Source organism: Terrapene carolina, unplaced genomic scaffold (genome assembly GCF_002925995.2).
Source record: "Terrapene carolina triunguis isolate 2854851 unplaced genomic scaffold, T_m_triunguis-2.0 Scaffold84, whole genome shotgun sequence".
In the NCBI taxonomy this organism is placed as follows: Eukaryota; Metazoa; Chordata; order Testudines; family Emydidae; genus Terrapene; species Terrapene triunguis.
The window spans coordinates 43,724,310-43,796,187 of record NW_020664435.1 but is presented as its reverse complement, the minus strand read 5'-3'; the positions used below and the strand labels follow the sequence as shown (position 1 = coordinate 43,796,187).

The following is a 71,878-nucleotide window of genomic DNA, read 5'->3' as shown; positions in this document are numbered from 1 at the left end:
CTAATCTTGCCCCTGCATTCCTGTGTTGTTTGCCTATATTCATCCTTCGTAATCTGTCCTAGTTTCCATTTTTTATATGACTCCTTTTTATTTTTTAGATTATGCAAGATCTCGTGGTTAAGCCAAGGTGGTCTTTTGCCACATTTTCTATCTTTCCTAACCAGCGGAATATCTTGCTTTTGGGCCCTTAATAGTGTCCCTTTGAAAAACTGCGAACTCTCCTCAGTTGTTTTTCCCCTGCAGCTTCTGGCCACAATAGCCTTGTGCATGGAACAGCTAACAGGCATCAATATCAGGAAAGAAGAGTTCCCCTTTAGGGTATATCTCCACTTCCAGCTCGAGAAGATATGTCCCTGGCTAGCTCTGATCAAGTTAGCTCACTAAAACTAAAATGTGTAGTCATAGGAGCAAGAGTGGCAGGAGGAGGTAGCCACCCTGAGTACGTACCAGTTTGAAAGCAGCTATCCACATTGGGCTGGTGACAGGGGGCAAACCTGGTGGGTGAAGAAAGAGAGTATCCCCTGAGAGAAACATGTCAAATTGCTTCAGACAGGCCAACTAGTCAATAATTCCCTGAAGTCACTTACAGTATCCCACCAGGATATGACACCTCATCAGATCCAACAGCAGCCCATGTGGTTATGCTGCCAGGAGACTCTGGACAAGGGGGGGGGGGGGAAGAAAAAAAAAAAAAAACAACAACCTGCCACTACATAACACACACCACCATACCGTCTTGATAAGTAGAAAAACATGAAAAATCCCAACCAAATAATATGCAAAAGAGCCATAAACTGGGTGACTGGGGTGTGGGATTGTCATCTGCAATTCCTTGGGGAGAGGGAGAGACAAGAAAAGAAGAATTATGTGACTTGCAAATAAAGAATCAAATAAAAATATTTATCAGCGAGTAAAGACAGAGTAAAATAAATACACAGTTACAGGCCAGTGGCAGAACAATACTCCCTGATGTGAAGGCATAGCAGTTCACCATGTATGTATAGATCAGTAGTTCTCAAACTTTTGTACTGGTGACCCCTTTCACATAGCAAGACTCTGAGTGTGCCCCCCCCCTTATAAATTAAAAACACTTTTTTATATATTTAACACCATTATAAATGCTGGATGCAAAGTGAGGTTTGTAATAACCTCACGACCCCGTGAGGAGTCCCGACCTCCAGTTGAGAACCCTTGGTATAGATCCAGTGTGTAGCCTGGCAACTGTCTCCTGAGCGCCCCCTTGTGACTAGAGATCACTCTGTAGTGCCCTGCTAATAACTTGTCCTTCAAAGGGCTCCCTACTCAAACTCCACATGGGCTTTGCTTGTCCCTCCACCCCTCTCCCCCCTTCTCAGGGGCCTGAGTTTATTCACATAAATTAAGTTCCAAAATAAAATTAACATCTCAAAACACAGTCCGTCAATTTTACCCTCTTGTTGGCTGATTCCTTCCTGTAGCGTCTGTTGGGAAATCCCACATCCCAGTTCTTTCTGCTGGAGCCTGCTCACTTCTAGCAGTCTCCAATTCATTCTACTCTCACAGCCTTTTTGCCTGAGCCTTTCCTGCTTTGGCAACCACTCCCAGGCCCTACCTGGGTGCAGTCTCAGCTTTCCAGTTCGGCTTCCAAACCCTCTGGTATTAAAATCTTCCCTGCAGGAGCTGTTCTCACTATCTGTAGTTTATCAAGTCTCCCCCTTACTGCAGCCACTTGCTGCCCTTCTTAGGGAATTTCCTGACTCAGATGGGGCTTATCCTCTAATCAGGCTGGCTTAGAACCAAGAGTGGCCAACTGAACTTCAAATGGGGCCTCCAGATAGGGTCATAGGCCAGTCTTAGAGGTACTAGTGACCCAAGGCAACTACAGAATGCCGGCCAAAATACAAAGGAGCTAAACAGCTGCACACAGCACCCACAGGACACTTGTGTTACCGACATATCGGGTCCACCTAGCTGAGAGCCAATAATAGCCAGACAGGGATAAGGAAGAGTTGCTTTATTCTGCAGAAGAAAGGAGAGTTTTGCACCTTGGTACAAAAACTCTGTCTTACACACATTTTACAGATCCTTTATACACATTCAGACAAAGGTCCTTGCTGTGTTAACACTTGATTGGTGGTTGCTAGACCCGTGCTTCTGCTATCTGGTCAGTGAAAACCGGCTTGGAGCTAGTTCCCTCTGCCTAGAGGAAAGAAGACAGTTCAAAAGTTCAGGCTACTGTGTAGTGAGGTATCTGCTTCCCCCTAATGGCCGCTGGCTGCCATAACGGCTGCTAGCTGTTAAGGAGGGGGGGTCGCTGCTGACTATCACAGTCCCCCCTTTGGGCCTGACAAACCCAAATTGTCAGGCCCATTGCGCAATTTGCGATCAAGTTGGAGGGAAAGATATCTAGAGCCAAGCGGTTCTGGAGAACCATCTGCCTTAGTTTTCTCTGTGCGGTTGCCAAGTCCACCAGGGCATCGGCAGTAGTTTAATTTTCCAGATGTCTCGGTGAATTACCCAATTCCACATGCATTCTCTCCATGGACCTGGCGGGATTCGGTATGTGGGAGTCCACACACCCCTAATTGGTCCATATGCTTGGAAGGAGCATTGAGAACATTTGCACTTCCACCCAGAAAGTTTCCAAGTATGTCTCCATGGCCACAGATCAGATAGTACTCCTGATGTGTCTGTAAGGGCAGTGGGCCAAGCCTGAACATGCTAGATCCCACTGCAATGCCTTCCCAGCCTTAGTGATATTCAATACCATTTCTGTCAGCAACTTCTGGGTCATAGAACTAAGGGCGGAGATAACATGTAACTCACCAATTCCAGCCTGTACCTGGGTTAGCTGTGCCCCAGAAATAAGGCTAGTGGCCTTTTCTAATTGCCCCAATTTTTCATCATGTTCTTGGTTCTTAAAAATATTCCAAACTGCTGCTGCACTATTGGCCCCATCCCAAAGGGATCCAGTTAAGTCACTTTTCTTTCTAGAGGAAATAACCCAAGCCCTCTGTTGTGCTAATCTAATGGCAGCCCCCTGTGAGCAATTTGGGTATGTAGAGGTGATCTGGAAACTGGATAAGGGTAATGAAAATTTAACAGTCCCTAGTGTAGTGTTAATCACAGTTCGTTGATATCCTAATACATTTCTTTTTGGTGTAGTACTATACCACATTTCCAAGCATGGGTCCCACAAGTTTCTTCCTGCCAGTGTATAATTCTTTGTTTCTTCACCAGGGTCAGTTCTTAATGTCTCTTGTAGGCAGGAATCCCTGGACTTTGGTGGTTCCAATGAAGCAAGTGTTCCTTCTTCTCTTTTCCTGAAACAGTCATGCTTCAGCATCATACAGGGGAGAGGTTACTAGCACATCACCCTGTAATGGTTTTGCGTCTTCTAAAAAAAAATTCAAAGGCACAGTAGGTCTGTCAGTGGACAAGGGAGAGGTTACTAGTGTGACGGGTTGGATCACAGAAACCCCCTTGGGAGCTGCCACCCGATGTGCCAAGACTACCCCTGCTTCTGTTTTCCCTGCCAGCTTAGGGCTCCAGCACCCTGTCTTGCTGAGCCAGCCACTCCTGTCTGGCTCCAACACAGACCAAGGGTCTGAATCACTTGTCCCAAAACTGCAAGTTTACCCAAAAACAGCTCACAGGAGTGTGCTTGTCTATAGCACTCAGATGCCCAACTCCCAATGGGGTCTAAACTCAGATAAATCCGTTTTACCCTGCATAAAGCTTATGCAGGGCAAACTCATAAGTTGTTCGCCCTCTATAACACTGATAGAGAGATATGCACAGTTGTTTGCTCCCCCAGGTATTAATACATACTCTGAGTAAATTACTAAATAAAAAGTGATTTTATTAAATACAGACAGTAGGATTTAAGTGGTTCAAAGTAGTAACAGACAGAACAAAGTAAGTCACAAGCAGAATAAAATAAAATGCGCAAATCTATGCCTAATCAAACTAAATACAGATAAGTTCCTCACCAGTTCCAGCATGCTCCCTTTTACAGGCTAATCTCCCTTTAGCCTGGGTCCAGCAATCTCTCACAACCCCTGTAGTTACTGTCTTTCGTTTCAGTTTCCTTCAAGCATCCTGGGGGGGTAGAGAGGCTCTTTCTTTAGCCAGCTGAAGACAAAATGGAGGGGTCTCCCCCAGGGTTAAATAGACTCTCTCTTGTGGGAGGAGACCCCCCTCCTCCCTCCTATGCAAAGTCCAGCTCCAAGATGGAGTTCTGGAGTCACCTGGGAAAGTCACATGTCCCTGCATGACTCAGTCTTTACAGGCTGAAGCCATTGCCCACATGGAATCTTGCATGTCTCCAGGAAGACTTCTTATGTGGATTGGAGCATTCCAAGATGCATTGTTCCCTGATCAGGTACTTAACCTGGCGAATTCCTTCCTAAAGAAGCTGACCAAATGCCTCCCAAAGCTTACTTAGAAACCAAGCAAGCATACAGCCCATATTCTTAACCTCAAGTAGAAAATGATATATATATGTACAAATAGGATGAATAGATATAGTAGACCATAACCTTTACGGAGATATGTTACCTGGCACAGGCAGCACAAAACATATTCCAGTTATGTCATACATACATTTATACGCACTCCCTCCCCATAAAGCCTTATGGGGTACACTGTCACAACTAGCACTTCACCTTGTCTTTTTTCCTTTTTCCTGCTGTCCAGAAGGCACAGCAGAGCTAGAAGGAGAAATAGGCTTATCAGTCGGAGAGTCCTCCCGAGGTGGCGGGGTCTTTTTACAGTGAGAAGCATGGGGCCAGGTAGGCAGTCCTTGGCACTTCACAGCGGTGTTGGTGGTTAACAGGACTTGGAAAGGGCCTTTCCAGCATGGAGCCAAAGCAGTCTTTCGTTGGTGGATCTTTACATAGACTCAGTCTCCTTGTTTCAATGAATGGCAGAGCTGCTAGGGTCTTTTGGTAGCACTTCTTTTATCTGTGAGAAAAGAAACCTAACACATTTCATTAATGCCTGGCAGTGTTTTGCAGATCTCATAGTTGCTTGGGCACATTCAGGCCCCCCCCCTTTTCTTGGCTATCAGCCAAGTCTTAGCTGTGGGCAGTGTCCTTGGATGGGGCCAGCATCTTATCTTTGGACTGAGCTTGCTAGCTATTTTTTTCCAGTTAACTCGTTCTGTTCTTTTTCCTTCTCCCCTTCTTGGGTTCTTTTAACCTACAAAGGAAACTTCCACTCTTCACTCATACACCTTTTCCCAACAATGAACACATACACATTGCCATTATACAGTACATTAGTCTTATTACTCAATGTATGCCATGTACACCCTTCCAGTAAAATAACTTTATTACAGAGCTTTGGAGCAACAAACCAGGACAAGCACACACACTTTTGAGGAGTCCACTCGGTACAACCTCTGGTGTCCAATAGCTTTCCTCCCTCCCCAGTCCTCTGGCTAGAAATCTGAGGTAGCCAGAAGGATCCCATGTGCAATATGGGGAGTGGGTTAACCTTCCATGTCCTTGCTTCCAAAGACTGTTGGTATGCAAATTTTAACAACAATTTTGGCCATAGAACACAAAAATAATTCCTATTGTGCCAGTAAATGCATGGTACGTTGAATGCTATTCAGCTGGCATCCGTTTTCTCTGATGATCTGAAAGACAAAAGAACAGAGGTCTACCCCTTCTGGGCAGTCAGTCATTGCTTAAAATATTTCCTTTATATACACATACTCTTGTTGATTTTAGGCAAAACAGAGGAATTATCCCATATTTCCTTGTATTTGTTTCATAGGCAGCCCAGGTTTCAGTGGCTTTTATCTTATTAGTTAAAAAATTGCATCAATACAGATGCTTTCTGGCTTGCTTCCAGATCCAAAGCTATCCACAGCTTAAAGATTCTTACTTAAAAAGGGACACAATTAACTTTCCCAGACTTTTGATTGCCTTTTACTTCTAACTTTTGCTTTCAAACACACAGTGATCTGAAAAAGACAACACAACCTACAATGGTAGGTTTGCATTTCTTTTACCTCTACTACAATATACACTGCACATGTTCTGGGGAAAATGCACATCCTCTCCACAATTCAATTTCCACAACACTAGCCACATCAATTTTTACAAAAGGTGTAACTATTTCTTTTTTGAACACCGGGTAAAGGCCATTTACTTAACATATAATCCAAAGGGCTATCCTTAGAGGGTTTTACCAGAGACCCACCCATTTGCCTGCTGACACTCTAACAGAGAATTACACAGAGAACAGAGGGAATTATGGCCTAATAGGATCCTATTACAGGAATTTCTACTAATACTGCCCACTACAGCGGATGGGACAAAAGGATCCCAATTCGACCTCAGAGCTTCATCGCACGCGATGGCTTCCACTCTGAAGAATTACGAATGAGAGGCTCAGTTCCGTCCACACACCTAACGCCCAAATGTATAAGACAGAAATTCATTAACCGGTTAACCAGAACAGAACCAGAACAGAACCAGAACCAGAACCAGATAGTGTCTCCTTATCCTATTAGGGCTCACCTTATCGGAACACGAACCCCAGGGGCTGCGGTGAAGCAGAGAAAAGGGGCGAAACACCTTGTTGGCGCCGTTCCCAGTTCGCCACAGCCGTCCGGAGTCCAATGTCCAAGCTAGGAGAGTCCCGGTGGAGTCGCCAGAAACTGTTACTGAAATATCTGGTCCACCTAGCTGAGAGCCAATAACAGCCAGACAGGGATAAGGAAGAGTTGCTTTATTCTGCAGAAGAAAGGACAGCTTTGCACCTTGGTACAAAAACTCTGTCTTACACACATTTTACAGATCCTTTATACACATTCAGACAAAGGCCCTTGCCGTGTTAACACTTGATTGGTGGTTGCCAGACCCGTGCTTCTGCTATCTGGTCAGTGAAAACCGGCTTGGAGCTAGTTCCCTCTGCTTCATGGCAGAGGAGAGAAGACAGTTCAAAAGTTCAGGCTACTGTGTAGTGAGGTATCTGCTTCCCCCTAATGGCCGCTGGCTGCCATAACAGCTGCTAGCTGTTAAGGGGGTGGGAGGTAGCTGCTGACTATCACACTTGCTAGGTGGTTTGTTCCAAGCCATGTGTAATCAATTCCCCCTTTGGCACTGCCTTCATACCTGTATGAAGTGCAAACAGGAGAGGGATACACCTCCAGGGAGACAAAGGATTAATCACCTTATAGCAGTGGCTACAACACTTGAACTCAAAAATAATTCAAGCTCACACCAGCAAACAAATTAAAAACAGTAACAACAAACCCTATGTAAGGATTTGCTTAAAGAGAAATATACTATCAGTATAAAATGATTGGAGATATTTAATTTATTTTTAATTACTAAAGACTATACCAGCAAACATACTAGGTCACATGACCACATACTCTCCCAATGTTCCTAACCAAAAGCCTCTCCCTCCTCAGTTCTGTCTGTCCCCCACGTCACAGGTATCCAGGTGGTGCATGTGCAGATGCACTGCCGGCCTGTAAGGAGATGCTGTTAGAAACATGCTTCATTACACTGGGAATTGGCAGTGTAGGTCTTGAGTATCTGGGTAGATCAAAGTCCTATCTCAGATGCAATGTGCCTTAATGGTGCAAAATTAAATCCTAACTACCTAACTATAACATAGCGAACTCACTCAGGTTTCTTTTCTCGCAGAGCAGTCAGGCAAGTAGGTCCCCCCGGGAATCGCTGGAGAAGAACTAACCACCTGGTCCCTTCTAGAACAGTACTGATGGGTTCCGTTGTAAGCAGGTTGGGTGTCTGGATCTGAAATCCTAGATCCAGGGTGGTTTGGCAAGAAGGCTGTAGGAGGTGGTAGGACAGACAGGTTGTCTCCTCCAGTTACTGGCAGGCTGGTAGCAGGAAGAACAGATTGTCTCCTCCTGCGGCTTTCCTGCAGGCTGGGGTTACAGACAGTCCATTTGCTGGGCCTGGTAGTGCTACGCTGTGCTGACAGCATGTAGGGAGACTTTCTCCTGAGCCCCAATGTCTACACTACAATTAAACAGCCCATTAGCCCGAGCCGGGCCAGCCACAGGTTTTTAATTGCAGCATGAAGATACCCTAATTTGCTACTGGGGACTGCTGTTGCCTCCCTTCCTCCCAATTGTTGAGGGAGGAGAGTTGTCAGGGTGACTGGGGGTTCATGTTCTCCTCCACTTCCCCCCCCCCCACACACACGCATGCCACTGCCAGAGAAGTCAACAATGCAGGACTCTGCCAAAGACCTCACGGGAGCCCAAAAGGTGTCTCTTCTCTTGGGGTACAAAGCCCTTGGTAAGGGAGGGGGCTACACATGTTTTTTTACATGCAGAATAGAAGGTCATGCATCATGCAGAACCATGACATTGCACTCTAGATGCCAGCAAAGATGGATCGGGCTTCCTTCTAGCCCTTTTCTGCTGAGCCACCCCAACTTTTCATCACTTGTAGTCTTGGTTTTACAAGGAAGGTGTACAGGCCAGCTGGGCTGTGGAACACTGCAGCAAACTGTTTGTATATGTTTGGGCCATTTGTTGATTTCTTATTTTCCAAGTCTACAGTTTGTACTCTGGCATTTCATTGTCCTATTGACATCAGTGAGTGTTCTTGCATCCTCTGATGCTACTGTTCTACCATGACCTACAGTTTCTCTATCACCATATGTTTCTTTGCAGAAGCCAGGAGGGGCACATTTGGGTGCAGCTCCATTAGTGAATAAATCTGGTATTGCAAAACCACTTATGGAAATATCTCCCTGCTACCATACACATGGGCCTGGGCACAGTATGAGCAGTCATTTCCCATTTTGTATGTGTGCAACTGATTGTTCCTTTCTAAGTGGAGTACTTTGCATTTGTCCTTATTGAATTTCATCCTATTTTCTTCAGACCATTTCTCCAGTTTGTCCAGATCATTTTGAATTTTAATCCTATCCTCCAAAGCACTTGCAACCCCTCCCAGCTTCGTATTGTCCGCAAACTTTATAAGTGTACACTCTATGCCATTATCTAAGTCACTGATGAAGATATTGAACAGAACTGGACCCAGAACCGATCCCTGTGGGACTCCTCTCGTTATGCCCTTCCAGCATGACTGTGAAACACTGATAACTACTCTTTGGGAACGATTTTCTAACGAGTTTTGCACCCACCTTATAGTAGCTCCATCTAGGTTTTATTTCCCTAGTTTGTTTATGAGAAGGTCATGCGAGACAGTATCAAAAGCCTTACTAAAGTCAAGATATACCACATCTACCACTTCTCCCCTATCCACAAGGCTTGTTACCCTGTCAAAGAAAGCTATCAGGTTGGTTTGACACGATTTGTTCTTGACAAATCCATGCTGACTGTTATTTATCACCTTATTATCTTCTAGGTGTTTGCAAATTGATTGCTTAATTATTTGCTCCATTATCTTTCTGGGTACAGAAGTTAAGCTGACTGGTCTGTAATTCCACGGGTTGTCCTTATTTCTCTTTTTATAGATGGACACTATATTTGCCCTTTTCCAGTCTTCTGGAATGTCTCTCGTCTTCCATGACTTTTCAAAGATAATTGCTAATGGCTTAGATATCTCCTCAGTCAGCTCCTTGAGTATTCTAGGGTGCATTTCATCAAGCCCTGGTGATTTGAAGACATCTAACTTGTTCTTTCCCTATTTTAGACTCTGATCCTACCTCATTTTCACTGGCATTCACTATGTTAGACGTCCAATCGCCACCAACCTTCTTGGTGAAAACCAAAACAAAGAAGTCATTAAGCACCTCTGCCATTTCCACATTTTCTGTTATTGTCTTCCCCCCTCATTGAGTAACGGGCCTGCTCTGTCCTTGGTCTTCCTCTTGCTTCTAATGTATTTGTAGAATATTTTCTTGTTACCTTTTATGTCCCTAGCTAGTTTGATCTCATTTTGTGCCTTGGCTTTTCTAATTTTGTCCCTACATACTTGTGTTATTTGTTTATATTCCACTTTTTGTAGGACTCTTTTTTGAGTTTTAGATAATTGAAGATCTCCTGGTTAAGCCAGGGTGGTCTCTTGCCATACTTCCTATCTTTCCTACTCAGTGGGATAGTTTGCTCTTGTGCTCTTAATAATGTCTCTTTGAAAAACTGCCAACTGTCTTCTATTGTTTTTCCCCTTAGACTTGCTTCCCATGGGATTTTACCTACCAACTCCCTGAGTTTGCTAAAGTCTGCCTCCTTGAAATCCATTGTCTTTATTGTGCTGTTCTCCCTCCTATCATTCCTTAGACTCATGAACTCTATCATTTCGTGATCATTTTCACCCAAGTTGCCTTCCACTTTCAAATTCTCAACCAGTTCCTCCCTATTTGTCAAAATCAAATCTAGAACAGCCTCCCCCCTAGTAGCTTTCTCTACCTTCTGAAATAAAAAATTGTCTCCAATACATTCCAAGAATTTGTTGGATAATCTGTGCCCTACTTTGTTATTTTCCCAACAGATGTCTGGGTAGTTGAAGTCTCCCATCACCACCAAGTCCTGTGCCTGATGATTTTGTTAGTTGTTTAAAAAAAGCCTCATCTACCTCTTCTTCCTGGTTTGGTGGTCTGTAGTAGACACCTACCATGACATCACCCTTGTTTTTGACCCCTATAATCCTTACCCAGAGACTTTCAACAAGTCTGTCTCTTATTTCTATCTCAACCTCAGCCCAAGTGTATACATTTTTAATATATAAGGCAGCACCTCTTCCTTTTTTCCCTGCCTGTCCTTCCTGAGCAAGCTGTACCCTTCTATACCAATATTCCAGTCATGCATATTATTCCACCAAGTCTCTGTGATGCCAACTGTGTCATAGCTGTGTTTATTTACTAGCATTTCGAGTTCTTCCTGCTTATTCCCCATACTTCTCACATTAGTATACAGACATCTAAGATATTGATTTGATTTTCCCCCTCTTCCCCCCCCCCACCATTCTGTCTTGACTCTCCCTTATTTCTGCCCATGCTCCCCCCCAGATTCCGACCCTTCTCCCAGGTCTCCATGTTTTTGACTTACCTGTGGGCTTCGGTCACCTGCCTCCGTTGAACCTAGTTTAAAGCCCTCCTCACTAGGTTAGCCAGTCAGTAGCCAAATATGCTCTTCTCCTTTCTCGAAAGGTGGACCCCATCTCTGTTTAGCAGTCCTTCTACTAGGATTGGCTGCCTGCTCCACTTCCCTGCCTCCTGAGGCAGAATAACCAATCAGAGTTGCTGCAGGCAGACTTCTCTCCACTTTTTGCCCCCCCCCCCCCCCCCGCCCCAGCAACCCAAAGCCATTCTCACATGAGGGGAGGAGTAGGACAGAGCTAAAGATCCCAACTGTCCAGGGTGGCTCTACTCCTGAGAGCAACAGGGACTCCAAGGAAAACCAGGGGTGTTCATTGACCCCAGAGTCTGTCCTCCCACCCTCAGCCTGAAGTATTTGATCTTGTGTACGCTGCCAGTGCAAAATGAGGTAATGCTAAATAGTCCTATTTTGAGAGGACTACTTAGCATGATCTCAGTTCACACTGACAACATACACATGTTCAAATACTTCTAGCTTCGGGGGGTGGCCTTTGGGGTGTTAGCTGGCTGTGAATTACAGCTAAGTGGCCAGCTAAGACCCCTGGCATTGTCCAGAGTCTGAAGTATTTGATTTAAGCTCTTTGGGGGCAGGAATTTGATTTTGTTCTGTGCTGGTGTAACAGCGAGCATAATGGGGTACTGATACATGACTGGGGCTATGATAATACAAATAAATAATAATTAATAACATACAGTTTTACTTTCAAACTCAAATAATTGAAAATCCCTATCTATTCTGCAGTTTCAGAGATATGTGATCACTTTGTTTTCCTGCACATGCTCTCCTTTTTACCAGAAATTATATACACACGTAAGTTTGCTGAATTGTAAGGTTTTTTGTTAGGCTGACCTTCCACATAATAGCATTATTTATCATTAACTGTTATTTCATTTTACCCTTTCAGTTTGCTCAAACAATGTCACCGAAAAATAAGTCATAAATTGTTTGTTTATTCAACACTTTGAAATTACAAAATGCTAAATAACAACGCTGTTTTTGTTATGATGTTGCATTATTATATCTCTATTGACTGCCTAGTTACCTTCATTATCAACTTTCTGATTAGAGTAAAATCTTGGAGGAGCATATCATTTTACATCACTTCATATGGTGAAAATAGATGTACAAACACTATGATTTTTACTAGATCATTGAGATTATGTAAGGTACATTCTGCATACAAACAGAAATCCTATACCCCTGGATTCACCATGTCTTGTCCAGATCCTTTTATAAAAAGAAAAAGAAGGAAAAGCTGTGGATTCATTTCTCCATTGGGGAATTCTGAGATCTTTTCTAGTACCTTCCCTATATATGCTCTGAGTCAAAGTTTCTTAGTTTCCACTGACACCCAACAGCTCCAATGCTGGGATATAGCATTGCACCAGACTGCTTTGATTTTTATTTTTAATTTTTTTAGTCTAACAAAAATGCACTGTCCAGACTCAAAGTTACAGCAGGAATCTAGGCTGTTCCTTTTAGATTCTGAGTACATATACTGAGCAGAGACAAACTCCTGCTCCTCATATATAGCTTAAAGTTGACAGGTGATACAGGTTGCAACACCTATAGTTAAGGTTGCCTGACACTTCCTATTATTCCCCCAAACATTAATTCTGGTAGTGGTTTTGGGCCACTCCTCCTTGAGGACCATGTGCATGCAGTTCAGGAATCTGAAATTGCTATAAACTTCTTTCTGGTTGCTCTCAAATCTGTTTGCTCCTAATACCATATGTTGTTCATCTTATACAGGTTATGTCTACACTGCAAATCATGGGATGTGATTGCATCTCATGTAGACATACTTGAGATCGCTGCTGTGACGTTATTGATATAATCTGGGACCATGTAGATCATTGGTGCAACCAAGGTCCTGTAGTGGCACCCAGATCTTGTATAAAGGGGGTCAAATGGGGTGTCTAAGACAAGGTTATGGTTTACTGGTTATAATTATGCTGTCTATATGTGTGTATCAATTTTGTAGTTGAAGTTATGAATATTGGCTCTATACTGTGTGTATTTCAAACTTATGCTATGCTGCTGGGGAACATCCCAGACAAACTGGTGTTAGCTCTGCCTAGCCTGCTTGATGGCCCATTAAGGACCATCAGCTATACAATGGACCCATTGAAAGAAGGCAGATACGTCTTGTAACTCAGCAAAGTATGCAGGGACTGGCCCATGTGACTCCAGACTCCATGTTGCTGTAATTTTCCACAGTAAGAACAAAGAGGTGTTCTTACACCTGGAAAAGACTATATAAGGCTGATGCCTCATCTCCATCTGGTCTTCAATCCTGCTTCGTACCTCTGGAGGAACTTTGCTACAAGCTGAAGCTTTGAACAAAGGACTGAGGACCCATCCCAGCGGGGGATGTATTCCAGAGACTTGATTTGAACCTGCAGTTTATTCTATCTCGGCTGCAAGCCTGAACCAAGAACTTTGCCATTACTGTATGTAATTGATTCCATTTAACCGATTCTAACTCTCATCCCTATCTTTTTCCTTTTATAAATAAACCTTTAGATTTTAGGCTCTAAAGGATTGGCAACAGCGTGATTTGTGGGTAAGATCTGAGTTGTATATTGACCTGGGTCTGGGGCTTGGTCCTTTGGGATCAGGAGAACCTTTTTCTTTTACTGGGGTATTGGTTTTCATAACCATTTGTCCCCATAACGGGTGGAACTGGTGGTAATACTGGGAAACTGGAGTGTCTAAGGAGATTGCTTGTGGGACTTGCGGTTAGCCAGTGGGGTGAGACCGAAGTCCTCCTAGTCTGGCTGGTTTGGTTTGCCTTAGAGGTGGAAAAAACCCCGGCCTTGGGCTGTAACTGCCCTGTTTGAGCAATTTGTCCTGAGTTGGCACTCTCAGTTGGGTTCCGCCAGAACCGCATTGTCACAGCTGCATTGTAGCTAGCTCAGGTACTTGAGCAGTGACGGTAGGACAGTTTAGGCTAGCAACAATGTCATTCCCCAGGATGCTGAATAGACTTGTACAGTCTGCCCTGTAGCCAGTGCTGTCACAGCTCAATTGCTCCAGTACCCAAGTTAGCTAGAGAAAAGCTATCTTGTGTATGTCTATAGGAGCTGCAATCACTCCCCATGATTGCAGTGTAGACATACAAACTGTCAATGTCTGAGAGTATTTAACAATTAAACTATTCTTAAAACACTATTACAACAACCTGAGCATAGTATTGTCTGCAGCTGGTTGCTCCCTCAGTGCAGTACCCCACCTTGTAAGACGGAGGTTAACCCTTAGTTTCTGCAGCCATACCCCACACTCTTACATACCAATAACATCTGCTCCATACAGATTGCAGAGGATCTATTGAAAGTAGGGAGGTTGGAGGGATTAGAGAATGGAGTGACTGGTGACCAGAGGATACACTGATGGACCTACTGGAGCAAATAATGGATTGGAAACTAAGAGTTGCTTCAGGAGGCTAAGGGGAAAAGAAAATTGATTGGAGGCAGAGATTTGATTAAAAGCGTGTGAAGAGGCTGGTAGAGGTTAGTAGAATATGAAGTCTAAATCTTGCAACTCTTTCTGCATAACATTTCCTATCTATCCACACAGCTAAAACTCTCATCTAGGCTCTCATCATTGTCAGACCTGGAGAGACACTGGAGCAGATTATTAAACAATTTGTAAGCATCTGACCTATGAGGACAGGTTAAAAAAACTGGGCATGTTTACTCCTGAGAAAGGAAACCTGAGGGGGGACCTGATAACAGTCTTCCAACATGTTAGGGGCTGTTATAAAGAAGACCATGTTCAATTGTTCTCCTTGTATGCAGAAGGTAGGACAAGAAGTAAAGCGCTAAATCTGCAGCAATGGAGATTTAGGATAGATATTAGAAAAAACTTTCCAACTATAAGGATAGTTAAGCACTGGAATAGGCTTCCAAAGGTGGTGTGGAAGCTTTTAAAAACAAGTTGGACAAACACTTGTCAGGCATGGGCAGCATGTGAACCACCAGCTAGGGGAGGCTAGCCCCTAGCCCCACCCCTTCTGCACCCCCCTGCCCCAGCCCAGAGCACACCCCCCCCCAAATGCAGCCGCCAGCCCCTGCCCCAGGCTAGTGCCGCAAGCCTCCCCTCACCCCCGGAGCGGACAGCCACAGCCCCGGAGAGATTGGGAGGGCAAGTGTTGCAGCTGCAGCCCCCGGAGCATCAGGAGGGCGAGCGGCGCGCTGCAGCCCCGGAGCGTGGGGTGGTCGGGTAGCATGGCTGGAGCGGCCATGCTTAGCGGAAGCAGTAGGAGGGGCCCTGGGGCAGAGCATGGTCTGGGCCACACCTGGCTGTTTGGGGAGGCTCAGCCTCCCCCAGCCTATGTTACTCACCACCCATGCTGTCAGGGATAGTTCACTTGGTCCTGCCGTAGCACAGGGAGCTGGATTTGATGACTTTTCAAGGTCCCTTCCAGCCCTAAATTTCTATGATTCTATGTCTCAACTACTGCGACGTTCTTCTCTCTGGCTTTGAGACAGGCAAACTTGTCCTGCTCATACTCATTCAGGATGTCACTGCAAAGATAATTTCCTAGCTTGTTGCTTTGACAGTGTTACCCCTTCTTTGAATCCCTCCACTCACCTCCACGTCTGTACTGCATCAAAAATAAATGGTTTGTTTTCAATTTCAAGGCTTTTAAAAACCTATCTCCACCCAACCTATCATCTCTCACTAACAAAATGTCGACTCCCATTCCCGATCAGCCTAGGATGTCAGCCTCTGTCATCCACTTATTAAATTTTCAAACAAGCATCTTCCTGCTGTCTCCCAGGCTGCCTCTCACACTTGGGGGGCACTCCCTATTAATATCTGCAAACCTAACTCATTATCCTCCTTCAAACACTCCTCTGCCACGATGTCTACAAAAAAGAAACTTACAATGGCTAGGCCTCTGGTGTGCTGAGACCACTGCCTGCCATGCTGATCATTATTGTTTCTTTGTTTCCTTGTGCTCCCCCATCTCTTTGTCTGTATCCATCTGTCGTCTCTTGTTTTATACATGGATTGTAAATTCTTTGGGGCAGGGACCATCGCTTTGTTCTGTCTTTGTACAGCACCTAACACAATGGGGTCGTGGTCCTTGGGCTCCTAGGCAATGTGTTAATAATAAGTCATGTAACAGTGGCTTACCTAGTCTGATCTCAAGTCACATGTGCCTCAGTTTCCCCTCTCAAGTATCTAGGTGCTTTGACTTGAAGACCAAAGCCAAGGGTCCTACCCTTCCAGGATATACAAAATCCAAATAAATATCCAAATGTAATGGAAAAAAGACATCTTTTCCCCTGGGTCACAGGCCTACATTGGGGCCTGTCCACTTTGTCTCCTCTCCAGGGTATAACAGCAATTTTCCTTCCCCAGACCCCAGATTCTTTTCCCAGTCCTTTTCTTGTTCATAGGGTTTTCATACCACACCAAGGTGGCAAGATGGCGAAGCCTGAGCCCTCTGTCTAGTTTGGACTCCAGCCCAGGGACCCTGTATCACGGGCAGCTGTCCTCCCTTAAACGCCACTCCCTGTTCATTCTTCCTACAGAAACTTTGGCAAAATTGCTGGTGATAAGCTGGTCAGGGAGGAAGCACATACAGCACCAAGGGTACTCATACCAATGAGGAGTTGGTGGTAATCATGGGCCACAAGCAGTTGCAGCTTCAACAAAGGCCTCTGGGAAGGAGCCTGTATAGGAGTGAGGAGGAGAGCCCTGGACTGACACTGGTGAGACCAAGGTGGAATCCTCATTAGAATCCTCTTCCTCAGGTTTGCTGAGGAACAGTGGAGCACCTGGAGAGATCTGAAGTGAAACAATTGGTACTGGGTAAAGTTCAGGTGATCTGGATGTTCTCAGTACTGACAGCACATCGGAGCTGAGGAGCAGTGTCAGGAGTCTGAGGTACAGCCAGGTCCTGGGGAAAACAGAACTCCTCTGGTGCTCCAAGGGTGCTCAATTCTGAGATTGAAATCTGTGCGGAAGTAGTTGTGACAAAGGACCCTGACAGTACCGCATGCTTTAGGTGCTCAGAGGGAAGCGCCGCTGCTGAAGATCTTGTGCACTCTGAGGGAGGCGCAGTCGGAGCCTGAGTGGGCTTCTTTGGTACCAAGGAAGAGCTCTTCTTGCCACCTTGATCTGATAAGGTCTCTCCGGGCCTGTAGCTTTGCCACCTTGCAGTCTAGCCAGGCCCCTCTTTCAGAGAGATGTGGTGAGAAAGAGAGAAATCTCACCTAATAGCATAGTGCACAAGGAAATCCAATACATTAGATCATAGATGCAGGGATCATTTATTTTCTGTGGGTACATAACTTCACTTCGTGTCAACACAATGCTTATTGCTCAGCTTTCTCCATCAAATATACTGGCCTAACTTACATATTTTGCATTTTTCCTGTTTTTCATTTGAAATTGATGTTGATGGTATGTAAGCTGTTAACCTCTTCCCTCTTGTAGGGTTTGGTGTTGATGACATATTTGTTATGATCTCCTGCTGGCAGCAGACTAATGTTAAAAATAAAGTTGAAAAGCGGATGGCTGAAATTTATGCAGAGGTATCAGTGTCTATCACAATCACCACTCTCATGTTGTAGACATTGTCTAGTTAGGCCAATGTACATGCCCCTCTGCCATGTACATTGGCCAAACCGGACAGTCTCTACACAAAAGAATAAATGGACACAAATCAGACATCAAGAATTGTAACATTCAAAAACAAGTAGGAGAGCACTTCAATCTCCCTGGACACTCAATAACAGACTTAAAAGTGGCAATTCTTCAACAAAAAAACTTCAAAAACAGACTTCAACGAGAAACTGCAGAACTGGAATTAATTTGCAAACTGGACACCATCAAATTAGACCTGAATAAAGACTGGGAGTGGATGGGTCACTACAAAAAGTAATTTTCCCTCTGCTGATAATCACACCTTCTTGTCAACTGTTGGAAATGGGAGACGTCCACCTTTATTGCATTGGCCTCATTAGCACTGACCCCCCACTTGGTAAGGCAATTCCTATCTTTTCATAGATATACTGCTTACTGTATTTTTCACTCCATGCATCTAATTAAGTGGGTTTTAGCCACAAAAGCTTATGCCCAAATAAATGTGTTAGTCTCTAAGGTGCTGCAAGGACTCCTCGTTGTTTTTGCTGATACAGACTTACACAGCTACCCCTCTGAATCCAATGAATACATTCTTTAGGAAATATTATAGTCTTTTCCTTTCAAATATCTGGACCACAGTGTTTGTGGAGTTGCTGGATGGAGGGTTCCTGGCTAGTAGTATTTATGGGGGTATTGTTTGCAGCAGAAGCTTAGATCTTCAGGACATTATCTAAGATTATGTTCCTTGTTATCGTGTTTCAGGCTATTCATGGCCTCATTTTTATTCCAGTGTTTTTAATCTTTTTTTGCAGAAATTGCAGATAATTCAGAAGGCAAAATCAATCCCATTAGTGAATAATACACCGAGATAATAGCAAATATAAAACACAAGCTGTCAGTAAATTGGATAATACTCTACCAGACAATGATAGTAGAATATATATATATATATATATATATATATATATAAACTGCTTCACAAATCTAGATATTGCTTCTATTAGTGGGCCAAATTGGGATAGCATGAATCGTTATGATAATGCACAAATATCTTTCAGAAATTCAGCTGAAATACCTTATGCCTCCTTTAAAATAAATCCAGATTGCTTTTAATTATTTACCACTGAAAATTCAGCATGAAAAAAAAATAATGGTTATGTGTGGAAGATTTCTAAATCATCAAGAGCCCAAGCTTGTCCACTCTCATATTAAAAGCTGTGGGAGGGGATATTTTGTGAGGGTATCTATACAATTTTCTCACCAAGATGCCCTTATGATGGCCCATTGAAAGAGAGGGGGCTGTCCCTCTGTGGAAAGGCTGCCCCCCAAAATAGAAAATCCTAGGAATCCCACAAGAGGGTAGGACTATCCATGTTGAAGTACTGAACCTCCTTTCCACAACAGTGGCACCTGCCCCCAGCTCCTCTCCTTCCCTGGCAACACAGTTGATTGAAGATGGGAAATTGCACTTGAGGGACACCCCCTTCCCCTGCATGAATTCCAGGGAGAATGATCTGGTCCTATTAATAAATAATTGTATAGCACTGCCTAGGAGTCCTAGTCATGGACCAGGATCTCATTATGGTAGGCGCTGTCCAAACACATAATTTGGTACTGGAATTACATGTAAATCTCAGCAATACAGGGCCGGCTCCAGGGTTTTTGCCGCCCCAAGCAGCCCAAAAAAAAAAAAAAAAACCATGATTGTGATCTGCGGCACTTCAGCGGCAATTCGGCGGGAGGTCCTTCACTCTGAGCCGGAGTGAGGGACCCTCTGCTGAATTGCCGCCGAATAGCTGAACGTGCCGCCCCCCTCCGGAGTGGCCACCCCAAGCACCTGCTTGCTAAGCTGGTGCTTGGAGCCGGCCTTGCAGCAATATAAATTGTATTTAGCTTTTTAGGAAAACTGAGGTATATCATGGGCTACTGAGAAGTATTTGTAATGGGCTTTTAACTCATTAACATTAATGATAATTAAGTGGTCACATCAAAAGTGAGAACATAAACCTTGGCCCAGACATACTCATTTCAGACTACATGATGGCATTCTATGGGGTTTATTAGACTCTCACTCTCTAATCAAACAGTCCTACACTTGGTACCAGTACATAGGGAGCCATCCCAGTCAGCTGTTAGTAAAAAAGTAAAATGGAATCCATCCAGAATAATATTTGGGTTTTGTGACTGGTGCAAAATATACCACATAAAGGGGACTGAGCATCTCCCTTTGGCTGACAAGCCCTCCAGATATTCACATAAATATCTAGTTATTTGGTGGGTCCAGAATTCAGAGTAAGATTAGGACTTACAACTAAGGTCTGGTCTACACTACAAAGTTAGGTTGACATAAGTCACCTTGCATCTACACTCAAATTTGTCTCTGGCCAACTAAGTGCCCTGTTACAGTGATGCAGTAAAACCACCTGTCTGAACATCATGGATCCATGGGTAGGCATAACGAGGTCAACATGATGCGAGTGAAGACATTTTATGACTATGTCAACTCTAACTGTCCTCCAGCAGCTGTTCCACAATGCCCCAGTTCTCTGCGACAGTGAACACTCTGGTCACTATTTAAAACTCCACTGAAAGAAATAGGGCGGCCATCTGCAGAAACCTCCAGAAAAGGATTGCAGAGTATCTCATGAATGTTTCATTGAACTATCTCAGGAGGATATGAGGGACAGCCTTATGTACATAAACTGTTTTGCATGGGCCCCTCTGCCTAATGCCAACTCTACAGTTTGTTGTACCTCTCATATAAGTAAAACAATGAAAAGTCTGACCCACCTTGTCAACTAGAGGAGGGGCTGGCTGCCATCTTTACATTTAAAGACTGTAAGAAAAACATACTTACCTGAGGTCCCTTCCCCTTCATTGGGATCATCCGTGTTCACCTGGCAGGACTGACTGGACTGTGGACACATGCTCAAACAGGTTCTGCCTCGCAGCAGTGGTGCAGGTAAGGTTTCCACCAAATAGGGCATGTAGCTCATTGTAAAAAGCAGCAGGTCTGCAGCTCATCACCATATCCATTGTTGGCCTCTCTGGCCTTGTAGCATGCCTGGTGAAGTTTCTTTGCTTTCACACAGCCCTGCTTTCAATCCTTGTTGTATCTGGTTGCCTGCGGCCTCCCCCTCCCATGCAATCTATGTGTAAATATCCACATTTCTACTGCTGGTCCATAGCTGTGCTTGCACAGGCTCTTCTCCCCACAGGCCCAGGAGATCCAATACCTCCTGCCTATTACAGGCAGGAGCACATCTAGTGCATGGAACTGGCATGGTCAGTTAAGCAGTTGCACATCACAAGGGAGAGCTGCTAGGTGTGCTAACCAAGATCAGCAATCAAGAAAAGGCATTTCAAAACACATAAGTGTTTTAAAGGGGTGGGTGGCTTCCAGTCTCTATGACCCTTAGGAGTACAGTTTAAAATAGTGATGTGAGTGGTCACTGCCACAGAGAAGGGGGCATTGTGGGACAGCTGCTGGAGAATTGTGAGGGTCCCGACCAACACAGAACATGCAGTGTCTACGCTGGCATTGAGTCAACCTCAGTAGGCTCCATGCCGTTCCCAGCAGGTGGTTTTACTGCATTGAAACAGGGTGCTCACGTGGGCTGGAGACAAATTTGAGAGTAGACACATGCACAAATAGGTTGACCTAAGGTGACTTACGTTGACCTAACTTTGTAATGTAGACCAGGCCTTATACAGAGTTGTAATTTCTCACAGTTCATCCTCCAGAGCATTGGGACTACTCGAATAACTATTGAGAGTAAGGATTGTGGAATCACTCCCGAAATAACTCTAATATTGCACCACTTCATAAAACAAATATGTATAACTGTCATCCCTGGAATTAGCTCACATTGTGTCATTTTAAAAATACCTCCTTTAAGAAACATACCAAATAAATGTATAATTTATTATTTAATCATCTCAGTGAAGCACATGTTTTCAAAGAAATATTTTCTCCCTTAAAGTAAAAGACTTTTTTGAATGAGACATTCTCTTTCTCCTTCTTTCTTTCTAATAATAAAAGATAAGTGTTATTTGCAAATGAGAGAGGAAGAAAGTTGTTTGAGACAAGTTCAAAGTAAGTTCAGATATCAATCTTTTAATTGGGATTTAGTTTAGAGGTCCATTACTAGAGCTGGTCAAAAGAGGTAATTTTTTCACATTTTTCATTAAAATTGGTTTCTTTTTTCCATTTTTTCTAAATTTCAAATTTCAGCCAGCTCTGCCCCTTCCAAATTTAAGATCTACAATATATTATAGAAAGAATATGCTGTGCACAAGACTAGAAGACTGATCAATCAAATTATACTAACAGAATTTAAATAATATTTAATTTGAATGAACAGGGCATATTTATATTTTTTGGTCTATATCCACGTGAAACATGCTTTATCAAAAGTTCTGTAACACCTAGATGTTCACTTCTGATGTACTCTAAGTTCAAGTGGAGAATTTCCACTGACAAATATTAAAGGCAACTTGCTTATTTAAAATGTGCATTTTTAAAAAGCTGTATTAATTTTCTTATAACACATCAAAACACAATAAGGTCCTACATCTGAGCATGTGAATAATGTTATTAATAAGAGTAGTCTCGTATACATAGGCTCTGTTTACTTACAAAAGATGTGGCCAAAACTGTATACAAGCAATTCCTTTTGACCTTTACTGGAAGTTGAGCACCTAAATCACTTAAGCTGGTTTTGGAAAAAAAAAATCTCATCCTAAATCTATGGTCCCACCTCTTAAACAAGCATTTAATGGGAGCAAGATGCCTCAAGGGCAATCCTGAGCTATGGAGCTTTTCCTCTATTGAGCTATTCCTCAGTCTAGTAAGGATAAATAAAACTGGTGTCATCTAATGGATGTTTGGTAGCCCCCACTAAGAGAAGAATTTGGTAGGTCTTTGGACCAGCTTCCACATCACAAAATCACAAGTACGTTTTTGACTGACAGATGTGAGACAGAGGCCAAGAACTGCTTGGGTTTCAGAGACCTGACTACGACTGTTGCCCACAGAGAAAATTCTCTCCCCCCATCATCAGTTTTCCAACATTAAGCAGATTATAGTCGCTTTGCATCAATTAAACCAGTGGCTAGTGGAGTGGAGTAGTATACACATATCTGTCCTGAGGCCAGCACTTATATGGTCTTTCTGTGAAGATCTATTAAAAGGGATTTAAGACTTTCATTTCTGTTGATAATTTATTTTACCTGCTCCAATATTTGTGTTATTTCAAATTATTTTTTTAAACATAATTGAGGTTGCCTGTTGAAAATGCAAAGATATTCCTACTCAAATCTGAGGAGACATTGGCGTGTGTTGAGCACTCCAAAATACCTGGTTAGCATCACTACAAATGATGCTAAACATCACTTAGAGATCTGACATAGAACTGGACTAATGACTGCTACTCTAGCAACACTCAACCATATTTGCAGAAGCAGAGGTATTATCATAAAGTGCAAATTGAAATTGCTGCAGTGTCTTAAGCATCTTGCTATATACATGCAAGTTAAGAAAAAGCATTAAGAGGCTCTTTGCTTTTGAATAGAAATTCTACAGGCAATTGCTCTGTGTTAGCTATGGTTAGTACACGACTAACAAGGAGGTACTTACCTGAAGTTACAGCATAACTAGAGTGATACCTGCTATCAAGAAGAGCAGACAAAGAAAACTTGAATTTGCAGGACATGTGAGTTGGATAAGCAAAGGATGGTTGCTGAAGCAAGAGTTGCAGGGACTGGTGCCAAGGGCATCAGCAGCAAGTGTAGGTTAATGATGTGACTGGATGGGATATGTTATGGTGCATTTCTCAAGGTGTGTGAAGACTACGAAACGTGGAGGAAGATTGCTGGGTGATGACTTGTGTGCTGTTTACTATTCATTGTGATGTGACGGGTGCTTTGCATTCTAAGAGAATGAACGTATGTATGTACGTAATTGAGGCTGCAGTTGGCACAGGAGTCAAAAGTCACAGATCCAAGGACTGGAAAGAGAAGGAACCTTCACTTCTACAGCACAGGGTTATCCACACACTTAACATAAAATTTAAGTTCAAACACAGTAAAAGCTTCTTTATCCGGCACGTTGGGAGGATGGGGGGTGCTGGTAAATGAAAAATTCCGGTTAACTAAGAGGGAGGGAGTTTGGATGTAGGAGGGGGTGCGGGACTGGGGGTTGGGGCACAGGAGGGGGTACAGGCTCTGGAAGGGTGTTTGGGTACGGGAAGGGGCTTGGGGCACAGGAGCGGTTTCAGGGTTGCTACTTGCAGGGAGCCACCTGAGATGAGCACCCCTTGGATCTGGCACCCTGAAACACCTCCCAACCCCCTGCCTCACGCCCCCTCCTGCACCCAAACTCCCTCCCAGAGCCCACACCCCAACCCTGCACCCACTGTCGCACTTTGAACCCTTTGTGGCAGTTCCTCCGTCTAAGAGCAGCAGGGACATGTTGCCGCTTCTAGGGAGCCACGTGGAGCCAGGTAGGGAGCCTGCCAGCCCCCCTGTCAACTAGACTATAAACCAGACTTTCTATGACGATTAGAAATGCCGGTTTATAGAGCCAGGTTAGAAGAGGGACGGATAACACAGCTTTTACTGTATCACGAAACCACAGCAGCAAAACTCAGGGAACATTCTTAACAGACTCAGTTGTGTGTCAGGCTCAATAGTCACCCACTGTTTTGAGAATCCCGTGACTTATGGACTGCAGTTCAGGATATATATATATATTTATTTATTTATTTATTTGAGTTGAAGTCAGACCAGTGAATATTATTCTATCTAGGTATTTAGAGAGAGAAACAATAAAAAATACTCTCTGCGCACTGCAGATTACATATATCTGACAGGAACCATAGAGTTCTCTCCCTCGTTCTTTTTTCCATGAAAAATATTTTTATTATTGAGAAAGTTGGTGAAAAGATGGGTCTTGGAGTTCCATTGCAATGGAATGCTATGAAAGTTTAATCTCCTTCACATACAAGTCTCACCCTGTAGCTGATGGCTCACTTGCTCCTGAAGAATGCAGCTGCCACGACACAGCTTGTTCATTGAGACACAACCCATGGAATAGTACAGCCCCAAGATGAGCTTTGAAAGTAAGTTGCAGAATTTTAAAATCTGCTCCTTGATGCAAAGTCAGTGCCTATTAGTAACTTGCATAGTACGGTGAGCTGCTCATGCTGCATCATTGAAACTTAACTTGAGAACACCACAGTCACAGGACTGATCTACTTTATCCTCTTCTACTCTTTTCATCCAAGATGGTGCAAGGGCAAAACAGGCACTGGAACAGCAATTGGAACATAACTTCAAAAAAAGGAAATGCAACAACAGACAAAGGGAAATATTGTGATATTGTTACCCGGACATGCTGTGAGAGCTGTAATGATTTATATACTATTCTTAATTCACTAATCCAGACAGGCTATAAAGAACAAAATGCATAGGGCAGGCGTAACTATAAAACAGGAATGACATGCCAAGCACAATTAAATATTAGAGGCAGCAAAACCTTTGAGTGGCTGTTGTGCAAGAAATTACGAGATGGGTGGGACATGGTCACTGCCTTTTTCCACGGTCACCTTCAATCCTAGTCCTTGTGTCACCAACACAGCCATTTGGGAATAAAAGTTGAAAAATGTGACCACTTTCAAGCCAATAGAGCCAGAGGACGATGGAGGTACAGTAATACACCTAGCTTCTAGCATAGGAAGAGGAGTGATGTCTGTTTAGTGAAATAATGAAGCAACTGTAGAGTCATTCTTGGAGCAGTAGTAATTAATTCCACTGAAGTACTGTCCAGCCTTCCTTGGCTGGAGGTTTGATCACCACCACAAGTCTTTAAGAAGGAGAGTAAAATGAAAAATAGGGGAGAGACTTCATGGCTTATAGCTACTATAATAGTTACTACCCAAACCTCCTCCCAAGTCAGTGAAATGTATTCGTCTGATAGTGAGTTAATCACTGCTTTATAATCTCAGATCCAGAACAGCAAATGTCACTTATGACAAGTGCACAAGCTACTTATAAAAATCTCAGTAACTTTGCTATTTTATCAAACTGTAAGACAGCAAAATGGAGTAGTCTGCTATATTTGTTATGAAGCTAAGACCATGCATGTCTGCAAAACTGGCAAACATATTGCACCATGTGAAATGGATTTCTTAAATAGGTTTTTAAAATTTCACTCACATACACACAACTTTCTAAATTTCAACCCAGTGATTAAAAAAAATAAAATCACACAACTGAGTTGTAAAGCTCAGTATCAGGTATTTCCAAAGAATCTGGTACCACAGTACTGAAAAGTCTTTCATGATAATGTCACTAATTACAACTGATGCTTGAATGTGACTGTTAGAGGCATGGTGGGAAAAGTCACATTCAAACATCAGTTGTAATTAGTGACATTATCATTAAGCGCTTTCAATACTGTGTGATTTTTCCACCCCACCTCTAACAATCACAAATACAGCATGAAACAGCTTTACCCAGGTTTCTCCAAGATCCATCAGTACATGGACAGACCAATTTTTTTTCTTCCAGGAACCAAGTTACTGAGACTAAGCCTACAAATATCACATACACAAATAGAGACCCAGCTGTTACAAATGAAATAAAACAGGAAACAACTGAGTATCTCAGACCTTCTATAGTGTTAAAAGGAAGACAGTGACCATCAATTTTAAAATGACCGCTTTCCTCTAGTGAGCACATGGAGTAGCATTTGAGACTCCAGAGGAAACCATGTTCAGCTGTCCTTCAGTAGTACAGCTTAATACAATATAGGCTTTTGAAAGAGGGATTTAAAATTGGGGCAATTAAAAAAATAGTAACTTTTGATTATATAAACCAACAAAATAGATAAATTCAAAATAGATTTGTTGACTTCAAGAGTGACAAGTTTTGCTTTTTGTTTAAACAATTCATATTATTTACTAGACAAAAAAAGAATTACCCCTCTATTAAGTCAACTAATTACTAAAAGTAACAATTTAAGGAAATAAAGTTTGAGTGTTTCAGAAAAAAAACTTCCTAGTGGTCTAACTGAAGAAACTACAAGCTTGCCATAACGGTTTAATTTATTTACAAATTTAAGCATGGTTTATATACACCTCAATTTACATAAGAGGGAAACTAGTATTACACTTTATATCAATACACAGTGAAAGAAAAATGAAATAAAGCAAAGTGCATACTAAAATGAACCTTTATTATTTCAAAAACAGATGCCAAGCATGTCATATTTGCGTGTTTCTGAATGCATATTCCTAAAATACATATACATCTGTAACCAATCAGCCTAGCAGCTTGGTATACTGTTTTAGAGCAAATGTCTTGAGGTTCTTCCATACTGCACTAGGGATGTCATGGTACTAAGTTGAATGAATGAAAACAACATAGTAAATAGAGAAAAAAAAAAAAGTGGTATTGCAGCACTGGTTTTGAAAGGAAAGGAAAATGCATTCTCTACTAATAAATTTTTTTAGCTAGCCCAATGTTATATTAACAAAATCCTGTGTTAATGTTAATTCTAAATTTAATTACCAATTTATTTCAAATTTTTCACATTTATTGGCACAATTTTTTCACTATTTAACCTTAAATGTTAATATTCTAATAAAAGCCTTCTCTCTAGGAAAGAAAAAGTGTATAGTATCTAATATTTTCTATAATTGTACAGAGAGACTCTTATAATCAGAAAGTGTTAATTTTCCTAAAAATTGTTTCCTGGACCTGGCAGCAGCAAGATGCATATATAATGCTACTTGCAATAATTTTTGCTTGATTGTAACCTAGTTGCTAACGGTTTTTTTTACACTTTCTTCTGGCTCTAGAACGTCAGTGAGTACTTATATGGATTAAAAGTTGTAGAATTTCAAACAAAAAAGATTTATTTTTATGGAACAGGTAACAGGGAATGTTTTTTAAACCAACAAGCCACTTGCTTCTGAAGTACCCTTTTTTGTTGAGTAATACTTGTCTCCTCTTAGAAGAGATCTTTCATGGGTTTATCAAAAAGCCCATACACAATATTAGTAAAAACCAATTCAATAGTATGTCCAGCAGTATAAAAGCATGGCTATCAAATTACACCCATATATTGCTAACTTTATAAAGTTTGTGAGATAACCTTGTCAGGAGCACATTAGGTGTGACAGCACAGCATTTCCCATCCCTGGCACAGTTTTGTCAGCATGAACGCTACTTTTTACAGCATGGTCCAACGAGTTTTAAACAGGTATATCCCATCATTGCCCACATATCGTGTTGAAAATTTTGAATCCTATGAACATGTACACTTTATCTTTTAAGAGTAATGAAAGTGCAATTAACAACAGTTCATCTGTTTTGGGAGCCCTGTATTTCCCTGTATTGGAGACGCACTGTGTATCCACTCATTTAACAGCTATGTTTGTTCCATTTCTGGAGCAGGAAAAGTGTTTTTTTAAAACTGTACTTTATTGGTAAACATAAAATCATTACTGTTCTGTAACTTTAGCACTTAAGGGCTCACTTTCTACAAAATTTTATACTGTACATATTAAGATGGTACCACTTCAAACCCACCGATAGCAGCATAACCAAGGAAAATATGCTTGAACACACTAGAGCATTCACTTTTCTTTTCTTCCAATTTCAACATTTGACTGAGGTCTCCAAACAAGGTGGATTCGACCCTGAGATTTTATATTTCTGATTTTTTTCCTGTGGGAACTTACTTTATTCCTTGTCTCTCATTCTGAACAAAGACAAAAATTAGATAATTGTAACAAAAGCTCAAGACAATGCATTAACACTAAGAAATGTTATTAATACTATGCAAACATCAGGAAGAAAAAAAAGCTATGCTGCATTCAGAGACAACTGCATTGCTAGATGTACATTCTTCAAATGATCAGTTAGATTCCATAAAGGAAGTTGTTATCTCACTTCTAGTTTTTTCCCCTCGAGAACTATCTGGATTTCTTTGGCATCCAAAGTCTCATATGTCAATAAAGCTTCTGCTAAATTCTTGTGTTCTTTTGCATGGGTCTTCAGAATGTTCTTTGCTCGTTCATATGAGTCCTAATATAAAAAGGTAAAAGTTTTTTTAAAAATTCAGAACAGAAAACGATACAAGTACATTTTGAATTCAAAATACACCACTAAGAAAGGGTACACAGCACCCATGAGAGATATCCTTTCAGTTCACTCCTAAGTATAGCTTTGATCTTGCAAAGACTTAAGCATAAAATGCTGCAAGTGCTTATGATTAGAGTCCCACAGACTTCAATGGCTCTCCTCAGGTGTGTAACTTTACACCCAAGTTTAAGTCTTTGCCAGGATCAGGGTCTATGTGTGGGTTGAGGAAGCAATCCTGCAGACCTGCTTTGTGCTATTTTTTTTTTTTTTTTTTAGTAAATTTGGAAACTGAATGACTGACATCTCAGTATAAGATTCCTTAAAGATTACTATTGAACATGTCAATTTTTAAAAATCAAGCCCTGTGAGTTATCAGAACACAATAAAAGGGCTTAATAACTTTTAAAAATACTCATATTACACAGCTTCAAATTTTGCTGTCTCTCAAAATGTACCCAGACTCCAAAGTGCGTACAATCTAAATTATATTGTATATTGTATTGTGGTGGGTTTTTTTTTTTAAAGTTAAAGCATACCTTTTATCAATTCACTTTTAGACAATTTATTTTAATTACTCAAAAAAAATTTAAGTTATGAGCCATTGAAAATAGAAGATTAGAAAAATATAGCAACACTTATCACAATGCTATAAATATATGTAATCTGAAAATCCCAATACACCATTTTAAATTAAACATAATAAATCTGAATCTCAAATACATCAGCACTGTTAAGAGTTAGAATAATCATTTATATACAATATAATTTAACCCTCAAAATGCTAACCAGGAAGTAAAAATTTGAAAAAAAATGGTACTAGATACCCTAAACTGGAACTCTGATCTGGAAGTCTCAGAATGACAAAGAATTATGTTCAATTACTTGATGGAAAGTTATAAAACAGTGTGAAAGTAACACAAAATCACCACCTATTCTAAAATAGGTAACTGGAAGGTATTCAGTGGAACTCCCACATTAATTCATTGGAAATTACACAGTTAAAGCACAGCACCACTCTAAAGACAGAAGTATGTGTTAACATGGAATGCATCAGGTGTGCTTGGATAACAAAACCAACCCTGCCTATGCCATGCTGCTTAAACATAAACCAAATGCAAAGCTACTAACTCCTCCTCAAAGGCATTCAATATGAAGAGACTGTGGGTTTTTGTTCAAATTTGACTTAGCTGCACCTTTAAGAATATTTCCATCCACAAGGTCAGGCACTATACTGTATATTGCAAAGAAACCAATATAATCAGTCATTCTTTATCTTTGTTCAGCCCATCTCTTAAATGGGATAAGTAATTGCGGGAAACAAATCTTACCTTTAAAAGTGTTCTTATTTCCTGTTCAATTGCAGACTGGGTTTCAGGACTGAGTTTCCCTGTATCTGCGTACGTCATAACACCAAGCTAAAGAAAGAGAATAGCAAGACAAGAAAAATCTTCCATTTCAATAAAAAACTGATGCTATTGCTATTTTTGTAAAAGAGATGTACCACCCACCCGCCACCCACAAAATTGCTAGATAATATATACATCCATATTACTAAATCTGGCAAAAAGTCACAAGCCAAACAAGCTATAACATCACTGCAGGGTTATATTTCCGTATGGTCAAAACAAAGCTCCCTTTAAGATTACATCTTAGTTGTGAAATAATTTTTATTCTTTTCAAGCTATCCAATATAATGCTGTCTCTTTAAAAGTCTGCAAAAATCACAGTTCTCTCCACCCCCTTTCCCAATGTCAGCTGAGATTTTCTTCCAAGGAATGAATCTTTAAGATTATCTTCAATTTTTAGAACATTTATTTTGCTACAAAAATAATCTTGTGAGTATGCATAAGCAATACTCCCCCTTAGCAGAAATGTGTTTGTTTAATGCAAGCGTATAAGTTGATATGTCAAGTGTACAGAACTCAACAAGAAAACCCATTGTATGAAGGTCAAAAGACAAAGCTTGCATTTCAAATTAGCCAGATCACTAGTTTATTGGGTTACTATGTCAACAGAATTTCTTGATCTCTAGATAGCTTGATCTTTCATAGCTGTGTGCACATAAAAGGTGCAGAATCAGAGCAACTGCAATGACTCGGTATGACTAAAATTAAATTAATATGATCTTACCTTCTCACTCATTCCAAATCTAGTCACCATCAGCTTTGCTATTTTAGTAGCATTGTCGAAGTCACTGGAAGCACCTAGTCATTAAAAACAAAATTTATGTTAAAGTCAACTAAACCAAAGTTACATAAACTTAATATCCATTGACAGAAGATTCTTTAGCCACAGATCTCAACTGACCTGTTGTGATGTGATCACTTCCAAATATGAGTTCTTCTGCTACTCTCCCTCCCATACTAACATCCATTTGTGCAAGCAGCTGGGATCTAGTTTCACTCCACCTGTCATTTTCTGGTAGCAAAGATACCTATAAAATGTAGAACTTGTCAGATTAAAATAAAATAGAGCATAAAATAGAGCAGTGTTAGGGCTTCTGTTTTTTTCTGGATTTATTAATTTTATTTTTCAGGTGGGTTTTTTTTAAAAGCAATTTTTGAGTTTTATATAGATGTCCAAAAATCAGGAGTTTTCAGAGCTCATTAGTATATATTGTAATGAGCAATCTCTTTGTAACACTCCTTAGTTCACTTTAATGTAGTACTGTTTCAAATTGCACTATGTTAAAGCACACTATGGAACCTTTCGTGCACACCAGCAGGTTCTCCACGGACCTATTAAAGATCAAGACATTAGTGTGCTTTACAAATCACTCCCCTGTAGTCCACATTACTGCTCTGTGTAGACAAAGCCTAAATATTAAATAAATATATGGAGATATACCTATCTCATAGAACTGGAAGTGACCCTGAAAGGTCATCGAGTCCAGCCCCCTGCCTTCACTAGCAGGATCAAGTACTGATTTTGCCTAAGTGGCCCCCTCAAGGACTGAACTCACAACCCTGGGTTTAGCAGGCCAATGCTCAAACCACTGAGCTATCCCTCCCCCCCAAAAATACAAGTAACTATTTTCAGTGTTTATTGGATAAATGCCAATTTCCTCCCCTAATTTAAAATACTTTTTTTTTTTTTTTTTTAAAGAAGTGTTTTATTAGTAAAATGTAAAACCAGAAGCCCTAAGCAACCTACATGTTGATATACCCAAGAACCAAGATCAGGGAACTACAAAATGACTAGTATCCTCACTATTTCCTGAATGTGTGCTCAGTACAGTTCAACTTGTCTGGAGGATATAGATTCATAGATTCCAAGGCCAGAAGGAACCATTGTGATCATCTAGTCTGACCTCCTGTATAACACAGTCCATAAAACTTCCAAAATAATTCTCACATTCCTACAGCATCCCTTTTTAAAAAACATTCAATCTTGATTTAAAAATGGTCAGTGATGGATAATCAACTACAACCCTTGGTAAATTGTTCCAATACTTAATTACTCTCACTGTTTGAAATGTATGCCTTATTTGTCTAGCTTCAACTTCCAGCCACTGGATTGTTATACTTTTTGCCACTAGACTGAAGAGCCCATTATGAAATATTTGTTCCCCTTATCAAGTTACCCACTAATCTTCTCTTTGTTAGGCTATACAGACTAAGCTCTTTGAGCCTATCACCATAAGGCATGTCTTCTAAGGTACGTCCAGACTACCCGCTGAATCAGCGGGTAGTAATCCATCTATCGGGGATCAATATATCGTGTCTCATCTAGACGCGATATATCGATCCCCGAACGCGCTCCCGTCAACTCTGGAACTCCACCAGGGCAAGCGGCGGTAGCGGAGTCGACAGGGGAGCCGCGGCCATCAATCCCCCGCCGTGAGGACCCGAGGTAAGTCGAAATAAGATACATCGACTTCAACTACGCTATTCTCATAGCTGAAGTTGCGTATCTTACATCGACCTCCCTCTCTCCCCCGGTGTAGACCAGACCTTATACTTTAATTCTCATGGCTATTCTCTGAACCCTCTCCAATTTACCAACATCCTTCTTGAATTGTGAGCACCACAACTGGACACAGATTCCAGCAGCGGTTGCATCAGTGCCAAATACAGAGATGAAATAACCTCTCTACTTCTACTCAAGATTCCACCCATTTATGCATCCCAGGATCACATTAGTTCTTTTAGCTACAGCATCACCCTGGGAGCTCATGTTTGGCTAATTATCCACCATGACCCCAAAATCTTTTTCAGATTCTTTGCTTCCCAACATAGAATCCTTCATCCTATAAGTACGGCCTACATTCTTTGTTCCCAAATGTATACATTAGCTGTATTAAAACGCATACTGTTTGCTTACGCCCAGTTTACCAAATGATCCAGATCGTTCTGAATCAGTGACCTCTCCACTTCATTATTTACCATTCCGCCAGACTGAGCCATCTGCAAGCTTTATCAGTGACAGTTTTACATTTTTCCCCCAGGTCATTGATAAACGTTAAAACAGTGTAGGGGCAAGAACCTGCAGGATCCCAATGGAAACACCTGCTCAATGACTATTCCCAGTTTACAACAACATTTTGAGACCCATCAATTAGCCAATTTTTAACCAATTTAATGTGTGCCATGTTGATTTTATATCATTCTAGTTTTTTTTTTTTTTTTTTTTTTTAATCAAGATGTCATGCGGGTACCAAGTCAAACACCTTAAAGAAGTCTAAGGCTGTTACATCAACACTACTACCTATATCTACAGAATTTGTAATCTCATAAAAAATGATATCAAATTAGTTTGACAGGATCTATTTTCCATAAATCCACATTGATTTGCATTAATTACATTACCCTCCCTTAATTCTTTATTAATCGAGTCCTGTATCAGTCACTCCATAATTTGGCCAGGATCAATGTCAAGCTGACAGGCCTATAATTACCCACCTCATTCCATTAACCCCTTTTTAAAATTGTCACAACATAGACTCTCTTTCAGTCTTCTGGAACCATCCCAGTGTTCCAAGACTTATTGAAAAATCAACATTAATAGTTCAACAACCTTCTCAGGCCAACTCTTAAAACTCAGTCTCAAGGTTATCTGGACTTGCTGATTTAAAAGTGTCCAACTTCAGTAGCTTGTGTCTAATATCCTCCAAAGATACTAATGGAATGGAAAGGGATATCAACATATGATGAGACTACATAATCTGGATTTCCCCCAAACACAGAACAGAAACATTTATTGAACAGTTTTGCCTTTTCTGCATTATTATTAGGGGCCCTACCAAATTTCAGCCATGAAAAACGCATTATGGACTGTGAAATCTGGTCTCCCCCATGAAAACTGGTCTTTTGTGTATTTTTACCCTATACCAGTGGTTCTCAAACTGTGGGTAGGGACCCCATTTTAATGGGGTTGTTGGGGCTGGCGTTAGACTTGCTGGGGCCTGGGGCTGAAGCCCAAGCCCAAGCCCCACTGCATGGGGCTGAAGCCCTGGGGCTTGGGCTTTGGCCCCTGAACATGGGGCGGCAGGGCTCGGGCTTCGGATTTGTCCCCTCCCACCTGGCACGGAAGGGCTCGGGTGGACTTAACCTTTGGTCCCCCTCCTGGGGTCATGTAGTAATTTTTGTTGTCTGAAGGGGGTCGCGGAGCAATGAAGTTTGAGAACCGCTGCCCTATACTATACAGATTTCACAAGAGAAACCAGTGTTTCTCAAACTGGGGGTCCTGACCCAAAAGAGGATCATGGGGGGGAGGGGTCGCAAGGTTATTGTAAGGGGGTTGCTATATTGCCACCCTTACTTCTGCATTGCCTTCAGAGCTGGGTGGCTGGAGAGCGATGGTTGCTAGCCAGGTGCCCAACTCTGAAGGCAGTGCCCCACCAGCAGCACAGAAGTAACGGTGGCAATACCATACCATGCCACCCTTATTTCTGCGGTGCTGCCTTCAGAGTTGGGTCCAGACCCCTACAGTTACAACACCATGAAATTTCAGATTTAAATATCTGAAATCAATAAATTTATTATTTTTAAAATCCTATGACCGTGAAATTCACCAAAATGGACCGTGAATTTGGTAGGGCTCTAATTATTATAGATAATACCATTTCTCTCTAGTAATGGACCAATACTATTGTTTCTAATATATTTTAAAACTCCTTATTGTCCTTTACTGTGCTGGCCATAGATTTCTCCTTGCGTCCCTTATCAATTTCTACAATTCCTAACTTCTGATTTATATTCATTACTTTCAACTTCCCTTTTCTTTAATTTGGTTTTACAGCTGCCTTCTGTTCCCCTCTAAACCAGGTTGATCTTTTAACTGCAGCCTTCTTTTTCAATTGGCGTTTTCTGGGCATTTAGTAGGGTGTTCTTAAATTATTCTCAATTATCACTCACAATTTTCCAATTAAATTCTTCCTCCCAACTGATTGGGTTCATGACTGTTTTCAGCTTTGTGAAATTAACCCTATTAAAGCACAAATATATATATTACTGGTCTGGACTTTATTCTGCTTGCACATTATAAATGTGATCAAAGTCATGATCACTTATACCTAAGCAACCATTAATTTTTAGTTCTGTGGTCAGTCACTCTGCTGGACCATGCCTTAATACAGAATTCCTCTGCATTGGCTGCAACACTTGAGGATGTTTTAGTACTGGCAGCATGAGACCTCCAGTGTATGTTACTCAAATGATGTCCCCCAGTCTCAACTTTCTTTCCTTACATGTTGCAAATAGGTGCGTAAGGCGGTGAGCATCTTGTTCCCTAAATTGATTTGGTGGTCGATAGCAGACACCAACTAATATCCCATCTTGTTCTGTACCTGTTTGGACACTGGTCCATATGCTTCTGGATCAATGTGTTACACTAGTTTGGTTGGATATTAAAAGACAAATATACACAATAGGGAACACCTCCCTTCCTATTCAAATATCACCCAGCTCAGATTTCAAAGGACAGGATAGAAATGTCGAAGGGACAAGGTCTGTCCTAAAAGAAGAGTGAGCTAATTATTGAAGGTAGCAATCTATTTTAGACACAATATCTTTGGAGAAGCACTGACTTGATACAAGGAAGTTTCTATAAAAGGCAGCTCTGCTTTTAAGCTTTCTGGGATTTTCTGGCTGTTCTAGAAGAGAAACGGACCAATACTAGTTCAGAATCACATCAAGACTTAATATTTCCTCCTTGCCTGTTTGAACCATTATTGATGGCTAGTTATTGATAGCAGGTTTGAAGCTAAGGAGAAGTCTGTCTCTCTAACTCAGCTATAGGAAAAAGGAACAAAGTAGAAAAAAACAATTCAGAAGATTTTTCTCTTTAAAAAGCTTATTTTTATATCTTATATACATTAGTTTATTAAAGTAGTTTTGCAATATCATGACGTGCCTTTTATGTCACAATGTTGCTGCGAAATTCCTTGAAAGTGCGAAAAGGTAAATAGTATAAATGTTAGGCTTATTTTTTAAAAAAAAAAACCTCACATGTCCAAGTGTTGGTCCTCGGGGCATGATTGTAGCTTTGTTGATTGGCATTGCATCTTTGGTATAATATGCAATTATAGCATGTCCAGATTCATGATATGCTGTGATTGTTTTGTTTTTATCGTCAATTTCTACACTTCTACGTTCAGGTCCTTAAAAACATATGAAAAGGAAAAGAATAATAAAGCTGCATAACAAGCACATGACATTAACTATCATTCAACATGTTTACACACACACACACACACACACACACACGACTGACATTTGAGGACTACAGTGAAATAAGAATCAAATTATTGTCATTAGATTTGTTACTGGGAGGAATTTTCAAAAAGGCTCAGTATTGGCCTAACTCTGCTCTCACTGAAGTCAATTTGACTTTAATGGGAGTGATGTGAGGGTAATTCCAAGTGCTTTTGAACATTTCAGTCCATCAAGTATAAATAGATCAGAAGATGTTTTTCAATTAGTATATGCCCGAGGCATCTAAGTTTTACCTCACCAACTCAAACCAAATCTTGCTCCAGGGTTCTGATAATCTACCTCCCTTCTTTACAAGGAAGAAGCATATCTCCTTTATTTGATCCTTTGCCTCCCATTTATTTTTAAAGTGCTGACAGCATACTCATTATTGTATAGGACGTTGATTGAGACAGTCCTTGCTACAAAAAGCTTGCAGTATTAACAAATCTCAGACAATCTGTTTTAAACTGTGGTTAACATACTGTGAACCCTCTGATCCAGATGGGTCCTATCCAAAGTTGGAGTGAACAGCAGAAGGCTTTTGTACAGCTATAGGTCATCCCCTTTACCCTCATCCTCCCCTAAAGCCTCAGTCATGTCACAATAGCATGCTTTACTCAATCCAAAAATTGTCCTAACTGTATCTATGGTATAGTCTGGCTGAGTACATTACAGACGGTGCCACTGTTTGTTTTTTTACACTATTTGAATTTGTGAAAGATTATTGCAGTAGGTTGGAAACATGTTAATTTCTTCTTAACTTCGTAGCTTCAGAGCTTCTAAACACCCAAGCACGTTGGATATAATGATTCAATTAATTGCCTTTAAAAGCCATTAGCCTTTATAGCAAGAGTAAATTTCCCAATGTAGCACACTACCACACAGAGCATTTGCTGTCAGTATCTGAACCTGCCATGGCAACTACTATAAGCTTTGACCTAACTAGATAACATTACTGTACTTGAGACTATTACATTATTAGAATATCATTTAGGTTTGCATTTGAAAGCATCCATCTCAGGCCTTTCTAATGTGCCCACCATTGTAGCTGGTAAGCACTAAAAAAATCAGTCTAATTGAGAAGCAGGTAGTTGAAACTGATAACAAAATGCAATAAACACACTCAAATATAACACTACACTATCTTAAAAACTGTTAGTCTTGCATATGAAAAGCCTACCCATGAGAATTTTGTCCTTTGAGAATTCCAGTTCCTTCATGGTTACCATATCTTTCCCATCAACAGCTGCCTTTAACGCAGCTTGGTTCACAAGATTTTCTAGCTCTGCTCCAGAAAATCCTACTGTTCCTCGTGCAATTATTTCTGGATCAAGAGCTGTGTGAAAAAAGAATAGATATTGATAACACCTATTACTTCCTTGCAAAGAATTTTTTTTCTGTTTATCTAACAATGTCAAAAACAGGTTAGACATTTATATGAATGAGAATGCCTGGTTACAACAGTAAATATTAAAATAAACAAGTTTTAGAAGAGATATGAACTCTCATGCCTCTGGATTTAAACACACCTCTAACCATTGCAGATTAGAAGGAAGCTCTGCTCAGGGCAGGTTGTCCCATAACTGTCTATTGCAAGGTTTCTTGCACCTTCATCTGAAGCATTTGGTTCAAGTCACTATTGCTGACATGACAATGAACTAGATCGGGGTTCTCAAACTTCATTGCATCATGACCCTTTCTGACAACAAAAATTACTTCACGACCCCAGGAGTGGGGACCAAAGCCTGAGTCCACCCAAGCCCCACCACCCTTGGGGAGGGCAGGGGAGAACCAAAGCCCCACCTCCCCAGGCCGGGAGGCCAAAGCCGAAGCCCAAGGGCTTCAGCCCCACACACGGAGCCTGTAACCTGAGCCCTGCCGCCCTGGGGTGAAGCGCTCAGGCTTGGGCTTTGCCTTTGGCACTGGGCCCAAGCAAATCTAAGCCAGCCCTGGTGACCCCATTAAAACGGGGTCACAACCCACTCTGGGGTCCGGAACCATAGGTTGAAAACCACTGAACTAGATGGACCAAGAGTCTGATGGCAAAAGATGTCATCCCACGCAGCTAAATATTTATACTTACATTGATCATACTTTATTTTATTAAGGTACCATTTCAGAATTTCTGTTCGACCTTTCACATCTGGCCTTGGAACTGTAACTTGCATGTCAAAGCGGCCAGGACGTATTAGAGCACTAAGAGAAAGAAAAAAGAAACTTAGTAAATAAGATGTGCTTTAACATTTGAAGATCAATGTTACTGACAGAGTGTTACAGCAGCATCTAATTTTCTTAATAAAACAGACATTTTGTGAAGACTTTCTCCCAGGAACACACCTCTCTCTCCACTTATCTGTACGCTGTGGAAAAAGCGGATGTAGGTGTTTGTTGCTGGTTAACTTTAGCAGAAAGCAATTTCTATTAATCTATCAGGAGGCACAGTAATATTTTTGTTGTATAGAATTGCTGCCAAAAACGTATATGCGGCTAAGGGGTGATTCTTTACCAAGTTGTCAATGTATCATGGAAGACTGGGCACCCAGCCATCACTTAGCACATTTTTACAATTCTTACTAGAACACGTGGTAATATTTCCTCTAAATCAGTGGCTCTTAAATGTTACAAATTGGCCGGTCCCTACAGCTTTCCAGAGAAAAGTAACCTCAACATTATTTGTAAAATCTGAAGATTATCACAACTGCATAGACAGCCCCCATCACTATAGAATTGGAGATTTAATACACATTTGTGAGACTGGTACATAAACTTCATACTTACTTATCTAATGCTTCAGGGAAGTTTGTTGCACCAATAATAATAACTCCTTCATTAGGCTTAAAGCTTCAAAAAAAGATTTTAAAGGATATTAGTTTACAAAGTTAGATTTCTAAGCATTATGAAATTTCACTTAAAAAACAAAACAAAACAAGGACTGCCCACTTTTTAGCTAGTTTACTACTTCTGGTTCTTCTCTGGGCCAGCTGCAGTCAATTGGTCTATCAGAGTGTGGAGACTGACGAGGTCTGAGCCACAAACATAGCCACATCAACCCAGTGATTGTCTTCATGTCTCCTCTACCCACCCATCCATTCCAGAGGACATAGCTCTGGAGGCAATCAATTGATAGATCATCATTAATAGGGACAGTATGTCTTTATTTCCTAAAACGGGACTTAAAATTTGGTCTAAATAATGGAAAAGGGGTATTTTTGACCCCCCCCAAAAAAATCAAACCTCCGTTTTGAAAATTAAAGTATTTCATGCTTAATCAGTAACAAAAATAGCTTTGTTAGGTTTATGGCTTGAATGAGTTGATGTGAAACATCAGGTACATTTTCATCCAGACCCAGAGTTAAGCACTATTACATAAAGACAGATGAAGGAACATTCCAAACCTGCACTGCTTGTCAAAGTGGCAAGATGCAACCAAGCTCCCTAGGTCAAGTCGGGAAACAGTTTTTTTAGCTCATCCTTGAGGACAACATGCAGGTAGTAAGCGCTTTTCAGCTTAATACTTCTATCGGGGGGGGTGAATTTAGATTTTATTTGGTTTAAATCCTAGAAACACTGTTCCTAGTTCTCAAGGTCTGTATCCCAGTGAGAACACCTGCCAAATGCATCTACTTGAATCAGAGGAAAAGGACAAAGTTAAGCAAAGCTGGTGCACATAGCCCTTCTGGCACTTACTAAACCAGTGCACCCTGGGGCTAGAGGGGAAGGGATTATTCAATCCTGCAAAGGGAAAGCAACATTTCCATGAATACTTCCCCTTTCACTGGTAGCTTTAATTCCTACTGGGGCTCAACAGACACTAAACCAGCTAATGCTCCAACTTCGATTTCTCATCCCCCCCCCTTCATCTTTCACCCTTTTTCTCGCTCTCGCTCTCTCTCTTTTTTTTTTAAAGCTAGGGTGCTCGCGCGCACGCACACACGTGCACCATCTCATCTGCTTTGCCACTTCAACCTGGCCCTCTCGTATACTTTCCTCCACCAGAATTCCTGGCTCTACTGTTCTTGCTAGCATAAAGTGGTGATAAAATTGGTTATAAGTATTATTTAAATTGTATAACCTTTAATCAAATCTCAGTTTTGAAGAGATTCTTAACCTCAGCTTTAAGAGAGGGAATATCTCATTCAGGTGTTTTAAAAATATCAATATCAAAATATCAAAGAACAAAAATATATGTACCCATCCATTTCGGCAAGAAGTTGATTGATGGTCTGTCTTGAGTAGGGATGCATTGGAGACTCAATTCTCTTCCCGCCCACAGAATCCAACTCATCAATAAATATAACACAAGGAGCATTTGCTTTTGCTTCCCCTAACAAAGAAAATAGCTTAAGAACATTTGAAATCAATGTATTTCATATATACAAACGATGTCCAATTTTCCCTATTATTTTAGGATTCTATTATTTCTATTCTATTACTCCACTATTTTAGGACTCAATTTTTTTTTGCCAACTGTCACCAGAATTGCACTTATTTCAGTCAATGAACCAACGTATTTGGGAAAAAGTGACCAAAGATTAAGAAATTCATATTTTAGATCATATGCACACAAAAACTGTTTTTTAGGGTAAGTAGATGTCAAATTGTAACCCATTAAAACAGAAGACATTGTCAAGTTTGAGGAACTTAAGGTACAATACAATAGGTCAACTTTATCAGCTCTCTCACAGCAAAGGTTTCACCTTCAGAATTACAGGTATTAATTAACTGACCGCTCAAAAGCGATAGTTGTGGTCTTAAAAAAACTCCCCAATAATCTAACACTCAGACCACAAATGGGTGCACACACACTAAACATCACAGGTTGGCTTTATTTTCCATCTAAATACCATCTGTTCAGGGTAACTTGTATCTACACAGATGGCAAGGGGACTCCAGCAAAATGACAAGTGTCAAGGCAAAAAGTCAATATTAGGCCTTACCAGTTTTCATAGTGCCTCTTTAAAGCTCACGCTCAGAGGCTGTTGATGGGAATAAGAAAGGGGATATTGAGATGTTAGCACTGTATTGGCCTTAATTTAATGAGGAGAGGGAGAAGTGAATAATCCCTTAATATATTTCCTATCACAAAATATTTTCTCCAATTGTTCAGACATCTGGAGATGAAAAACGGGCACACCTTAAGTGAATTCTTGCTTCTGAGTATCTTTGAGGCAAGCATTACAGAGGAACATTTCTATTAAACTTAGACTTTATAAAACCTTGTGTTATCACAACTTCAGTTTTGGCCCAAAATTAGCCCACTCTGACGATAGACAAAAATATACTAAACAAGACAAATTAAACTGATTAATCAGATATTAAATGGTATAAAAAAATAGAAGCTAAACCCAATTATATTTTGAACTGAATGAGGGACAGTTAACTTGACATCTACTCAATTTAATAAATGTAATACCACCTAGCTTTTACACAGTACTTTTCATCAACAAATCTCAAAGCACTTTACAAGAGAGGAGGTGGTATTCTCCCAATTTTACAGACTGGGAAACTGGGACACAGAGGTGAAGTGACTCATCCAAGGTCACCCAGCAGGCCCGTGACAGAGCCGGGAAAAGAAACCAGCTCTCCCGATCCCCAGTCTAGTGCTCTTTTAAAGAAGCAAAGTCTAAAGTAAAAGAAGTGAGTTTCAAGTACTACACCTGTGCCTAATTCGCCTGCCAGTTTGTAGTTTTACCATTTTCCCCACTTTTAAAAAATGTTTTTTTCCTCCTGCTGTGTGAAAGTCACAAAAAGGAGAAAATTACTATATTGTGGAAAGAGTGAAACTGGCTACACAAAAGTCTTGTCAAATTATTGTTTATTACAGCATGGTAGCATCCACAATGTGCTAAGCACTGTACACACATTGAGGAAGGCATATCCTGCAACATAGCACTTATATTTTAGAAAGAAAAGAAAAAAACAGACAAAGGATAAAGGCAGGCAACACAAAACATAAGGAAAGTGTCAAGGTGAAGACTGACATCTTGTTAGTTACATTTTGTTTATATTTTGTTTTATTTATATTAAAACTAAAAAAAGTTCTTCCTTAGGCATTACTAAGGCTACGATTTAGTCACGAGTATTTTTGGTAAAAGTCATTGACAGGTCCAAGGGCAATAAACAAAAATTCATGGCCCGTGACTTGTCCATGACTTATACTATAAATACCCCATGACTAAATCTTTGGGGAGACCACTGCTGTGGGGGACTAGCTAGGAGGCCACTGCTTGGGGAGGGGAGCCGTGGGGGCCAACTGCTTTGGCGGCCCTGGGGTCAGCCACACTGACCACTGCAGAACTCACAGAGGTTGCGGAAAAAAAATCATAGTATCCTTGACTTCCGTCACAGACACGAAGCCCTACTCATTACATTTAGTAATGTTAGGACCTACTTGTGACAACAGTGGCTAAATAATATTCCAGACAGAATTATGATTTTAAGTGAATGTATCCCTTTGTCTATGAAAGACTGAGGTATTAAATAACTTACCAAGACATTTCTACATGCGTTGGAAATAGTTTAAATTAATGTTGAAAGTAGGTTTCTGCAGTTCATGGCCACTCATGAGTCCGGTTAGTCTCATTCATTTCAATGGAAAACTGGCCCAGAGTGGAAGTATATTTTTTGCCATGAGACATTGCTACTTTTCAGCAACCAGTACTTTATGCAATTAACATATGTACTCCTGACACTTTTAAATAGCATCAGCAAACACCCAACTTAAAGTGTTAAAGGAATAGAAAACAACTGAACTGAAAAATGAACTTACTAAATAGATTTCGGATACGACTGGCTCCAACACCAACGAACATCTCATCAAACTCTGACCCAGATGCATAGTAGAATGGAACATCAGCTTCACCAGCCACAGCTCGTGCAAGAAGGGTCTTGCCTGTACCTGGTGGTCCAACTAACAAAATCCCTGAAGAAAGATTTATACTATCATAAACAAACTCTGTTATACAGTAGCTCTCTCATATCTTCCAAGTCTTTAAAAAAATCCTTACAACTAGCTTCAATTAGATCTTAATATTTAATTTCAAATATTGCTTAACCAAGATTTCAACATGGTTGCAGCACAGCAGGACTTAGATTTACAGTTGATCTATTTATACTTTGATCTAAATTTGAAGCATGGAAACAGATCTGTAAATTTAAAAAGAAGCATATTGCCAAATAAAATCAGAAATCTAGATACAATAGTGTATGATACTATCATTATTAAAATTCTACCAGTGTCAACTTTTTGATAACTGTATTTGGGAAAAATACTTCCTCAACAGTGCTGCCCTTTCTTACACTTAAGAATTTTCCCCGTTTAAAAACACAATCTACTATGTATGTTTTGTCATGGTCCTGTGACTTGTTAAATTATGAATATGATCAACAATATGATCTCTATAAAGTAGGGTGGGTCAATGAGACTCATTTAAATTTTATAGAAAATTCAAAGCCTGTCTATACGAATTAAAGAGAAGAACAAACATAACCGTTTAAAACATAATTATAACCATATTTCAAAAGTCAGATGAAAATAATTTGACCTAAACAGATCTACAAATTCCCTTTTCCTCTGTGTAAGTGAGCAAACAACTGCCATAAACTTAAGGCCAATGTATATTAGACAATTGAATCATTGTTGAAAATGGGTTTCAGTTATAAGTCCTCCTAAACTGTTCCTGAAAACAGTTCAAGTGGCAGCGCAGACGCGGCAAGCCCATTTCACACCCCTGAGATTTGAGGGTGGTCAAACTCAAGACAAGTTCCATCAAATACTAATTATTCTTGCTGAAATGGTGGTAACCATTGTGCCTAGTCTAAACCATTTTCTATACCAGTTCATGGCAACGAGGAGAGGTAAGCCATTTTCAACAACTGTTCAATTTCCTAACAGACTAACTTTTAGAATGAAAAGAACCATTCCATTCTAGCCTACTAATTTCTTCAACTTTTTTTTTTTTTTTTAAACTTATATAGCTTTCCATTTTTTTGCCCAAGATTCTCGTTTCTCACATTTGGGCTGAGACAACACAAGAGTTCTGGGGGAGTTTCAGCAAAACTGGCTGAGCCCTTTTAAAGTTAGAGCATAAACATTGCTTCTTTTTTAAACATATTAAGATTCTTGTTTTAACTTAGATGGGTTTTTAAGCTATAAACATGCCACAGACTTAACCCTCAATGAGCACAAGTGCCTTTGATATGATCAAAATTTTGTTCTCACAGTTACAAGTGACAAAGACAACACACATCCACCATACACAGTACCAATTTTGCTACTTTAAAAAAACCTAAGTTACCTCTCAAATCACAATGGGGTAGGACTCTTGGCATGGAATAGATACATGCTACACTACTGGTGTACACCACACTGGTGTAGTTTGAAAAGTCGAAATGGCTGAGAACTTAATATCTGGATGATGATAGACAACAAAGTCCAGTGATGATTGAATCTGGTAATATTCTGAACAGGGAGTTCTCAACCATTCTGGGAGCTGTATCCATTGCTTCACTCTGACTCAAACATTCAAGGCTTCAGAGTGACATTCCAGGAATCTTATTATATAAATTAGCAGACGACATTCTTACCTTTTGGAAGTTTACCTCCCAGGACAGTAAATTTCTGTGGATTTTTCAAGAATTCTACAACTTCCTGTAATTCCTGCTTAGCTTCTTCCACCTACATATTAAAATATGCCAGGAAATGTGACAAAGTAGTTATAAAACACTGCAGCTATTTTGATACAGTTACAAATAATTGTGGACAAAAATTGTGGAAGTAGTCTGTGCTAGGAACATGAACAGACATGTTCAGATTGCAGCAATTGTTCACACAAAAATGAAGCAAAACAACGGGCTGGGAAAATGCATTAATGCAGTGTAGTCCTTAATGCTTCAAAAAGAAAGCAAAATATTATTTTATATTGTCCTCACGACACAAAAAAATAAAAACAGCCAAATTCCATGACAAAGCAAAGCATTACTGAAGTTTTCTCTAATGAGACTATCACAATTATTTATTTCAGATAAATCAAAAATTATTTTTGCAGTAGAGATGCAACAGGAATTTAGAGCGCAGGTAAATAGCTACCCATTGAAACTGCTCCCTATTAAGTAGATTAGGGGAACCAGAAACAAACGCATTCTGACTTTTTAGCACCTAGAGTAGCCTTCTTCAGTGGTAATTCTGACTTAGTAGAGACTGCTGTCCTTACGCATTCATTCCCAACATCTGGTGATGCTTGTGGATGCAGACATGTCACTCACCACAGAGGCAACAAAAATATACTTATGCTTGGCTACTATAGTTTGTGAATGTTAGTTTGTGAAATAATCTATTCCATGCACCAGTAAGATAGAACATACTTCATGGACTTCCCCTTCAACCCATACTGTCTACAGAAAACAAAAATCAGTTGGCAGCTACTTACCTGGACTCTAAAACCTCGTTGCCTCTCTACTAACTATAGAACAATTTGGAAATGCCATGCTGGTCTTCACTTCCTTGCTTTTCTAGGTTTATCATTCATCCACAGTGCAAACTTAATTCTATCATTCTATAACCAGCCCTGTAAAAACAAGACTTCTAGCCATGGGCTACCACTTTTGGAAAATACCTGCAAAAACCCATAAGTTTTCAGGTTCATGGTTTGGCAACAAGCGATCCATGCAAAGCTAATTTTTGAACTTACTCCTTTAACATGTTCAAAGGTGACATTTTTCATCTGAATAGGATCAACTGCTGCATCAAGCCCAGATGTTGTCCGAAAGCGTACTGCAGGCAAACCAGAAGCGGGGGATGTTTCAGTTTACAAGATGCCATTTAATTCCAAGACTACATATATAATATTTTTTATGGATATGCACAGTTAATCTGCCTGTGTTATGTCATCCATATCTTTTTTTAAAAGCAATGTTTCCATTTACAAGTGTCCAGCTGGAATAAATATTTTAATAGCTTCATTTTGTAGAACAATTAAGGTTTAGTTTTTTCCACAAATTTTTAATAGCTATATGAACTGAATTCAGTGGTTATGAGAGATTAACCAACTGCTTTTTGGTTCATTTTAGAGATCATTCCTCCATAGCTCAGGAGGAAGTCCTGTCTCCAAAAAAAAAAAAAAAAAAAAAAAAAAAAAAATACATGGGTAGTTGTACAAGCGTCCCCACAATGCCTCAACAATTAATCTCACCTCTCGTCCAGAGGTTCCACCCCTAAGTATGGAACTGTAGTCCATTATTGATACATTCAGCCTTTGGCCATTCAAATGAGATAACGAACAAGCATAAATTTATGATGGTGCTTTTGGCAATATAAGCACCTGGTCATTAGAAGCTAGGTGAGATCACATGAGAACCACCAAATGGCAAAAGTTCTTTTCTCACTACTGACCTGAATGAGAACAGATCACCTAAATTCTGGGTCACATTACTTATTCTGCTCCCTCTACCCTCATTTTCAAGAGTTTTATCAAGAAAGTCAAGAATTGACAGAGTATCAGAGTAAGAAAAAAAATTACTTTACACATTTGTAGTTATCTTTTGAAGTGCTGAATACAAAAGCAATAAATATTGCCTAAATTCCTTTCGTATTTTGAAACGTTACCTTAAAACAATCACAATACAAAGTACAATACACATTTTACTTAGTGTTCAGGCTGAACAAAAAGAAACTGAGTAAAGTGAAAGGTTAGAGGAATGAAAAGTTAACAAACCAGTATCAGAAAAGGAGCCTTTACCAGATAAAAATGGGGTTTTTGACAAGCCATAAATACCAAGCAGTAACAAAACAAGGAGAAAAAGACGTGTTCGTCTTAAAGAATCTGTAAAAGAAAAAACAAAAAAATTTTAATAGGATGAAATAAACTACTTTCCAAATAACAGAATGTGATGGTATTACGTTAAAGCAGCTTACCATTTGTTCTTTGCGTGAGTGCCTGTGCTTTCAAAAAGCCCTCAGCAAAACCAGTTTTAAATGCATCTTGATGAGCTTCAGGTATATTTTTTGTTTTCACTAACTTGTCTAAGCTTTCAACATCAGATCCTCGGTCTCTCAAAAGGAGTCCCTAAACATACATTGCATACTAATATTACTTTGTATTCATTTTGATAGAGAGCCAGTTTTCATGCAGAGCAAAAACGATAGTGAATTGGCTTCCTAACGTGTACGTTTTTCAATGAGGAACTGTCAGACATTAGCAATATTAATTTGTTTTCAGTGTACAAAAATGTTATACAATACAACCTCAGAGTTACAAACGCCTTGGGAATGGAGGTTGTAACTTTGAACAAAAATGTTATGGTTCTTTCAAAAGTTTACAACTGAACATTGACTTAATACAGCTTTGAAACTTTACTATGCAGAATAAAAACACTGCTTTTAACCATCTTGGAACAAGCACAGAAACAGTTTCCTTACCTTGTCAAATTTATTTATTTTTTTAAACTTTCCCTTTTTTTATTAGTTTACATTTAACACAATCCTGTATTTGGGAGGTTTTGTTTTTGTTCTCTTTTTTGTGTCTCTGCTGTCTGCTTGCATACTTCTGGTTCCAAATGAGGTGTGAAGTTGACTGGTCAGTTCATAACTTTGGTGTTTGTAAATCTGAGGTTCTACTATATGGGGCATCTGTGACAGAGTAGCTATTCCAGTAACAAAATTTTCTGGCTACTCCAAGATCTAGATTTACTGCATTAGATTTCTGCAAGTTGTCTTCCTGGATTAAAGTTACCTCCTGTTCAGGTAAGCATGCTACAACATTAAAAAGACATAAGTCACCAAAGTAGCTGTTCTTAAAGCAGTTACAACTGCTATAGTACAAAAAAGCACCCATTTATAAGTGAAACCACTCACTGAACTTCTGCACATAGGAGTGCTTCACTGGTCTCCAAGATTCTTTTGTAATTTATTTTAAAAGTAAAGTCAGAAGCAACATATTTTATTTTGGAGTTAAAAATTTACTCTTCTAGATTTTCAACCTGCTATCATTACAAGAATTAATGGATTTAGGGATCCTTATATCAGCAATAGTAAAGCAAGTCCTGGGTGCACGATAAGGAGGGGAAATGGAATCCTTTCAATTCACTAAAGTTATAAGATCTAGGAAGATTCTCCTTTCAATAAGTGAGAACATTACTGATTATTCAGTAACTTAAGTTTCTATTTCTTCACAGTAGTCATGATCTCAAAAAATGTAGCTCTTTATACTTGCCTTTACAAATGAAGGGGATACATTTTCTGTTTCTGCAAATCGTTCGGATGTCGACTGCAGACGTCTTGCTCTTGATTTCAAAGTCTTAAAACCCCGAGACTGTATGAAAACTTAAACAAAAACACTTTGCTTAAAGAGGAAGTATGATGTTAAAGGAGAGAAGGAATAAGGTGCGTCAAACAAATCAAAGTTACACTATATTTGTAGGTTCTTCCTCTGTCTTTTCTCCAAAGCCTCTTACATATGATACTTTTTGTTTTTATTATTTATGCAATATACACCTCTACCTCAATATAACGCTGTCCTCAGGAGCCAAAAAAATCTTACCACGTTATAGGTGAAACCGCGTTATATTGAACTTGCTTTGATCTGCCGGAGTGCACAGCCCCGCCCCGCCGGAGCACTGCTTTACCGCGTTGTATCAGAATTCGTGTTATATAGGGTCACGTTATATCGGGGTAGAGGTGTATAAATGACTATACTAAAAAGGTGCTAGGTGACAAGAATAAATTACCAGTCATTTCAATTAGTCTTAGGGCTTGTCTACACCCAGCCGCTAGTTCGGCGGCTGGGGATCGAAATTCCGAGTTCGATTTATCGCGTCTGGTCTGGACGCGATAAATCGAACCAGGAAGTGATCCCCGTCGACTGCGGTACTCCAGCTCAACGAGAGGAGTACCGCGGAGTCGACGGGGAGCCTGACTGCCGCGTGTGGACCGCGTCTGAACCGCGGTAAGTTCGAAGTAAGGATGTCGAATTCAGCTACGTTATTCACGTAGCTGAATTTGCGTACCTTACTTCGACTTGGGGGGTAAGTGTAGACCAAGCCTTAAAGTTTTATCTGAACCTTTGAATGGCTACACTCACTCCAAAAAGGCTCTTGCAACCCAAATTCCCCAATTAATACTAAAGTCATTCTGAATCCCTCAGCATACTTAATGAAATGAACTGTAATCCTAATACAAAACCAAAGGAGAGTGACACAAGTTACACCTTAAGAAAGATTTCAGAGTGGTAGCCATGTTAGTCTGTATCAGCAAAAACAATGAGGAGTCCTTGTGGCACCTTAAAGACTAACAAATTATTTGGGCATAAGCTTTCATGGGCTAGAACCCACTTCACCAGATCTGATTATCTTAAGAAAGCTCACTAGTACTGATGTCAGATTGAATTTACTTATTTGACTCAAAAGATGAGGGGGTTTAGGTCCTCTTCACTAACATCACTTAAGAATTTCACACCTTAAAGCAAGGTCTACTAATTATGTCATATTTATTGACTTTACCAAGAAACCATGTTTCTAAAGATCTCTTCAGATTTAACAGCCCAAAACCTTGTAAGAATAGAAGGCCCTTAAGATGACTTTTTAAAAAGTAAAGTACCAAATTCAAGTAAGTTTGCCAATATTTGCTGAATGCCCCCATTACTCAGACTAAGTAGAATTTCCCAGGGGAAAAAACAAAACCACAATGTAAGTTAAAAACATGTTAACTGATCTCATGAGGTAGTTTCTTGCTTCATACCTGGCCAGCGCTGAAGGTCTGAACACACACTCTGGAGGGGACTGGGATGCTGTCTATATAAGTAAGATGAGCGTAAAGTACTAAATACATCCATGAAACCTAGAAAAAAAAATTCAACAACATAAGCATGATTTCCATTTTAGATACAAGATATTTCACACTAGACTTTTTACTTAGTCTAAGTTATTCTTAATTATGTTGAATCCAAATGTCTACTTTATTTATATCTGGTCACGTGAAGTACCATCACAGAACAATAAAGAAATCATTACTAACAACATATAGTGGGAATTATTGAATTTCCTCATTTTGGAAACTTTCTCAGTACGCAAGAATCCTTTTAATTTTAGAACTTCCAGGTGAAAACAAATATTCCAGCTAAGATTTGAGATCCTGCAACTGCATGGGAAAATCTCAGTTATCTGGACTCTCACAGGATTTCTGTGTTGAGACTCATTTCATGAATTGATTTAAAAATAAGAAATGTACAAAGCATTAACACATTTTAAGACTACATTAAGGTATATTTGATTTGTTTAATAGTTGTAATATAGCATGGAAGCAACAAGAAGTGGAAAAGGGACAACACAGCAGGAAATGCATCAGCAAATACCATTTCAAAAATGTTAGCTACTGTGAATAGATAGCATACCACAAGTATGCCTTATATCCATTGTTCAAAATAGCGATACTCAGACTGAGGTTCACGAGCCACAAGTGGCTCTTTAATGTGTTTTCTGCAGCTCTTTGCAGCACATGATATTAAAACACTGTGTGATTGAATTATTAACCAATCTAAGTTAACCAATCAGGATGCTTTTACTATATTATTAACCAATAAAATAATACTTGGTCAGTCATTTTGCTGTGAGAATTTTACATATAAAAAATAAAAAAATATAGTAAATGAAACATTGAATTCACACTACTGTGGCTCTTTGGGGTAATGTTGATCGCTAATTTGGCTGCTGAACCACTGAGGTCTGAGTATCGCTGGTTTAGTGTCATTGAAATGCATTGTATTGTTAAGAAACTGATTTCAACATCTCCATTAGGCAGGCTTCAAAGGTGACAGAGATATGGTCCACAAAATGGTGATCAGGGGACCATGAAGTTAAAAAAAATAAATATTTGTGAGCACATGTTCAAAGAAGGTATTTATATAAATTGGTTAAATCTAAGGATTATTCTGGGCCATCTTCTTAAATGTAACTAAAGGGTATATTAAAACACAAAAAACGCTTACATTAATGAAACATTAAGGTAACATTTTAAATGCTCAAAAACCTGGAAATGCAAAAGTTAGAGTTAAATGTACAACCTTAATTGTGCACCCTTGTATGTATGTATTACTATACAATCTTTAATTATGAGCACATATTCTTCAAATAATAAACCATTTCCCACATCTTTATAAATAGATGTATTGCTAAATCTTTTTGGGGCATCAACCTAATGTTCCTCCATAATATCCAACAGTATAAGATATACCAAAAAGTACAAATGAAGTTGTAATAAGATGCAAGAGTAATGATGAAAAGCAGTATGAGCTGGCATCCTGCATAAGTGTTTACAATTTAAACTTTCAAAGCTCGTTGTCAGCAGTGCTTCATTTACACAGCTAAATTCGTAGCTGAATTCGGCGAATCCTATTCGACTTACCCCGCTGTGAGGACGGCGGCAAATCGACCGCCGCGGCTCCCCCGTAGACGGCGCTTACTCCTCCTGACAAGGTGGGAGTAAGCGCGTCGATTCAGGGATCAATTTATCCGTCTAGATGAGACGCAATAAATCGATCCCCGAGAGATCGATTTCTACCCACCGATCCGGGCGGGTAGTGTAGACTAGCCCTTAGGCAACTTTACAAATCACAGCCTTAAAGTTTAAGAAATAAGTCAGGATAAATCACTAAAAAGCTAGCTAAACTTCTACAAAAGATAGTAAAATACTCCATCTTGAATCTTGGTGGTTTATTTCAGTGACATAAGGATATGCTGTTAAACAGAACTTCTACAAGAAAATAAAATAAAATATATTCCGCTTTCAGCTGTTACAATGAGCTTGCTTCAGTTCTGAAGCAGTTTCTACTATTCTAAGATTTCTTTCCCCTACACTGGAATTTTAGCAGTTCTTCGGCCTGTGGCAGGGCTCCTCTCCCACTAATAGCTCTGCCCAGGGCATGTCTACACTATAAACGTAAGTTGACCTATGTTAAATAAACTTACAGCCACGCAACTGCGGTGGTTCACGTCCACACTGCCCTTCTGTCAGTGATGCATGTCTTGGAGCGCTTCCACCAACTCAAGAGGGGCAATGTGAGGGAGTGAGAGCCAGGCCTCTCAGCTCCGCACACAGCTCCCTGCCAGGAGCCCAGCTCACCCCTAAACCCTGCTGGGAATGGGGAAGCCACACTGGGGTTCTCAGCTCCCTGCTGGGAGCCAGGCAGCTGCACTGTGCTCCAGGCACAGAGCTCCCCGCTGGGTGCAGCCACACTCTCAGTGGGGATCAGGGAGTCAAGAGCCCGGGGGGGCAGCCCAGATCTGAGCAGGGAGCCATGAACCTGGGTGGCAGCCCAGCTGGGAGTGGGGAACCAGGACCCCAGGGACAGCAGGGCTCCCTGTGGGGAGCGTGGGGAGCAGCCTGAGCCGGAAGCCTGGGAGGCAGACTGGCTTGGGGCAGACTGGGCGGCAGCCCAGCTGGGGAGCTGGGAGCTGGCTTTCTTATCAATTTCACAGCTCCAGCAGAGCCTTGAAACTGACAATGATTGCCAATAGATGTAAGTAATGCAGCGTTTACAGGGACACCTCATTGCCCTAACTCAGGGGTTGGCAACCTACGGCACGCGTGCCAAACACGGCACGCGAGCCGATTTTGAATAGCACGCTGCCTGCCTGGTGAGAGGAGGAGGAGGAGGGGCAAAGGGGCCAGAAAGCGCCACACTGGGGGAAGAAGCGGGGGAGGGGGGAAGCTTGGCTGCGGCAGGATCAAGCTTCTGCCTCCTGCCCCGGCAGGGGAGAGCGGTGGGGGGGGAGTCCCGGCCCCCCGCCCCACTCAGCCCCCCCCGCTCTCCCCTGCAGGGGCAGGAGGCAGAAGCTTGGTCCTGCGGCAGCCAAGTTTCCCTCCTCCCCCGCTTCTTCCCACAGCTTGGTGCGTTCCGGCCCCTCCTCCTCATCCTCCCCCTCCCTGCCAGCGATGGCCCTAGCGAAGGGGAGGGGGAAGAGCGGCAGCGTGCTCACTGCTCTGTAGAGGAGGCAGAGAGAGGTAGGGACGGGCCTGGGGGAAGGGGCTGGAACCGGGCATATCCCTCCCAGCCCCCTGCCATGAGCTGCTCAGGGCAGGGGGCTGGGAGCACCCCCACGAGCCGAGCACCCCAGCCTTCTGCCCTGCACCCCCCCCACACCCTCCAGCCCTCTGCCCTGACCTCTCCTCAATACCCAGCCTTTTGCCCTGCACCCCCACACACCCCCAGCCCTCTGCCCTGACCTCCCCCCAACACCCAGCCTTCTGCCCTGCACCTCCACACACCCCCAGCCCTCTGCCCTGACCTCGAGTCCCCCCCAACACCCAGCCTTCTGCCCTACACCTCCACACACACCCCAGCCCTCTGCCCTGACCTCGAGTAGCCCCGCTCAGCCCACTGCAGGCCTAGGTGAACAGAACCCCAGGCTGGAAGCGGGCTGAGCAGGCTAGCGGCGTAAGATCAGCATTTTAATTTAATTTTAAATGAAGCTTCTTAAACATTTTGAAAACCTTGTTTACTTTACATACAATAGTTTAGTTATATAATATAGACTTATAGAGAGAGACCTTCTAAAAAATGTTAACATGTATTACCGGCACGCGAAACCTTAAACTAAAGAGAATAAATGAAGACTTGGCACACCACTTCTGAAAGGTTGCCTACCCCTACCCTAACTACACCAACATAAGCTCTACGCCTCTTGTGGAGGTGGAGGTATCATGTCAGTGTATTAGGGCACTTACATCGGCAGGAGCAAGGCTGTAGTGTGCACACTGACATAATTAGGTCGATGTAAGCTGCCTTACATCGACCTAATGCTGTAGTGTAAGACCAGGCCTCAGTCACCCTGAGTGAAAAGATCAATCTTATGAACTAGACTTTCATAGCTCTGAAGACTCCCAAAAACCTTTGTAACTCTCCCCTTTCAACCAGGGACTTGTCTGTGCAAGCTATTTTTCACATTTATACCCACTCAGGCTGCAGTTCCTTTAGTAATTCTGTTCCGAGGCTAGCCTCGAGCTGATTTCCCTCTTCCTACTCTCCCAACTGCTATGCTGTGGAGGCAGCATTATGACATTGGTATTCTGTTTTTTTCTATGGACAGCTCCAATAGTTTGTTTTAAATCACAATCTAAGCAATTGTATAACACAATGACCTATGGCTTGATTTACCATGGTTTCAGCTTGAAAATTTAAGTGTGACAGCTTTCCCATTTTTATTTTTGCTGAAATGATAATACTGGCATATCACCCCAGAACATACCATGTTTATTTTCAAAGAAGGACTGTGCAGAGATATAGGATGTATTCCACTGGGAAGAGATTTTGTTTTCTGTACAATAGCCAGGAAGCAACCTGTTCACTAGTTCATCGAGCTGGCTAACTTTCAAGTCGGACAATCCCAGGTCTCTCAGATTCAGTACAGGCTGTAAGGCAATAAGAGAAGTATTCAAATATTTAATAACATCAGGTCACCTCATGGGAAAAAAAAGTCTGCTAAGAAGGGGATATTTTCACAGAATTACTGATACAGCTTCAACTATCAGATTTTTAAAGAAGTAAGAATTTTAAAGTGAAAAACACACATTTTAGATGTTGAAAAATAGGAAGGCTTAATTAAATCCTAAGAGAAAAATTAAACCAGTTATTATTGATATAAAAGAAGCTTCTACACTATGCCATCCTGTGCGTATTAATCACAGAGTGTGCGCTTGTTTGCTAATACATAGCCATTTGTTTGCTTAGTCCATGTTAAGAATGTTCTCTTCATATTTGAAAGCAGAGTAGATTGATTTAAGTCAAAAGTGAATTAAATCACCAATTTTAGTCATGATTTAAGTCAGCAGCCAGGAAACCTTGATTTAAATTGTCAATTTTAAATCTTGTTTTGTATTTGTACTTCTTATTTTCCTGAAGAAAAGTTGATTCTTATTAGTTGGTAATCATTAAAACATATTGAACAGCAACCAGCTATAGCCTTAACACTAAATTTGGTGGTACTTTTTGCTACCAGGACGACACACATCTGTACACATTTATGTAAGCAATTATATAGCTTAACTTAAAAATAAAGACTATGAATAACGTTATGAAAATAAATGTATATATATTATGTTAAAAATGGTGAATGCTGCATTTCTAATTTATCAGATGATTGTTATCTTGCGATTTGTTTCAAGCTCTATTTGGATGGAAACTGGAATTCAATTAAATGCACACAAACAACATTTCAAAGTTGTTTTATTAGTTAAAAACAACTATCTTAGATGTGCTGAATATATAGGAAAAAAGTTTATCAAAATATGTTTTGCATTTAAAACTAACTGATTTATTAAACAAAGTATTAGCTGTAGTTAGTGAACTGATTGTTTCTGGTCACCATGTCCTTCAAGATTTTATAATTAGTAGATCTCATCCTCTCAAGCCTGTTTTTTATTTATAGATTGGAAGAGTAAAACAAGCCTTCCTGCTTTTTCAACTCCCAATTATTTTCTTAACTTTCAATGAACTAGTCATTGAACTGAACTACACCTCTACCCCAATATAACGCGGTCCTCCGGAGCCAAAAAATCTTACCGCGCTATAGGTGAGACCGCGTTATATCGAACTTGCTTTGGCCCCCCTGCTCCTTGTCCCCTGACCGCCCCCTCCAGAGACCCCTGTCCCTAATCACCCCCAGGACCCCACCCCCTACCCAGTCCCCCACTCCCTGTCCCCTGACTGCCACGACCCCTATCCACTCACCCCATCCCCTGACAGGCACTCACCGGCAGCGGCGGGAAGTGGAGCAATCCGGCCCCAGCCCGCTCCACTTTGCCAGCTCTCAGCCGCAGCGCTCCGCTTCCCGCCACCGGAGAGTGCGGGGAGGTTGGGGAAAGGACACTCCCCCGTACTCACCTGCGGCGGGAAGCGGAGCGCCACGGCTGGGAGCTGGCAGAGTGGAGTGGGCTGCTCCGCTTCCGCCGCTGCCGGTGAGTACAGGGAGGTTGGGGAAAGGACGCCCCCCGTACTCACCCACGGCAGGAAGCGGAGCACCGCAGCCCCAGCCAGCTCCGCTTTCCTTGCCCCGGCCCCAGCCGTGTCGCTGCGGGTGGGGGGGTGTTGGAGAAAGGTCCTGCACTCACCAGCAGCGGCGGAAGCGGAGCAGCCCGGCCCCAGCCTGTTCCACTCCGCCAGCTCCCAGCCGCGGCACTCCGCTTCCTACTGCAGGTGAGTACGGGGGGCGTCCTTTCCCCAACCTCCCCGCACTCACCAGCAGCAGGAAGCGGAGCGCTGCGGCTGGGAGCTGACGCGCTGATCCACCGCGTTGTACGCGAACCCGTGTTATATCGGGTCACGTTATATCGGGGTAGAGGTTCACTTGAATAAAACGAAAAAGAAAGTATTTTCTCTGCACTCACAAAAGAAGCTATGGCTGTCAAAAGCTGGTTTAGCACTTCAAACTCTGGCTCCAGGTGCTTACTCAGTGATTTCCCATCAGTTCAGTAGTCTGACTTTCTTTAAAACTTTGGTAGCAACCTGTAATGCTTACTTTTTTTTAATCTAATGTCAATTATTTTAATATATTATAGAAAATTCAGGCCTTGACGTAGATTGTTATAATTCAAATTTAATTTTAAAAAACTTTACTTTAAAAAAAGATAGATTCAATATAAATTTTTAAAAATCTGATTTTTATGTATTTTACAAAAATATCAATTTTTATTCATGTTTTCTACTATTGTTCTGGCTTGAGTAGACAGATGCATTATTTCCCTACCCCTCTCAGAATCCAGCATCTTTCTAATCTTTGAGATGTTACTATTCTGTCAGAGAAGAAAAAAAATCCCCCAAGAATGTGCAACAGCAACTATCCACTAGTTAGACTGACTGAAGTGCAGAATCTTCTGCAATTCTGGCTTTTTTGAGAGTGGTAGGTGAGAAATTGAGGAAATGTGGATATTGGATATTTCACAGTGGTTTTAAAAAATTACAGTAGAAACCCAGATAAACAAGTTCTGATCCCTGTATAATCACACTGAAGGGAAAGGCCTTTTGTATTCATGGCTCAAGCACAGGGAGTCATGCCAGTGTTGGCAGTCAATGTACATATTACAAACTAGAATTTGGCTCTTTGCCTCATTTGTGTCTATTTGGGAGGGGGGAGGAGAGAGAGACAGTATTCTATCAATCAAAATATTTACCCTTTTGTATGAGCAAAATGTTTCACTTGTTTTCTGATTAATTATGCATAAGCCAGTTAATATGACAAAACTGGAATTGCAGAACCTAGATCTTACCAGCATCAGCTCAAAACCCATGATGTTCTACTTGGCAAAGCTTGATTCTTGAGCAAGGCTGTCAAACATACATCCCACATGATGAACTCATGTGGCTCACACGAAATATCCATACTAATCCATACATAACAGAATCTAAGTTTTCATTTCCATTACATCTACCTGATTCTGCTGACAGTTTGAAACAACTCAGCGCATGAACTCTTTCCCTTTTAATTTGATTGGGCTATCAACTCTAAAGCCCATTGATAACACTTCAGTGTCAGTGTTAACTATTTAATCACTGATCATTTTAGTAAGTGGAAAGGGAGTAGGAGTGATACCCACTGTGTTGGGAACTTGGAGTTGCTGCAGGGAAAGAAATTCAGAGAACACAGGGAACTCCCAAAGAGAGGGAAAGCGGGAAAGAAACAGAGAAGGGGGAAAGAAACAGTGGGGTTAAAAATGAGTAGATTCTGAGTGACAGAACAATGACACACTGAACAAATGATAAAACAATTAAATGTTTAGTTACTCCATTCAGGTTATACCTTCTCCTTACAAACTTCCTACTGACATCAGTGGGCACCATGACAGGCATTGTGGAAAGTACATAGTCCTGAATTTATACTATGGTACATGGACCAGAAGTAGATGTTATGAAAATGGGACTTTGGTGCTTTTGAAAGTTTTACCTTTGGTGATGTCCATATTGCTGATTCTATGATTTTATTTCAAATTTTGTTAACATTACTTTGAAGAGAGGCTACAAGTTTGTTTTAATGACTTACAAGGAGAGAGGAGGCACAGTGGACAAGAACAGGAAGCAGAGTAGCAGCCGTGTTAGTCTGTATGAGCAAAAAGAACAGGAGTACATGTGGCACCTTAGAGCAGGCCTGCACAACTCGTAAAGTGGCGAGGGCCATATTACTCCAAAGAAAACAGCTGAGGGCCGAACCCCCCGCGGCCCCACTGACACCCCCCCAGCGCCGCCCAAAGCCCCCCCGAAACAACCCCCACCAGCATCACCCAGCCCCCCGGAAACAACCCCCCCCAAGCGCCACCCACCCCGTGGAAACAAACCCTCCTTCCCCAGCGCCGCCCCGCCGAAACAGCGGTATTGAACCTTGGTAATATGTTATAGCAGGCCCCTAAGGTAGTATAATTAAGGTAAAATAAAAATGTCTTTTTGCTAGAAGTAGAATAAGATCTTCCCCCCCACTTTGTAATCTATTGCCCTGTTGAATGAATGAGGTGTGAATGAGGAAGGCGTAGAAAGCAGGCACCTCCAGACAGCTGCAACCCTTGGAGAGGGGATGGGAGCCAGACCGGATCAGTAGAACAGGTCAGCCACCAACTCGTAGCTCGCCTCCTCAGGCCCCCCTCCCCCCCCGCCGGCTCACCTGCCCCCCCCCGCCCAACTGCTCGCCTCCTCAGCCCTCCACCCCGCCCCGGCCAGTGATGAGCTGCCAAAATATTAACAACCGGTTCCCTCCTCACCCCACAAGAGGGTCGTGGCCCACCCCCACCTCCCCGGGGGTCACGGCAAGAATTATAACATTCAAAAACCAGTTGGAGAACACTTCAATCTCCCTGGCCACTCAATTACAGACCTAAAAGTCGCAATATTACAACAAAAAAACTTCAAAAACAGACTCCAATGAGAGACTGCTGAATTGGAATTAATTTGCAAATTGAATTAAATTAGGCTTGAATAAAGACTGGGACTGGATTGGCCATTATGCAAAGTAAAACTATTTCCCCATGCTTATTTCCACACCCCCCCCCTACAGTTCCTCACATCTTCTTGTCAATTGCTGGAAATGGGCCATTTTCATTACCACTACAAACAGTTCTTTTTCTCTCCTGCTGATAATAGCTCGCCTTAACTGATCACTCTCGTTATAGTGTGTATGGTAACACCCATTGTTTCATGTTGTATGTGTGTGTGTGTGTGTGTGTGTGTTCCTACTGTATTTTCCACTGCATGCATCCGATGAAGTGGGCTGTAGCCCATGAAAGCTTATGCTCAAATAAATTTGTTAGTCTCTAAGGTGCCACCAGTACTCCTGTTCTTTTTAAGAACAGGAAGGGGGCTCCGGACAAGAATGTTTATCCATTTCAAGTTTTTTTAAATGCTAATCGCTCATTAAAATATTTGCCTGCTTGTAATTTAAAGTACCCATATAGAACAGTAATAAGCATGACAGCATTGGCTATATATAAAAATAAGGTACACCTTTGTACATTGTACAAAAATATGAAACCATTTAAAATAATTTCTTAGTAAAAAAACAGTGACAATTTTTTTTAAAAATTGAAAAATCTTCAGACCTCATTTAAACGTAAATATAATCCCCAGTCTCTCCAAAATTCCTATTACCTCACTGCTTTGAGCATCATGTTCTGGGGCTGTATCCCTCTGTAGAGACTGAATAGATGCTGTGCTGACAGAAGTAGCTGAGGTTTTTGGTGAATGGAAGGCATTGATGAGGTGACTCAGAGGAACTGTAACCTGGTAGAAATTAAAGATTAATTTAATCAATCACACAAACAGAATATAATGCCATATATAAATACTGAAGAGAAAATTCATGTATCTAAATACATCCCCATCTCAGATACTGTATAAAATGATGATCTTGTACAGTGCCTTCCAAGTTAAGTTCTCAAAATGCTTTTTGAACTTTGCCTCTAAGGTACAAGGGGTAGATATCTCCATTTTACAGATGGAGACACAAAGAGTTAGCAATCATCAGACAGAAAGCAAGCAAGACAGATTAAGTCACACAGGTAGTCTACCAAAGTAGGAAACAGAACCCAGGTCGCCCAGTGTACAAGATAACGTGTTTGAGTATCTAACACGTTTGAGTATCTAACACAGAGTTGTGGGGACAAATGATCAACTTTTAAGCAAAGTATGGACAGCCTCAATTTGCACTTAAGCTACCCACTAGCCTTCTGTTAACTAAAAATTTTCTTCTCATAAAATTTATTTTTATAAATTTCTTAATAACAATAGCAGATAAAGAAATTATTAGCTGTTGCAAAAGGAATAATGTTTTGCCACTTTTATTGTGCTCCTGTCATTTGTTTGTTGTGTTAGTGATCAATGTATAATGTGAGGTGCCATTGCAACCTCACCTGGGAGAGAATTGCCTAGGTATTATTGAAGTGCACTTATAAGACATTAAAGAGGCCTTTCCAAGAAAAATGTTGACCTCTGACGTATTTTTGCAACTCTATTTACATCTTGAAGCTTATCTTTCCTGAAAAGTTTCTACAATTAGTGTAGGTCTCTCTTTAGAAGAAATAACAGGTATTTGTTAAAACATGCTGGTGTAACTTTTGCTAATGTAACCTATCTAAAAAAGTATTAATAAGTGTTTGTTTTCTAAACCCACTTTAAATCTACTTATATATTTAGAAGTCTTGGATTTAGAAAACAACACAAAGATGATATAGGAAAGTGAAACGGTCTCCTAGTAAAGCACACAATGCCCTCTCCTAAATATCTGTTTCTGCAGGATTCTCCCTAACTCTGCCCAAAATTGATGAGAGCAATTGCAAAGCTTCTTTGGTTTCCAACTGCACAAATCAGTTTCTCTGAAGACCTACTGTAGTTTAAGCTATGTTGTTAAGTTACTTAACTTCACTAAAACTTTGGATCAATCTACACAATCACACCACACTGCTTTATAGTCACAGAGTTCAGCCAAGTTTGATACACCTCTACCCCGATATAACACTGTCCTCCGGAGCCAAAAAATCTTACCGCATTATAGGTGAAACTGTGTTATATTGAACTTGCTTTGATCCGCTGGAGCGCGCAGCCCCACTCCCCCGGAGCGCAGCTTTACTGTGTTATATCCGAATTTGTGTTATATCGGGGTAGAGGTGTAGTTTCTTTATTCAATGTTTGAAGTATCCATACTACCAACTTGGTTGTTCAAAACTGTTATGTGGTTTCTTGTAACTATATCAGTGCGTAGCCCACCAGAATACATACACAGATACCTAGGCAGGACGTGACCAATTATTGGTATATATCACTGGGACTAATATGCATGTAGGTAAACCTGCTGCTAAGCTCTACTAGTCCCAGTGGCCTAAGCCATTCATTGGTACCGCCCTGCCTGCGGATCCATGCTGTGCCCTCACACAAGTATAGGTAAGCATGATGGCAGAGGATAGGCAAGAGACCTGGGAGAGAATGTGACAAGTGCTGCCACATCTGGGTGGCAGTGCCCCAGGAAATAAGTAGTTCACAGTAAATTGTCAGAAGAGAAAGCAACTGCCAGTTTCAAAAAAATTATACTTCTGATTTTTCCCCAGTATTATTACATCATCTAAGATTAGTGTAACTGAAAAATCAGAGAAAAAATATTCTTCAGTTTCGTTAAACACTTTTTATAAAGTAAATTTCATTCTGTCCCCAATCAATCTCATGTTTGAGAGAGTCTTTCACATGCAGCAGAGCAAAGACATTTGAAAAGTAAATGTGATTAGAGAACCATAAAAAAAAGCAAAGGAACCTAGAGGCAAGAGAAATAAATGAACCTATTTTAAACAGACTACATTTCAAGTTAAGTGTCCATTTAAATATTTAAGAGATTTATTCATTTAGCTGTTGTTGTCCAGGTTGCACAATGCATTCATTGGTTCATCTTGTAAACAGAACCAGAGTGGTTTCCATCATGCCAGAGCAGGTGTCCACTAAACCAGGATTTGGAAGCTGATTTCTCAAACAGAATCCCACAGCATGACCAGTTTCCCACTATGTATTATATGGTAAAAGTGTAATGCTTATTCAAATGAACTGTATGGAGGACACAAATAGTGAGGAGACTAGAGTGCCACAAAAGGGTAATCTAGATATTTAATTTGCTTAGAGAAAGAGTTCAACTTTGCCTAATAAATACGTGCATTTATCTGAAATTTCGCTAGTTTTAGATTTCATTGGTGTTGTACCTTCCATTTTCTCTTTCAGAGTTTAGTTGGGGGGGGGGGATGGATAGCTCAGTGGTTTGATCATTGGCCTGCTAAACCCAGGGTTGTGAGTTCAATCCTTGAGGGGGCAACTTAGGGATCTGGGGCAAAATCAGTACTTGGGGCTGGACTCGATAACCTTTCAGAGTCCCTTCCAGCTCTATGAGATAGGTATTGGCCATATATTATTTTTAGGAGATCCTGCTTAGGCAGCTTGCATATAAGTGGGCTAAGTCTGGGCAATACAAAGTATATGTGTATCAACTGACTGGTTTCAACAAAAGTATTTCGTAAACTGGTAATCTATATAATAATTACTCCCTCCCCATTTGCTTCTCTTACTGGACCAGAAATTTGGCCAGAATGCTGCATGTTCAAGATTTTACAGATGTAGTTGAAATATTTTAAATGTAAAGTTTTATTTCTTTAATAAGATTAGCACAGTGCATTATAGTCAATTGTTTTCCCACAGAGCTGAGACCAGCCAAGTGATGCTTTGATAGCTCCCAGGCTTGCTAAAACTGGGAACTAGTATACCTAACTAAGATCAGCAAATTAAAGTATGGTGTACTATCTAGTACTAGCTCAACTCAACCAGGGAGGGATAATAAAAAAGTCACACAAACAAAAGCTGAGGGCAGATCCAAGCCTGAAAGTTTTCAGAGAGCCTTACACATTGTACTTTTAACACAACTGACATTTTCTATTTGGTTTAATATTAAAATCTCTACTCTTATGTTCTGTGTGAATAGGACAAATAATCATGCCAGTATTATCGGTTACTAGCATTTGTTACAAAAGTACTTCTTCTCTATGTAAACTGGGGAAGTGTTATAACTATGTTAGTAAGCCATATTGTAGCCCAAGCAAGAAAAATACAATAGTCTAACACCCATGCATCTAACCAGGGCAGGGAATTGGGCCTAATGAGGAAGGAAATAAGGAATGCTAAGGGACATGACATGTGTAGACTGTATTATACTGTATCAGAGTCTGGAATGTAAAAGGCAGTAAGCTGCACACTTATCAGAAGCTTAGGTATTGTCAGAAGCTGAGGTCCAATCAAGGATAATATATGTAATATCTAGGTCTCTCTCTTAGGTATTCATATGGCCCCAATTACTGTGGCATATAAGCACCTCACCATCTTTAATATACAACACAAATGTGAGGCAGGGCTGTACTAATGTCCCCATTTTGCCAACGGGAAAATCAGGCACAGAGAAACCGACTTTTCAAGGGTGCTCAAAAGCCTGTGACCAAGCAGGGATTCGACCCGAAGTTTCCCAGGCTAGCACTCTAACCACTGTACTAGTCTATTGTATTACACACCTCATTCCTCCCACTGTTGACATATGAAGTGACAGAGACCAGGAAGTGTCACAACCTCTTTTGTCAGCTCAGAAAGGGGAGAGAAAAATTCCCTAGCCGCGCCACCGGGGGGAGAGAACTCGAGAGAGAGAAGATGGGGAACCCGCTCTCCATTCAGGACCGGGTCGGGATAACGGAGTATCTCCCGCTAACGCCCCCCGTGCAGGTGTGTCAGGAGACAACCTAGTGGCCAGGTCTCACCCGCCAGTTTCTCAAAATCCCTCCTTGAAGCAGAAGCAATCGCCCTCTCACCCCGCCCCCTGCCCCAGACTGGCCTCTGTGGCAAGTTGCAACCCAACACTCACCCCCGCTCGCGCCCCCCCCGCCCCGGGGACTTTCTGGGGCGGAGTCTCTCACAACGGGCGGGAGCTGCCCAGCCGACCCATTCCCCGCTCAATAGTACCCCGGGGAGGCGCCCCTTGCTCTCCTGTATCCCGAGTCCCACCCGCGCGCCAGCACTCTCACCTGGGGCTGCACGGTGGTAGAGAAGGAAAACATCCTCCCCTCTATGAGGGCGGCGGCGACTCCCCCTCCTCCCGTGCTGGGAGCGGCGATCTACGCGCCCGGCAGTCTTCGCCTCTCACTCCCTCTGGCCGCGGCCGCCGGGAGAAGCAGCGTTCAGCGGCTCCACTCCCATGGAAAATGGCCGCCTCCTGCGGCCGGTAACGACTAGGCCAACTACAACTATGCCGGAAACGGGCGGCGCGGCATACCGCTTCCGGGTCATACTCCCTCCCGAGTCCTTCCTGCCCTGCCGCCTCCCCTTCCTCCCCCATAGCAACCAGACACCTTAGCAACCAATGTGTCTCACGCGCGTACACCAGCCTCTTCCTACTACGCTCTTGCGCGCGGGAGCAAACCATTCCTTCCGCCTGACGGGGGAGGCTGTAGGACCGAACCATTTCCGCGGCGGGGGTGCAGCTGTGTGTGAGTTGCGTGCATCAGCTGCTGTGTCCAGCTGGTCGCAGCACGAGGTCGTCGTTTCGGAAACAGAGAGCTGGGATACGGATAAAACAGGCCTGCTTTTGAGCAGCCTGTTTTTGCAAAACCTAACTAACATGGTGTGAGAAAACCAAAATGCAGCCCTACCCCACCTATCTCTCCAGCCACCACATCACTCCACTGGTCCATCACACCAGGGGCCCAGCAGGTGCTCTCAAGGTCAGCAAACATCCCACAATTCTGGGCCCTGATCCTGCAACTACTTACGCATGTACTTTACTCCCATCAGTAGTTTAATCGAAAACAGTAGAACTCTACTCATGGTAGGGTGACCAGACAGCAAGTGTGAAAAATCAGGACAGGGGGTGGGGGGTAATAGGAGCCTATATAAGAAAAAGACCCAAAAATCGGGACTGTCCCTATAAAATCGGGACATCTGGACACCCTAACTCATGGTCCTAAAGTTAAAGATGCAGAAGCATCTGCAGGATGGGGCTCTTGGTGTGCAGATCCCCATGAAGGCCTGGAAAAAGAGGTGGCAAGCCTAGTAGCATCACTGCCTTCTTTACCTAAAATTTAGGAGATTAGAGGTGACCACATAGCTTATATGGTCCTGGAGACTGCAGAGCCGGCTATACTGTTTCCCTTCTGGATCCCACTGGCCTGGCCACTAGGTATTGCCAAGGCATCTGCCAAGTTTCCAGGGTAATGCGCAGGCCTTGTAACTCTAGAACATCAAGCAGAAGGCTACGCTGCCCAAGTTTTGAAAACATCTCTCTAGTTTTGTGGGATAGTATGGAGCTGCTCCCCTCCTTTGCTTCCTGCACAAGTGTGACATAGTGGGAATTTTCCCTCATTATGTTGTATGTGAGCCTAAGTGAGTCTTACTATTTTGCATGAATGCTGTGTGTGCCTCAGTTTCCCTATGTATTGCAACAATGTCTAGGTGGAGGGAATAAGGGTGTGTGACTTTTGCGGGGGCTGCTCCAGCTGCCTGCACAAATGCTATGGCCACCCTTTCATAACCTGAGACCCAGCATGGGGATATGACCAGGTGGCTCTTGGCCCGGGAAGCGAGAAAAGGCCAGAGGAGGAGCAATGGGCAGGGCCAGGGCCAGGCAGCTGGAGGCGAGTCAGAGCCCTGGCTCTGGGCTCCCCTCCCCCAACAATGGACTTGGCTGAAAGTCACTGATTTCTGTGCTAACACGTTCTGTTCTGCGCTGTGTTCCTGTTGACTAATAAATGTTCTGTTTTATGGCTGGCTGAGAGTCACATCTGCCTGCGGAATTGGGGTGCAGGGCCCTCTGGCTTCCCCAGGAGCCCCATCTGGGCGGACTTGCTGTAGGAAGCACGTGGTGTGGAAGCGGATGTTGAATGCGGCAAGGTCAGACCCAGGAAGGTTGAAGCTGTATAAGCTTCTTGCCCTGGAGACAGTATACTCAGAGAGAGGAGGCATGCTCCCCCAGAGTCCTGACTGGCTTCGTATGGAGTAGTTCCAGATCATCGCCCCGGTCACTCTGTGACAACAAGGCATGGAAGCATTACTCATTCACAGAGCAAGGTACCTCTTGGTGTGAATATGGGTATCGAAATCTGGCCCTCAGTATCTCCAACCAGTACTCCACATCCTACTCTCAATCATCTGATGATACAAATGAACAAATCCTCGTGGCTGTCAGTAAGATGTGAATCATAGAATCATAGAATATCAGGGTTGGAAGGGACCTCAAGAGGTCATCTAGTCCAACCCCCTGCTCAAAGCAGGACCAATTCCCAACTAAATCATCCCAGCCAGGGCTTTGTCAAGCCGGGCCTTAAAAACCTCCAAGGAAGGAGACTCCACCACCTCCCTAGGTAACGCATTCCAGTGCTTCACCACCCTCCTAGTGAAGGAGCCCAGCTGGTGGGAAATGGGAAGGTATCAGGTTTATATTACAAAGAGACTGGAGCTGTAAAATGTAAAATCCAGATCCAACTCTTAGCTTTTCCAGAGTTCCTAAGTTTCCCTTCAAATACATTATGGAAATAGCCTGAGTTGCTACACTGTAATCCAAACCTTCCCAAAATGTAGGAATGTCTTGATTCCAGGTTGCAGTTCATGTTCTCTCTAATTTTAGGAGTACTGCAATACTTCTAGAGTGCACCTATTTTTTTTAATTGTCAAAAATAGGACTGCTGGTACTCTAATACTGTTACTCAGTGATTTCAGTCCTCCATTAAAGATAATTTTGCAGGAATTGAGATCAGGAGAAGAAAAAATAAATGTGGCTGTCATATATTTTTAAAACTAATGTTTGTCTTAAAGCCATCTAAACGTCACAAACCACAATCCATGGGCTCACAAAATCAATAGGACTTTGCATGGACACTGGGAGCGATTTGCCTGCATTGATAATCTTGCAGGATTGGGACCTTAGTTACATGCATCAATTTTACTCATGTTTCAACAGAAACAAAATTCTACTACTCTTCCCTGAAATTAAACCAAGCTGTGGTGTGTTTAGGGAACTATAGTGTAATAAAAAGTAGGAAGAAACTTACAGAAAATAAATTACACCTCAATAGCTTAACACTCCGAATCCAATTCTCTCCTGGTTTACAGCCTGTACAATCTCAATTAGGTCATTGGAGTTGCATGGCTGTAAACCAGGGCAGAATTTGGTCTTGTGTGGCTCATGCCATAATATTTATCTTTTTCTCTGCATTTTGTCATTCTTTCCATGTCCCTCTCCATCTGTTCTGTCCTTTTTGGCTATTTTGTTTCCTTTCCTCTCTTTTGTTTGATCTCACTTCTTGTGTCTCTTTCTCTCATTGAACAACTAATATAATTTCTCCCTTTACAGACTGATAAGGTATCTCCTGTCTGTTTTTTTGGGGCGGGGAGGGGGATTCTTTGATTTCTTCCACCCCGTCTTCTCCTTTCTCCCTGATGTGTTTTCTGCAAATTCCAAGGCCAAGAAAAGACACTCTGGTGATCCATGCATTGTCCATACTAGAAAAATTATCTGTTGCTGACAATAGGTGCTCATTGCTGAAACCTATTATCAGCAATAGGCAATTTTTCTTTTTCTAGAATAGGCAAGGCTCTATTGAGTACACTGTATTGCATCTAAGGACTTTTCAAGGGAGGCCCTAATCCTGCAATCAACTCTGCTTGGGCAGGCCTTTTAGAGCTCAGTGCAGGATCAGAGTCTTAATGTATTACATCTTTATGAACAAAATAAAACTTGTGTCAGACTAGCCAAATTTTCAATGGCAAAATCATGATGGCACATTTTCTTTTTTTAAATTAAAAAAAATTGCTGGCAAGTTACATGGCTAAACTAATACGAAAGAGATGTGGGCATCAAATTTCTTGCTGTAAGGCAAAAGGTAAAGCAGTTTTATAATGGACATTTTGAGAAGAACAATTAAACAAACTTTAAAGGGACATTGCCAACTTGAAATCTAATCAGTATTTTATTTTTAAAAAGAGCTAATCAAATGTTCAGATAGTACACCTGTCCCTGTAATCACATGCCAAATTTTGTGGTTTGGAATCACATTTTTCTCTATTTTAAATGTCTCTAGATTCACAGAACAAACTGAAGAAACTCTCTAAATAATGGACTATACAGGGAAACAATGAAACTTGACTTATACAAAGTACAGTCAAATGCACAAAATAAACAAAGTTCCCAATCCTGGAAAACACTTTACTTAGGAGGATTCTGTCCCACCCTCCATCAACTTTAGTAATCTCTGTGATCTCCAGGTGCTATGTCTGTACAAAGTTCAGTGGAGGATCAGATTTTAAGACAGACAACAATATTTTTCTCTCTATTCATATTCAGTTATGGTAATATTAGTTATTTTTACCAACAATGGGTTAAAATAGTACAAAAGTATGATTTTTAAGTTGACAGTGTCTAAGTTTGGGTCTTGATCATGCAAAGATTTCATGCTTAATTTTTAAGAATAAAAGTAGTCCCATTGAATTCAATGTCTTTGTAAGATTGGGGCCTAATTTGCTATACATACTGTGACAGGACCCCCTGTGTACATCCTGAAACTATGGGACCGCTGTGCCCCCTTCTCTCTCCAGCCTGGGCTGTCTCTCACAAAGCTATGCCAGTGACAAACAGCAAACCCCTGCAGGAGCTGTGATCACTCAGCCACCAGCATGTGGAGACCCACACCCTGCTAAATAGCTCTCCAAGCCACTCATGAATTATACAGAGAGAGGCACCAGCCAATCACCCCAGCCTTGCATCCCATTAATATACCATGTTACACTGCTCCAGACTCCCTTGGACAATACAAGCTCATTAATTAGTTCACCACTTCAACAAAGGGTAGTGAGTGTGCAACAGCCCTTGTTAACCTGAACTGAGATTCACCAAGCACTTCAACAACAAAAAACAACAACACTGTTTTAATTAAAATATAAAACATATTTATTGACTCCAGACAGATAGATTTTAAGTGATTATAAGTAGCAGGCACAGAGATCAAAGTTGGTTACATAAGAAAAAGAAATAAATTTGCAGTCTAAATTCTACAGACTAAGTAAGGTTTGACTCAAACAGCTTCTCTCACTCCAATAGAGGTTACAGGCAGCTTACAGTTCTTAATACACAGGATGCATTCCCTCTCACCTTGGACCAATCCCCCCAGTTCAAAGTTTTTGTCTTCCAGACGGTCTTACAGCTGTTGAGGTGTGGGAGGGGAGAGGCCAAGTGATGATGTCACTCTCTCTCTTTTATACTTTCTTCCAGCTGCTAGAAAAATCCTTGCTGTGACATGGGGTTTAAGTACCCCTCATTGTATACGTGCCCCCTCTGAGGTGTCTCTGGGAGAGTGGATTTTTTTTTGGTGGGCCATCAACACATGTCTGGCTGGTCCTGATGTAAATCTGTCTTGTCAGTTGCTCCTTTGTTGTCACTGAAAGGCTGGCTGTAGGTATCTCCCAACCTCAACATATTTTAGTAACACATCATAACTTCACATACAATGATAGTACATACAATTCAACAGAATATTAAAATTAAACCGATCAAGACCTTTTAAATGATACCTCACTCACAAGGCATACTTTGTACAAAACGTATCATAATATCACAGTGGTGTATATGTGGGTTCCGGGGTGCTATTTTGAGGTAGAGTGTCACACAAACATTTGTGAATCTTGTTTAATGTAAAATTAATTTTTTCAGCTGTTCATAAATCTTAAAATCTGTTAATTTAACAAAAGAACATTTTCCAAAAGAAACCTTACTTTTTCCTTATGTCTTTTCAATCATCAGCACTTGTCTGTCTGGAGTGGCTTGCTTGAAATCCTCATGTATGTTCCCTTCTATAAGATGTGGCTCAGATGAGTAGTGAGTACCAAGAGGATATCAGATGGGCCATGTTCTCACTGAGAAGCATTTGAATAGGCTTTTTGTAAATCCTAAAGACTGTTTCCTGTTCTCAGAGTATCTGGAATTTGAAGATAAAAGTTCATGTTCCAACTAGCTTCTTTTGGGCATTCAAAGAGGAGATTATGGTGGATTTTAGATGGGTTATTCTCAAAGGAGTTGGTTTTATACTTTTGCAATTATTAGTCTATTAAGTGTGTAAATTACCTAAAGAGCTCTAGGGAGCTTGAAAGCTTGTCTTTTTCACCAGGAGGAGTTGGTCCAATAAAAGAAATTACCTCACCACCTTGTCTCCCTCATATTGTAGGACCAACACTGCAAACAACTTCTAACATTTGTATGACATGCTGAGTATTTTCATTGTTGCAGAGCATCCATTCAGAGCTTTAAGAAGTAAAAAAAAAGTCTAAATAAGTAAACTATATTGACACATAGATCCTGATTTTGCAGTGATAGACACGTTCCTGATCCCAGTTAATGCTGCTGTAGTGGCAGGTGGAAAATAGCTGCTGTGGTCACTGACACTACTTGCTCATCTAACAGTAAGTGAGGAATGCACAAGACTTCCAAGTTAAGAACATTAATGACAAATGGGATATACATTCTGTAGACAATAAAGCAAATACAATCTCTGTCAACTGCCACAGTTATAATAGACAGTTATTATAGGAGGTAGTTTTATGGACATTCAGAAGGAGAGGTGGTTCATTTGGATAGTTATAAAGGACAGTTGAGTTTGGGGATATTTACTGAAGGGCATTTATGAGCTAGTTGAGTAGCAGTTATATTGAGAGGCATCTGAGGAAAAGAGGATTGCAACATGGTCTAATTGGGGACGATCATGAAAGCCATGCAGTAGGGAGTGATTACATCCAAGGATAATTGCAGTGAGGGCAGCTGCGATAGGACATTAACAAGGCCCTTCAATTTCAGTTTTTATTTTGTTTAAAATTTCCCAGAAATTAATCAGTGTTCATTACAAAAATTAAAAAAAGGACGGAAATGAGAGCAAAATACTAGCTTCACAGTTTTCTGGGTAAATATCAGGGTTAATATTGGGAGACAGGAAGACAGAAAAAAAAAATCAGCAAATAGAGACCAGTAAGCGTATTGAAAGTAAAGGCAATTTACTGTTGTGGTTTATTTTGTGAACTGTACATTAACAGTAAGCTCCAAAGCTTGTCTGACTCACGAATAGAAGTTGGTCCAATAAAAGATATTACCACACCCACCTTGTCTCACTAACAGTATGTACACATATACACAATGTATCTTCCACTACATTGCCTTACTTTAACAAACTGCCTCACATTTACACTTATACTAATTTATTATCAACATAAACACATGTTCCTAAGGTGTAAGGTATAGGATTTTTTCTGAACATAATCAGTATTTTTGTGAACTTCAGTGGTCCAAAATTTAGAGGGAAAAAAACCAGTAAAAACTGCAT

General features: G+C 41.2%; 1 protein-coding gene across 2 annotated transcripts; it reads right to left on the bottom strand.

Annotated features, from left to right (window-relative positions):
* Positions 1-26,864: 26,864 nt before the first annotated feature.
* On the bottom strand, positions 26,865-64,767 carry YME1L1 (YME1 like 1 ATPase). Of its 2 annotated transcripts, none has more exons than XM_026649499.2 (19): positions 64,550-64,767; positions 60,108-60,239; positions 54,730-54,892; positions 50,225-50,323; positions 48,702-48,811; positions 47,405-47,555; positions 47,205-47,312; positions 46,182-46,264; positions 45,079-45,169; positions 43,262-43,414; positions 40,684-40,816; positions 39,271-39,333; positions 38,576-38,688; positions 37,673-37,828; positions 36,247-36,398; positions 31,106-31,232; positions 30,929-31,002; positions 30,127-30,213; positions 26,865-28,741 (listed from the first exon to the last, which is right to left on the bottom strand). In XM_026649499.2, the coding sequence occupies exons 1-19, from the start codon at positions 64,580-64,582 to the stop codon at positions 28,598-28,600; spliced, it is 2,172 nt and encodes a 723-aa protein (XP_026505284.1). In that variant the 5' UTR covers positions 64,583-64,767; the 3' UTR covers positions 26,865-28,597. The 2 variants fall into 2 exon arrangements, with proteins under 2 accessions (XP_026505284.1, XP_026505285.1); XM_026649500.2 differs by having other exon boundaries at positions 47,229-47,312.
* Positions 64,768-71,878: the final 7,111 nt, after the last annotated feature.

Bases quoted from the DNA above. Each gene is read 5' to 3' on its own strand.
- YME1L1 (XM_026649499.2), bottom strand. From the start codon at position 64,582: ATGTTTTCCTTCTCTACCACCGTGCAGCCCCAG. The intron at 54,893-60,107 runs GTAATAGGAATT...ATTGCCTTACAG, and splicing joins ATGATGCTCAAAGCAGTGAG to CCTGTACTGAATCTGAGAGA. The intron at 40,817-43,261 runs GTAAGTTCATTT...TTTCTTTGTTAG, and splicing joins TCGTATCCGAAATCTATTTA to GGGAAGCAAAAGCAAATGCT.